Source organism: Gossypium hirsutum, chromosome A10 (assembly GCF_007990345.1).
Source record: "Gossypium hirsutum isolate 1008001.06 chromosome A10, Gossypium_hirsutum_v2.1, whole genome shotgun sequence".
Classification (NCBI taxonomy): domain Eukaryota; kingdom Viridiplantae; phylum Streptophyta; class Magnoliopsida; order Malvales; family Malvaceae; genus Gossypium; species Gossypium hirsutum.
Genome location: NC_053433.1, coordinates 10,705,358 through 10,777,446, shown reverse-complemented (window position 1 = coordinate 10,777,446; position 72,089 = coordinate 10,705,358). Strand labels below are relative to the sequence as shown.

Below are 72,089 nucleotides of genomic sequence, written 5' to 3'. Positions count from 1 at the left end.
AGAGTGGTTTCTCTAATAACTCGCCTGCTTGGCTTATGGAATTTGTCAATACTATGCCATTGCCGAAGTAGCCTTTTGGTAGAGGTGGATTGAACTTAGGCCTGCCATCAACGGCAAAGAGAAGCTTGGTTTGTTGGTCAGGCAGCATGTTAAGTGCCTTGGTGCGAGCCCTCCACACGAATGCCGAAAGAGCTTCGAAAGTCGTGCATTTTTCAAGATCCCCATTTCCCATAGCGTCTTTCTTTAGTTTCTCGAGCTTCTCAGGCTCGAAACAGAAAGATCTATAAAGCATTTCATCTTTGTAAAGCTCATTAGTGTTGGACTTGTCCTCTATTTCAGCAAATTCCTGATGCAGGTGCTCTATCTTAGGTTGGCTTCTAGCTTTCAGAATGGCTCTGTCGGAGAATGGAGGGATACTTAGCGGCAAACCTCGTGCGGTTTCACCCCATGAATTGACAAACTCCATAGCACCAATGCCATCAAACATGCAATGGTTCATGCACAGTCCAAGCACAAATCCCCCGCATTGGAACTTGGTCACCTGAATTAAAATTGCACATGAGTATTGGAAATAATTCAATGTTGAGTACAAAGTACAATAGACTAGACTTTGTAATTAATCTACATACCTGAGCCACTAGAAGTGGCATCTCTAGTATACTTTTTGCACCAGGAATGTCATAAACCAACTTCCCAAGACTCTCAGGATCAGGCTTTGTTATGTCACCAATCTCCTCCATCTTACAGTTAGCTTCGGCTTCAACAAAGACAGCCCCTTCGCCGGTGCAGTCAACAATCAGTTTCCCTTCCGAGCTGATTGTTAGCCGCCCAGCAAGGGGATAGTAATGGGAAAGAACCTTCCTTAAAGCATCCTTGATCACTTGAGCAGCATTTCCATTCCCTTTCTCGTCTGACTTAAAGCAATATATGGTGCGAACAATCACTGCAATGTTTTGGTCAAGGTTGGAGAGAAAGTAAAGACCCTTTTCCGTGTCTTCAGCGGGACAAACCAGGGTCGGCTCTCCTTGCTTCACACTAAGCAGGGACACTTTGCCATTGGACTTCTCCATTATAGCACAACCTTCAATAGTTTCTGCACCCTAAATCATAAATAAGAAATATGATCAGACGATACATCTATTAACCTGAGAAACGAAACTAAGCATATCTAATGGATATGAATGCAGAAACGTAGTATTCTGAGGAAACAAACCATGTGAAAAAGCTGGAGGAGAGTAATGAGATATTAAGTTTGCAGAGTAAACTGAAGAAAATTGTCAGGTCTCGTAGCTGGAACTTGCAGTAACCAAAAACTAGAAAAATATTGGAACGAGGATTGTAGTAGCTCGATGTCAGTCACAACTTTGTAATGGTATGAATGAATTTGTTAGATATATATATAAGGGAAATTTTAAGACCCGGAGTCACAATTTTAATTTTACTTGTTAAAGGAAATGAAAATGACATGAAAATGCATGTGGCTGCGGTTCATTGGAGTTGGCACAGCTGAAAATAAATGAAAATGATATGAAAAGGGATTGGAGTTGGCACAGGCTGGAAATGGTGAGGAAAACTAGTAAGATATGTGTATAAAGGTACGTTTCTTGCACTGAAGATATTGGTTTTGGTCCATATGGGTTGGCGGTAGGCCACTGGTTAAGGGACCTAACACACCAGACGGAGGAGTCTGTCTACTACGACTGGACTTTGGTTGGTGGGGTTGGCATCCCAATTTTTATTCACTCTTCATCTCATGTACCTCTTGTTCTTTTGCATCCCTTTTTTTTTTTTAAATATTAATATTATCTTTTTATTTTTAAAATATAAAATATACAAAAATCGTTTATCAAAATATTTTTTAAAAAGAAACAATCTCACCATTAATGATGAGATCTTTAGAATATTATTTGGGTGATCTCACTTGGTGGCAAGCTCGTCCTTAATCTTATAAAAAAAACCTTTGTAAATACGCAGTCCCTTCGACCTTTTTAATTAATTTTTTTATTTAAATTTAACTTATAAAATTTTTTTTATGAGTTTTTGTGATGGGTAGAAATTTTTGAAGTATTTTTTTGTTTGGTTAATAAACCTTTTAATGAATTAGTATTATTTTCGGATTATGTCAAGACTTGTCTTTTATCTTCGATAAAAGTCTTTCAAGCCTTGAAAGGTTTATGATGAGGAGCATACCAAGGCATTGGGTCTATCTACCATGGGAATGCAAATAACTCACAGTAAGGATTTGAACTTTTGCCTCATATATAGCATTAAGGAGTCTTAATGCCTCAAGATACTTCGTCTTTGTGAACCTTTCAATAATTATTGGAGGTGAGAGACAAAACCTTGGTATGATCCAGAAACAATATTGACCCATTGAGAGGTCCATTAGTTACAGACTAATGATACTTCAAAGATTTTTTCTACAAGAGTTTGACCAACTCTCAACAAGTTTAAATTAAAAGGATTGTCACTTCGAGAGTTTGTAAAAAAATACATTTAAACTTGTTTAAACCTATCTCTAATTTTTCAACTTGTTGAAACTCAAATATTAATTTGATAATTAACATATTTTACTTTAAGAAAAAATTGTTTTTGAAGCATAAGAAAAATAGGAGAGTTTAGATAAAATATGAGGCATGAAAATTTGACTCGAGTCAAACTTAAGGTCTATTTTTTATATAAATTTTTTATATAAAATATGAGGCATGAAAATTTGACTCGAGTCAAACTAAATCACTAATGCAATAACAATTAAATCGACGACCAAAACTTAAAAAAATTTACTCAACTAAATAATTCAACCCAAAATATAAAATTTTAATATTTATATTTAATACAATAAAATACTTATTGTATTTATGGTAGGATTTTTAATATAAATACTTTTTAATGTGTTGGAAATTTTTTATCTTAGTCTTTTTTTAGTGAATTTAGTGTAGTATATATATATTTATAAAATTTTAATTTTAAATAAAAATTCATCTAAAAAAATTAAATATGGACAAGTCAGGCCAAGCTCGAATTTATTTTTCTTAAATCGAGTAAAATTTAAGAAAAAAAACTTATTTTTTAAACTAAACCCGAACTTGTCAGCTTCTAGAGAGGGGAAAATTTTTGAGATAGGTGAGATCAGTTGAACAAATTGTTTATTCATACTGAGTTATTTTCCTTAAACAAATAATTTAAGTAAAACTGGCCACGTAGACCATCATATTGAATTAAGTTACTTTAATGTATTTATAATATATTTAAAAATTTTAATGATAATTCAAACTACTCTCATACTAAAATTTTTGTTATAATAATATATTTCTTTTTCATGGTAATATTTTTTATGAATAAATTATATTAATTTTATTTAAAATTATATTTCAATCATTAAATTTTCAAAAATAACGTAATAGTCATTAAATTGTTATAATTTTTATATTTACGGAAGAGAGAGGAGAACAATGAAGATATGGGATTCTTTTTCTTTCATTAACTTTGGGTTCCATTGTTGCAAGAAGGTAGAAACAAAAATATCAGTTAATTTTATAATTATTTTTTAAAATTTTTTACATATATATTTTGAAGTTTATTTTTTTATAATTTATATACTAATTCTTTTTATTTTTTATGATCTTTTAAATGTTTTTATATTTTTATTTAATTTTAATAATTTATATATTTAATTTTTTTTAAGTTTTAAGAATTTTTTATAAATTTTAGTTATAAGAAAAATTTTCAAAAGTAACAAAATAACTATTAATCCTTTAAATTAATAGGCCATGTCATCTCTTGATAGAAGTTTTCGGACAGGTGACCAAAGTGTAACAATCTAAATTTTATATAACTAAAACGTAATTTTAAATAAAATTTAGGAACATATAATAAGAGGACAAATATAAAAATATGATCACTTATAAGTACTAAATTGTAATTGCTTACTCTATCATAATTCTAAATGGTAATTATATTTTACTAGTTATAAGTTACACCAAATCTATATTTATGTTATAGGTATTATTTACTAAATTATTTTTAAAAAAAATAATATTTTATTTAAATTCAAGTAATTCTTTCATCATTTTAGATTTAAATTATTTTTATGTTCGGGTTAAATGATTTTAAGTTGTTGCCTTTTTTATGATAAAATTAAATGAAATCATATTTGAAATGATCATATCATATTCTTTTATTCGAATCAAAGTTAATATATTAAATTAACACTTTAAAAAGATAAAATTAGTAGTAATAAAATCTTTGGCCTTAGTGTGAATATTGTTATGGCGGCTTACGTTCTTAAAATAAACTAGAGATTTTTGAAAACCACATATTTAGAACACATATATGTGTTTAAAAACAACATCTAATAAATAATAAAACGTTAAAACTGTAAGCTTTGGTTGAGTAGTAAATTTAATATTTTACTGACCTAATTTGTGCGGATTCAAATCCCTTATAAGCATATTTGTTTTGGTTTTTGTTAAAATGAAAAGACTAAAATATCATCGAATAATATGATTTCTTTTATAATTACGAGAGAATATTTGTTTAATTTCCTAACTGAGTTGGTATCTAGAGTTTTATTAATAATTTAAATAGGTAAGTAATAATATATTTAATCATCTAAAATCTTGGGCCTTAAAAATTTTCTAAAATAGAACCCCATGTGGTGGCCTAATGGTCAAGAGTTTTCACCGCCCTAGATGTAACCTAGGTTCTAGTCGCCTTGGTTGCTCGGACTATACCCTGTTATTGTAATTCAAAAAAAAAAGTCTTAAAATATACATTATCTTCAAGGATTAGTTGTAGTCTAACTACTTCCAAGGAGTGATGGCTATAATATTTTTCTAGTAGGGTATTGTTTGATAGCATTAATTAAGAATCGGAACTGGTGAACTAAGCAAATAAGTATTGTTTTTAGACACCAAGTTGGTTGAGATGTTGCCATCCATCCTCCACCAACATACCTAAACTAAACATTGAATTCGAAATTTTATTACCGAGTTGAACCAATAGAGATGTTACTTAGTCTTTGATCATAAACATGTTTCTACATATAGACAACAATCATGTTAACCTAATGCAGTTGAGGTATATAAAATCATCTGTCATAAACACTACCAATCAAAAGAATCTTTCCAATACCAACATCAACTTCCAAAACAACTCTTTCTATTACGATTTGGATAGCATGAATTTTGAATTAAATAATATCAAAATTTGGATGCTACAACACACATGTAGTGTAGATTGTAGAAGCATAACAAGTTAGAGCATGAGTTGCAGATTGCAGTTAGGCTGCTGCTGCTGTAGGATTAGATCAAGTCCCAAACTCCAATTAAAGAAGCCTAAGATGTGTAGTATCATTCAACTGTTTTATCTGCCACCCAGTTTTCCAAGAATGCTGCAGAACAGTCACGGAAGAGTCTTCTATGCAGATCTTATGTGACATTATGGAGCTGCACCCAAGGAGGGCCGTGATGAGGCATTTAATCGGCAGGGAATGTGTAAAAATGCCAACACAAGAGGCTGAGGAGGTGTTGGTGCAGGGAAGAGAGGAAGTCCTGACAGTTAAGTTAGGAAGGCCAGGCTGATTATTGGCTACCCGAGGAGACATTTCATCGTCAGCATCATGTTCGATCATATCCGACACAGTTTTTAGCCTGCTCTTACCAGATTTCTTCTTTGGTTGTCCATGAACTGAGTTGTTTTGAGCACGGGTGCTGTGGTTTGTAGATCGTCGACTCTCATTTTGGTGTAAGAAGAATTCAGTTCTGAACTTTTCAGGAAGACCAAGGACTTTCCCATTCAAGAACTGAATCATTCGAAATTCCAGTTGTCTGAGAGATTCTCCAGCAGGTGCAGAAAAATCATGTTGGTATCTTTCCCTTAGACTCAAAACTTCAGGTGTATATATTTCTGATCTGATGCACCCTTCCCAGTGCCCCATATTCAGATCCATAAGTGCATCAGAGGATTGTATCTTTGCTTCTGCAACATTCATCTCCTGCATGATTTTAAAAGATGTATAAAAGTAGTTAAGTTTATCAAAATGGGAATGCATGAATCTCACCTTATATAATCATAAATCATGCATGAGGAACCTGTGTATTCGCAGTCATTAATCTTTATTAACTTTGCACACATCAGAGAACCAATCCCTTCCTAGCACATGACCTCACTCTGTTGTTTGATCACTACTTCAAACAGGCATCATATATACTATATCGACCCCGATTAAGAAGTTGTATATCAGTAGATAGATTTGATTCTCTTCTTTCTCAGTTTGCTCAGGGAATATTCTTATATCGAAGAAAATAACAATTAAATCCTGAAAATTTCCTTCTAATTAAACGATTCTATAACCCTCACTTACTTGAATTTAAAAAAGAGGCATTTACCTGACAAACATAAAGAGCCATCGATCTAGCCCGATCCAAGGGAGAGCAATAGATGGCATCAAACCTGATCCCTTGAGAATGTAGGAACACAGCCAATGCCCTGGCTTGGCGTTTCCCATTAGAGGTCATAGCGGCAGCGTCATATCTTCCACCCACAATATCAGGCCTCAAATCCAGCTCACTCTCTCCATGGTTGATCAAATAAACCTCGATCAGCATGCGATCGTCATCCGAAGGAAAATTGCGGGAGAAAACCGGAGGAGGTGGACCAAACGCATTGAAAGGGTCCCACCCTTTGGGTGAGGGACCCATCCGAGGAGTACCAAATGAAGAAAGCTGGGGAGAAAGGGGGGATGTGGATGCATGGCGAGGTGACATTTCGGGTTCTTGTTCGACCACTTCCTTGAGCAAGCCATTGTTTTGGGGTACCCTTATCTTGGATCTTGCTTCATTGTTGTCTTGTTCTTCCTCCTCGGCTTCGTCTTCTTCTTGTCCGGCTACATGTTGGGATTCGGTGGAGCCCATTTTCGAGTAGGTTGTTGTAATGATCTGAAACAGGAAGAGAAGATGAAATGGAGGGGGTCGTGGATTTGAAACAAATACATGGAGCAGGAGTTATTGTTGGATGGGTCGGGTGACTGTTTTTTAATTTGATTTTTACTTTTTCTTTTTTTTTAAAGTGATTATTACAATTAATATTTTCTTTTTTTATAAAGTGAAAGTAATATTTTTACAACCGTGATCAAACTGGTTAAGTCATCAATTTATTAGTCTAGTTGATTCATTCGGTTTAATTAAATAAATTGTTAAAAAATTATAATACAAAAAACTTAGTTCAATCGATTTATACTAATTTTCAAATCAATTGGTTTAATGCCTTTCCCCAAACTAGTACCCTAGATTTTTGGTTCAATTGGTCGATCTAATCTAATTCAAACAACTCGAATAGTGAAAAAAACTATCCATATACCAAGATTTGAAGTGAACTAAATTAAAAAAAAAAAAGTAGGAAAACATATTAATTTTGGAATTATTTATCATTTCAGTTTTCATTTGAAATTTTTTACTAAAAATGTCATCTATTCCTCCCCTTATTTTAGACATGTATATATCATTAAGAGAATTTGGAGACGGTTTAGTTTTAGAGGAGGAAAAAGGTTATTATATAAATAATTACTTAAAATAATATTAGTTTATAATTAATTTAATAAAAATAATCATAATTAGTAAAAATTCACGATTGACCATAATAAAATAAATAATAGGTATTATTTTATTTTAATAAAACATATATTATAGTTTATTTATGGAGTGTGACTTGTGAGGATATATACTATATAACAATAACTAAAACACTTTAAATTAATTAAATTGATTAACAACAATTTATTTATATTAATATAAATATAAAAAATTTCAAGAAAATAATCAATTAACGAATCAACTTCAATATTGATCCTAAAAAATATAAATAAAAATAATTTTTGTCGTTTAAGTCTCTGCTTGATTAGCATTAATATTATTGTCAGTGTAGAAGGACGTGAGTTCGAATGTATTAAAGTATATCATCTTCCTATTTAAGGGTTGGAGATGAGCCATAAGTAATTTTAAACATTCTATCAAAAAAATTAGATATGATGAGATTAATGTTCATTTCGAATTTGATATTCTCATTTCTGATCCCAAATTTTCTTTCCGTATTGGGCCTCAGAAACCAAGGTTTTCATCGCTCTTGGAAACAAATCATTAACTGATGCTCCCTTCAAGTTCCTAGATTTGGTTTAACCGGCCTTGAGGTTTGAAAGTTGTGCAATCATGCAATGGATTACTATTATGCAGTAGTTTTCTATCTTTTTATAAAGTACAATTGTGACTACAACCAAACAATTTGTTATGATTCCTGTACCTGGTAATCAGGATATTGCGTTTGATCCCAAGTCACTTAACTATAAAGTTGCATGTCTCGACATTTGGGATGAACCAGACTCAAGCTATAGGACCAAACAGATCGAAATAGACTCGTATCAGACTCCTAATTGGAGATTCTCCGGTAAGTCTTTCATTGCCCAAATCCATACGGAATTTGATGGTGGGGTGTTCTGCAATGGCGCCATTCACTGGCTTAATGTATGGGGCAATACTTCTCCGTATTTCAACGTCGATGATGGAGATTGGCCGATGCCCGATGAATGGGGAGGTCATCTTGGAAGGTACTGTCGATACTTTGGGGAATATATCGACCTCCAACAACTGGATTTTTTGTTTATGAGGTTGAGAGTCATACATGTTATTGCATATTCCTGAGAAGGCTTCAAGAAAATTTGTGATTTCGATGCGGATGAAAAGGGCAGTATAAATTCGACATTACTCACCTATTCTTGGCCTGCTCACTTCATTCAAACTCTTTCTCCTCTCTGAACTTAATCTGAAGATTATTTATAACATCCTATACTGGTTTTTCTTGTATTGTACTATTTTGCTCTGAAGCTTGAATTTCCGGAAGATTTTTTTTTTTAAATATGGGATTTTGTAAGTTTATTAATTCAGTGATGTTAATAAATTTATTTTTTAAAGTAAATTCATTAATTTATTTCATGAATGAAACTATACAATTGAAGAAAAAATAATAATAAATAGTCGTAGATGGTGAAAAGATAAATTCCATCAACACAATAAAGGCTTTAGCATTAGCATCAATAGAACATCATGACATGTTGACAATTGGCTTTATCACAACCAAGCACAACATATCTATAGTGATTGCAAGCACTTAATACGATAAGAAAATCAACTCTGAATAGTCCAAACGGTGAGCAAAAATCGATAAAAGAATTGAGCATTTACCAAACTAGAAAGGACGACAACAAAATCATCTCTAAAATCACTTGTAAAAGTAAGGTTATATGCATAAGCATGACTAAAAAACGTGCTATAAGAGCAAACAATAACGTTTAAAATTGAAAACTTATTAAATAATAAAAAAAACATATAAAACATATTAAGAAATTGACGAAGAGCCACCCACTTTTCAAGAAAAATTATTGGTGACTGGTGAAGTTTTAGTGAATGACGGGCGCCATCATCTGCCTATCACAACTCATCTACTTATCTCAACTTGTGAAGACAACAGAGATACCTACAAAATAGATCTGCAAATTGAAACGTGAGAGAACATGTAAAATGAATGAAAAGAGAAAAGAAAGAAAAATAGGAGAAAAAGATAGTTAATAACCAGCCCGGAGATTAGCATCATTGTTGGCCAAAACAAAACATCCAATAAACTTAAAGTTGAAAATTAAGTATTTGCTACCTTTTATATATATAAAATTTATGTAATAAGGATGTTTTCAATTTTCACTTAAATATTAAATTTTTATGATTTTTTTGGTTATGTAAATTATAATTTTAGTTGTCCACATTTAATTTAAGAATAGATATGAATATCTTTTTAAATTTTAGTTGCTCAACCCATCTATCTTTTTTTTTTTTTCATTTCCCGGTTTTTGTCATTTTAATTATCGGCGATCAATATTAGGGTGATAGGAGGTAAGCCTTTTTTTCCTTTTTGTCCTCTCTATTACAAAGCTTGTTATAGTTCATTTTCATCTACCCTTTTACTGCAAATTTAGGGAGACAAGATGTTTGGGAGTATGATTAGGTACTTTTCAATGAAACCCAAGCCGAAAATGAAGCCAATCGAATTGAAAACGCCGCCAGAGCCAACGCAGACCATAACCAGAGTCATCTTTGACATTCTCAAGGAGCATGGGTCCCTCACTGTCGTTGATACTTGGGAACTAGTAGATTATAATGTGTATTCATTGTGTATCTATACTTGCTGTTTCCAAGTCTAATTAAGCCAAGCCCAAGAGTGAAGTAAGGGCAGTGCAGTTTTATTGTTGCATAATTTCGGGGTCCTGAATCCCATGCATTATTGTCTTCTTCATGCTTTGCTTGCCTGTGCTCGACATAATGGAGTAGAAATGTGTTTATGAGTTCAGGAGGTTGAATTGAGAGGACTTAAAGCAAGAGGGCACATGAAGATCGTGCTGAGGTGGATGAGAGAGAGGAAAGATTAAGCTAATATGCAACCATGTGGGGCCTAACAAACAATTTCTGTATACAACTATGTTCACTAAACCAAGCATCAACCACGCGAGCTGTCAATAACTCCTCAGCTTCTACAACTAGTTTTCCTGTCTGCAATGCCACCGGCTTCAAGACGTGTATTGTTTATTGCAGCACTGTAATACAATTGTTCTGTCGTCATGTTGTAGAAACTTTACTCTCTTTTTCCCATATATTTTCGATTTTATTATCATTTCCACCATTCAAACGGCTCTATAAATCAGTTTGAATTCTCATAGATTGTGTGTCCTTGGATCTCTCTCATTTAAATGCCCATGACAGGTTTAAACTTGGAATATGACATCAAACAAGGACTTCAGCAATGCAAGTCTTTTGACACTCTACACCAGTAAATAATTCACAGGTGTACCATGGATTTGCCTGACCTTTAAATTCTGAGAAAATGGAAGAATTAGAACATGCAATTGAAATCTCCAATTACAGTACCCTCTAGTTCCGTGAAATGGAAGAAACCCAGTGCATCATGGATTTACATAACAGGAAATGGTGTGATGCTAGTTAACATATTATTCTTCCCATGTCTCCTAAAGCCAGTCAGGTTAATTCACAAAGATGAGATATTAAAGGCTACACACAAAAGTTACTCAGTTTCTTTGGTTATGATGGCTAAACAGAGTTGGGAGTAGAGTACAGGCCCAAATGTCAATAGCGTCGACCACCAGCTGTGGACAAAAGGACCCGCCCTCCTTTCTTTCCTTTCTTTCCTGTCTCATTCATCTTAGGCGTCTGCAAATTTTCAGCAGCCTTTGCTCTAGATATCACATTGGCAAATGATGGTGTGGCTGAACTTCTAGAGCCTGAAAAAACACAAATGCGAGCAGGTTAGTCCAGGGAGGGCTTAGGTATTTAAGAAACCGATTACTAAAACAAACACGTCATATGCACAACTGGAGAAACAGGACACTTTGATCATATCCTTGTCTAGAATATCAAGCAGCACAAATGATATTAAATATCAGCATCAGAGAATTACCAGCTGCACCAGTGGAATCGGTTGCCCCCTCATTGTTATGCATACCATTTCCTTCCTCAATTTTCAAAGAAGGAGAATCATGTGCAGCAGCAAAACCAAGCCTCGTGACATTTGAAAACAGTTTCCTCTCCCCAGTAACTGGGGGACTTGATGATATGACAGTAGAACTTCCAAGGGCTGACAAAGGAGACCAAAATCATTATATACAGTAATGATATATTCATGCGTTGAAAAGTTTTAAGTAGCAAAGAATGAACTTGGCTACAACAACCTTTACATAGCAAATTTAGATCCCACCAATCAGAAAACCATTGCAACATGGTACAAGTTCCTCATAATGTTATTGAGTCCAGATGGACCAAACATGACCAAAGATCCCACAATAAGATGCAACGGATGCTAATAGGACCAACTGCAACATATTGTACTTAAATAAACACAGTATTACCTTCGAAGTCATCCATAGAGAATGTGGGGGAATCATTGTAAGAGCAGTGCCCGAAATTAGATATCATAGGTGTAAACTGTACTGCAGCAGCAACTTCAGCCTTGATTTTCTCCTTTTGCTCCTATAAATAAGAAAAAAAAATCTGAATCTAAAAGCATGTACAATTTCAAGTTACACCTTCTAAAAAATTATTAATTATTAATACAATTAAAAGAAAAACTTTGAACTACAATTTGCGACAAATATAGTTATAGCCCTTTGACAATTAAGAAGCTCCCTTTTGACTCCAAACTTAAACAACTTTGAACACCGTAATGAAGTGAATTAATGTTGCAGATTTAAACTCAGTCACATAATACAAGACTTTGATTCCAGCCAATAAAATTAAACCTTGCACGTTGCAAATGTATTAAATGAAGCATATATAAAATGGTACCTTTCTAGCCAGCTGCTTCCTCTGTTTTTCACGCTTCTTGATCTCATCCATAAATGGATGCAGAGCATCAGGAGGAAGAACACCACTCAAATCAATTTCACAAAGCTGAAATAGAAGGCTACTTTTAAAAATGATAAACAAAGCAAGATCTGGAAGCGATAACCTATCATGCTGATATAAAATCCTACCTGAAAAGTTGTTGTTAAGGAAAAATGACTTAAGTAACGATAACGCCTCCGAACTGCCTCAGATTGAGTGATAGTTTCCAACTCTAAAATCCTACCACTTACTCTGAAAATTCAGAAGTTCTAGTTAAAAAGACAAAACTGAAACACACTGGCAATCAAAAAGAAAATGTCATAATGCACTTCTTTTTAACCATTTGGAAAGAAATATATACATGAGTGACAAAGGAAATTCCAACAGCTATACAACCTTAATTAGCATGCAACACACAAGAAAAAATGACACCAAGGTTTAGTATTTTTTTCAAATGCTCTTCTTTTTCTTTCAATTTTCCCAGTCAAAGATTCCTACTATTTAAATTTCATTATCCAATGTCTTAATACACATGGTGGTTGATAAATCAAGGTTTCCTCAAACCTGTGCGGAAGTGAACCATAGCTTCCGTAATGGTGTAGGAGACACTTCACATTTAAAGGATGGAGAATGATGTGCTGCCCGTCCACTGCCTGAAAGAAACTACAAAGCGTAAATATTTAACACATAAGACCAGTGGCGAATCTAGAGAGGGGCTAACAGGTAAGGTTCATTGGCCACCGACTAAATTCTTATTAATTTCTTTCTATCCCTTATATCTTCTTATTTTATTACCAAAAGGCAGGGTAAAATTATGTCTAGCACCCTCAATTTTTATTTTGAATTCCCTTCAATAGAATTTATAATTTATTTTATTAGCTTAATTTTCTTTAGTGCCTTTTAAATCAATCAAATTGATACATTTACATATTATGTTGATATTTTTTGTTATATTTTCAATAGGGAAAAACATATGAAAAAAAATTAAATAAGAACAATATCTAAAACAAATTTTACTTTTTACTTTTTTAATGTATAAAGCATTATATTTTTCTTTTATAATATGAAATTGTTCTATGTGTATTTTAATTACTTCCAAATATTACAGTTTTTTCTTCCTTTTTTTTTGAAAGAAATATTACAGATTTTTAACATTTAAACTTTAATTTGTATTAAAAAATTACACATGCAACATAAATTGTGGTATTTTAAAAAATGTACCAATGTTTCTAACTTAGCCCCTGCTGACAAGTTATACCATCATTCATGATAACCAATATCAGCAAACACAAAGGCAACAAGTACTGAGAATTTTTACCTATAAACTGATTCACGATTAAAAAAGCTCTTTCCTTTCCCAAAATATATGAAATTGCAATAAGAATGGAGAAATATAGAAATCAAACTACCATCTTAAATTATAGTCACCTGATAGAAACTGTAAGAGTCATTGTCCTTTGCATCTTTAGAGCCATTGTCCTTTGCATCTTTAGAGCCACCTAAGCACTCTTGCAAATTCTTGCTTTCTTCACATGATGAATATAAAAAAGTGCCTTCAGCATCTAGAGATTCAACTACAACAGCACTTTGATCCAAACCATTCCCTCCATTTGAAATGTCTGCTCTTAAGCTATGGAGACGCTTATTGTGCTCATCAGCCCCAGAAGGTAGTTGCCTCCCTCCAAAACTATATGTATCACCATTACCTTTGAAAGCACTTGAAGTCTGTCTATCAGACTCCACCTTAGAAACAGTGTTTATACAAGCTTTATAGCTATCAGTAGCTCGGTGCTCATTCCAATACTTCTTCCTCTGTTCTAATTGTTCCATTGCAGCACAAACATATGGAAGCTTTTCTAAATCATCAACAAGCCCTGAATCTGCCCTAGCCAACCAGCCATCTAAATCTGACATGGCTTGTCTGACAGACAGATCAACATCTGAAGTAAATGTGAACTTTGAAAAGGGGTCATATATGTCCTCACCAGACTGCATGGAGCTCATCTCTATTTTATTTTTCCGAGATGGAACAAATGAATCTTTTTGTCGCGTTAGAAGCATAAACTCTATAGTATCACCTAGACAATGTTGTCTAACATCCTCAATATAGATGGTGTACAGATCCTTCTGGGATACCATTACAAAACATAAGGGGCATCTTTTGAAGCACTCACGTTTCTGATCCTCCTCACCCATTAACAAGTATTGCAGAATACACGGGAAGCAAAAAATATGACCACATGAGGTTATTTGCGGGCATTGAGGATGTTCCAAACAAATTGGACACTGCACTGGAAATGGGGTAGAATACCTCACACAAATAATATCCTCCCATAATAACATCTTATCCGGATCCATCGATTCAGGCATGTAATTTCCAGTATCCAACACAACAAACTTGAAATTTGCCTGAAGGAACAAATCTTTGTTATAAGGCTTTATCTTCCGCTGCCTTCTTGGAGGATGTCCCCGTGGCTGTGGACGAGAGCGAGCAATAGGGTCATAATGAAAATTCAGCAAGTGGTTACCATTCATCATCTGAGTTCTTCTCCCTGCTGAATGTATAGCACTTCCATGAGCCACCGTACCTTGATGATTTCGAGTAGAAACCACATCTTCGGATATTTTCCTTCTAGAATGGAATTTTTTCCCCCTGTTTCCGTGTAGTGAAGTTGTCTTAACATTTGGCGCGTCAACTTCACTCAACTGATCCTAACAGATAAGAAGGATAATTTGAACTTATTAGCAATGAATGGATAAACTTTTACTCCTTAAACATCATGAATCTTCCATTCCAATGTTTGAGTTCCCTAATAGTTGACAAGGACGCATAACAGTTGTAAAGTTTTACCATTTAACCCTACCTTTTCGTTAAAATAACAGAATTCAGGAGGGGTAAACAAAATGGGATCCACGAGCAATAGTATGAAACTTACCTGTTTGGAGGATCCACCTGAACCGTGTGCATCGGAAGCCAAGGGGCCTGCCATAAAAAAATGTAATTTTTAGGTTTTAATAAAAAGGGAAAAGAAACTTTTATTACGACTTAGGACAGCACTAAAATGACAGAAAACAAGAAATCCAGATTAGGATTCGAGGAAGAAGTCAAAGAAACCAAGAAGGGATAAATATGGAAGGGGGAATACCTGGAGGAGAAGCGGAGAGAGGGAGAGGATCAGAGACGTGGAGAGATCCAAAGGAGATGGGAGGAGAGGATTGGAGGTTGCCATGATTGGGATTAGGGTTTAGAGAGAGAGATTGGGAAGACGACGCTGTGGAACCTTGAACTTGTGAGGGCAAGATGTACATGAAAATCTTCAAAGCTGGGTTTGGGGATTGGGGAATGGGGAGTGTGGTGTTCGGTGATTGCGTTTGCGTTTTCAGCCTACGGGGCTTATTATTGAGGAAAGGTAGGGAGAGAATCTACCGCATACTGACCGAATTTAGATTTATAGACTCTGCAATTACTCTAACACCCTTGTTATCTTTGTTTATTCCTCCAAACCCCCGGGGGATGTGTGTAGTTACAAAGACGGAATGGATTTTAAGCCCCTTATTCACATCTTCACCCCGACTAGTCCAAACACAACCTGAGTGGCGATTTCCTCTATTGGGGACTGCATATTCTTTGGCTTTGGGATAGAAGTTTGTGGAATTTGATATGGAAAGCCAAATTACCTCAAAAATTAAACTTTTTCTCTCGTAGTATGGGTTACAAGCCCTCCCTACTAAATAATTTATGGTCCGCCGGGGTATGGATATATTGGATCTCTGCCCCCTTTGCTCTAATAACCAAGAGAGTATTCAACATTTACTTCGGAACTACCAATCTTCTAAACAATTGTGCGATTCTATCTATAATTACTTCAAACACATGCCTTTGCATTAGGAAAATTGGTACGACCAGCATGAGGTGAATATCTCATCTAAAGCTTGGGTCAAAAGTCCCTACGGATCCCTTGGCCTACCTTATTTACTTTGAAATCTGGTTGTATCAGAATATATTGATTTTTGGTCACAATAAGATAATAGGGAGTTTCGTACAAAGAGTCTTTTTGAGTGTTAGTAAATTTGTGACTTTTTTTCCCTTCTTTTAAAGGAAAAGCTTCCCTAATTTTATCTGTCTCTTAAAAACCTCTTCAGTGTGGATGATTTAAACTAACATAATGTTATGCGCCTTGGCGTAGAATCTAGTCACAGGTCTAGACGAGAAAAAATTCTTGCTTCGACCTATGGTTACTCAAAAATACAGATTCATCCTTGACTGAAACCCCCTCTCAAAATAGCATTTCTTTTGATAGAATAATTGCTTACCTCTTTATTTCATATTGGCAGCCTTTTATAGACTGTTAATAACAAATGAAAGAGTCTTAATTGACATAAAATAGAATTCCTAACTTAGAGTTTATGAAGGAAACAAGAACCTAATATAGTAAAACTAAAACTCTTAGTAAAACCTGATATATTAAATAAATAAATAAAACTAAAAACTCCTATTGCAATTAAAGTGTCCATATCATTACTCCCTTTCTCGGAATTGAGCTTGTCCTCAAGCTCAAATTCAAAATAAACTTCAGAACTTATCCAAAATCATCTATCTCATCATCATCTTGCTTGCCTTCAACATCTGGTACTTCTATCCAAAATAACCTTTTACATTTGTGTCCCATGGAATAAGACTCGTCACAATTATAACACAGCCCTTTAGCCCTTCTTTCTGTCATTTCTATCCGTGTCAATCTCTTAATAAAGGGTGCAGAAGAACCTATTTTGCCGTTGTTCCCTGTTGGTTCTATTGTTTGTCCCCCTCCCTTTGCAATGTTCTGAGTTGTTGGAATGATTGAATTGCTGTCAGTGTTTTGGGAAGTTGACCAGTTTAGATTGGTTTGAGATAACATCTTGGAAGAGACTTTTTGTTTACGTTCCAAAGCTCGAGCCATATTCATTGCAACTCCAAGGTTTCTCGGTTGTTGCATCTCAATACCAATTCTAAGTTCCTCTACCAATCCAGCAGTAAAAAGGTTTACTTGTTGTCGAGGTTTAAGATCAGTAGTCCTAGCAAGTAGTGATTGAAATTGGCGTTGATATTCTTCTACCGTCCCAGTTTGTCTCAAGTTTGCAAGTTCCCCCAAGGGGTTATTACTCATAGGTGGCCCAAACCTGATATGACAGCACTCTCTGAAGCGTTCCCAATCCAGATTTGCCTCATCTTCTTTGATTTGATCAAACCATAATTGTGCCTCTCCTAAAAGATGGAATGAAGCTAGGCTAACTTTGTCTTCTTCGTTAGTCCGTTGATTGCCAAAAAAAATTTTGCATCTTTTTAACCATCCTAAAGGATCTCCAACCCCATCATAAGTGGGAAATTCCATCTTAGAGTACCGTGGCACCATGACCCCACCATGTTGTGAATCTGAATTCCTCCATTGCTGCCTTGTTCTTCATTATTTTTTTCTGAATCCCCTTTCGTTGTCTTTTGGACCGAAAGAGATAACATCGCCACCTGCTCCTCTAATGCTTGTTGCCTTGTAGCCATTTGTTCCATGAATGCCTCCAACCTGGCTGTCAAAGTTTTTTCGTCACCCATGAAGCTGGCTCTGATACCAAGTTGTTATGCGCCTTGGCGTAGGATCTAGTCACAGGTCTAGACGAGAAAGAATTCTTGCTTCGACCTATGGTTACTCAAAAAGGCAGATTCGTCCTTGACTGAACCCCCTCTCAAAATAACGTTTCTTTTGATAGAATAATTGTTTACCTCTTTATTTCATATTGGCAGCCTTTTATAGACTATTAATAACAAATGAAAGAGTCCTAATTGACATAAAATAGAATTCCTAACTTAGAGTTTATGAAGGAAACAAAAACCTAATATAGTAAAACTAAAACTCTTAGTAAAACCTGATATAATAAATAAATAAATAAAACTAAAAACTCCTATTGCAATTAAAGTATCCATATCACATAACTTGTTCAACTTTGAGAAATCTTGGTAAAACGGGTGCAGGTGCACTTATTTGAAACCATAATGGTAATTAGGTTGTTGGGGCTTTCCTTCACATCCCTAGAACAACTAGTGTAGAAGCGTAACTATGGGCTCTTAGAGATGGTCTTACCTTAGCTTCATAGTTAAATATTTTGAACTTTGAGATTGGAGTTAGTTCTACTACTAGGATCATTTTATGAAAAATATTTCTAATTATAATTTTTTTTATCTCCCTTGATTGATGAGTGGAGAATACTCTTCCATCCTATAAGTTCTAGTTCCTTGAAGCATGTCTTTCATAAAAGGAACAAATGTGAGCATACATTACCACAATTGCGGAATAATTTTCAACCTTCTTCTCCCTCGAATGTTGTCTATTTTAATGACTTGTTTTGTATTTTCTCTAAAACACCTGGTTGTTTAAATCTTTTACTTTTAGATGATGCCCAAAGGGAAGTTATGTATCGAACTTTAAGTTAGTAGATTCATAAAAGCTTGCTCCTTTTTTGACAAAAAAGAAATTCTTCCAACCAACAATGTCATGTTAATTAAAGTTCTTAAAAATGTCATGCGCAATTTTTTTATATATAAGCTTGTCATACACAAGTAAGAAATCTTTTCAAAATATATTTATATAATTTTTTTATGATTCCTCGATTACTGAGCACAAGCTTAATGTTAGTAGTTTGTTCTTTTCATACCAATTTTTTCAAAATATGCTTTAGAAAAAATATGGTGAAAAAAATGAGCAATTGTTTCCAATTGCTTCTAAATGCAAAAGAACTGGATTGAAGAATTCTTCATTGTCTAAAATTGAAACAAATGAAAACCTTGAGAACTTCACTCCTTTAGGAGAATTGGATACTCAAATGAAATCTCACATAAAGATGTATATGTGTTGAAAAAATTGATTTAGAAAATGTGTTTGTTTACACAGTAAAAAATTAATTCTTTTTTCTAAAATTGAGCCTTTGTGTTATTTATAACAATAAATTTTACCAAATTATTATATATGTTTTCAGCTTAGTGGTTTTGGTCGTCTCTTGAATTTCAATCGATACGATATTATTCGCTATTCTCAAACCCTTAGTTTGCCTAAAGTGGGCTCTAATTCACAAACCTATCACACGATGAAAACCTTTTAATCTTCCAATGGAGAAAATTAATTCTCTTTATGGGTAAGAAATCTAACTCGAGTTATCACGAAAATGGAATTTATTTGAGAGCTACAAATCTCACTATTTTTTGATAGAGTAACTACACTCAATATGATATATTTTGACTTAGCCCATAGCCCCTATTTATATGACAAATTCACAAGAGTTCTACTTGAACAAGAGGAGAAACATCAAAAATATTTAAATAGAAAACACATACAATGCCATTGGGACTACATGGTAGGCAATGGCACACCCCTTCTAAGAACCTTGGGTGCTGCCACCTATCCCATTTTAAATGGGTTTATTGGGTTCATTCATATATTGGATACAATTATATATATTATATAATCTTTAAATCAACTCATATAATTTATTCAATCTAATAATCAATTTTTTATTCTCAAAATGTTATCAATTCACTCAATTAAATTATGTTTTCAATCCAATTCTAATTTCGTTGAAGTCATATGACCTTACCAAACTAGAATCTATGCATAAATAAAATTTAATTGTCTCGTTTCATAAAGCTACAATGTCTAAATTTAATTTTTGCTTTGAACTTCAATTATTTAACTATAATAAATTCAATAATAATTCAAAGAAATTAAATTAATCACTAAGTCATCACTTGTTCCTTGTGAGAAAATCATTCATTATAAATAGATGCAATTTATTTATCTATTTTTCATTTTCATTCATTTAAAGCATCAATTCTAATGCAATTTATATAAGGTTGTGTTGAGCTAGCAAAGAGACTAATAAGGCATATATAATTATGGTTCAAATAATTTGTAATTAAGTTATGACTCTCTGTTTGCTAATTACAACATTCTTTAGTCATGGAGACAATCCACAAAGTATCATAATTGAACTCTCTCTTATTATATAACTAAAAGAAAGCAACTTATAATTTTGATTGTCCAATAACCTTGCCATTAGTGTGTTACCTGTTGAAAATTCCAATTTAGAAAACGATTTTCAGTCACAGCGAAAGTTTAAAATTTTTAAAATCGAGTCGTTTTATGATATTTATAATAATAATTTTTTTCTCGAAAAGTACTTGTACTTTCAATCAAACGACCTTCTTTACTATCATTGTACATTGAATTGCATCGAGTGTGGGCTCAAGCAATACGAACCAAACACAAAACAAGATACGATTTAATTACTTTCAGTAGGAAAGTAATTGTCTCAAATAGAATCTGGTAGAAATTGTAATTCGCAAAAAATAGAATTTATTCGTAGAAAATAAATTCTCACTACTTTCTGGCAGAGTAACAATATATGAAATTTGTTTGTAAATAACTCTATTAATGTCATCTATTTATAGGGAGAAATAAGAGAATCCTAGCTCAATAAGTGTTGCATTGATAATATTTATTTAATAGAAAATATTCCATTAGTTTAACTAGGGGAGTAATGGGTGGCACACCCTTGTCAATATTACTAAGGTTGTCACCCCTCTCTTATGATAAGAGGATTTAGGTCTTTCTTGTATTGGGTCAAATTATATGTGCTTCCTAAACTTTTAATCAAACACTTTATAATTTAATCCAACCTAATATTTGTTTTCTATTTCCCAAAATAAATTTTATTTTTTTAAATTAGCTAAATTAATTTCCCAATTAAATAATTTTCTCAACACAATTCTAATTCCATTAAAGTCATAACAATTTTACTATAGAAGAATCTATGAGAAAATATATTTAATTTATATATTCAATGGATTCACGATGACTAATTAATTTAATTCGATTCCAAACTTCAATTATTTAATTATAATTAATTAATTAATAATTAGAAAACTTTAAATTAATTCTCAAGTCATTTTTATACGTAGTGAGAAAACACAATCATTTGTGATTGCAACCCATTTCTCTAACTTCATCATTTTCATTTATTTATGTTCATTTAGTTCTATACTCAATTCATTTATGGTTTTAACGAGCTAACAGAGAGACCAATGAGACAAATATAATTAGTGCTCAAATAATTTATAATTAAGTTTTAACATTTCGCCTAGTAATTATAAACTTTTTTAGTCACAAACCCATTTTACTATAGTATCGTGACTGAGCTCTCCCTAATTACATACCATTATGAAAGCTACTAATCAGTACTTATCTAGTGACCTTCTAATAAATGCGTTAACCTCATAAGACATTCTTAATCTCTTTGGAATAAATTTGTTCTCCCAATATGATTCTATTCTATCTCATGGTAATCATTATTTCTTAATGAAAAGGCAATAACTATCCAATAGTAATCAAACCATTTATCACAAAAATAAATTACCCGTAGCCACATTTTCTTTTCATCTATCATGTAATGCCGATGAGAAGATATCATTTGCCCTTTAGTCGGGCTATAAATTTTATTATTTTGAATCATTCTACAAACTACAAAAGACGTATACCCAACTCACCAGCTTTTGGTTATTTATCTATTTGAACTCAAGCTTTTACTTATATCAAAGGCTACAAGTCATACATATATAACCCATCATCCACTCAGGATTTAGGTATGCCACACAATGAACATCACAAGTGAATAAATCGATAAACGAATTTAGGATTTATTCTACTTGGGTATTGTATAATGTATTGTCAGTCCAGTTAGTACATCTAAGTCTTTATCTTCTAGAAATCATTTACTTTGATGCTCAAGAAAAAAACGTCTCCCCAATTAGACTTTACAGATGACATATTAGTCTTTCAATTGGCTTGCTTATTTCTGATTGGACTAAGGACGTGTTTTGATTATGTACTAATATAATATGTTTTTCTATATTATGATCTTATCACATAATATCGCTTAGTATTAGTTAAACGTTAGATAATTGGTGAGCCAATATTTTCTTCCATTTTGCTTTGCATGCAAATTGTTGAGGACATTATATAAAGAATATTAATGTAAATAATAGATTATTTTATTAACCAATTTGTTCGAAAAATACAAGTATACAAACGAATATACTACACCTAGGGCACTAAATCCAACAGTCTTCCACTTGGCTTTCTGAAGCAGATGAATCATATTTCGCATTCTCATACACTCTACATATTTCTTAAAACTCCTAGCTATCGGAGTCTTAATAAATAGGTCTGCTAAATTTTCCTCTAATGCGACTTTGATTGTATTCACTATTTCGTCTATTATTGTTGCCCTTATGATGTGATACTTTCTATCAATGTGTTTTGTCCTTTTGTGGTTTTTGGTTTCCTTGGTGTTAGCTATTGCTGCATTGTTATCATAATACCAAGTGATAGCTTTTCCTATACCAAAAAGGACTTCATGATCTGTAAGGAACTTTTAAAGCTATATTACTTCTTTTGTTGCCTCAGAAGTAGTTACATATTCGACTTTCATGATGGAGTTAGCAATACAAATTTGTTTGACACGTCTGCATACTATGGACCCATTGTTTAAGGCAAAGACACAACCCAATGTTAATTTCCTTGAATCTTGACACATTTAGAAGTTAGAATCGGTATTGTAACACCCCCTAACCTTAAACTGTCGCCGGAACAAGGTTACAAAACATTACCAAATATATCAGACAATTTACGAATAATTCATAAATAAATTAACATACATAGTATAATTTAATCATTAAATCCCTGTAATGGACCCTCAAGGCCCAAAACACGTATTAGAAGTGGAACAAGACTTGTTCGAGCACTCCAAAAATTTTTCCTAAATTTTTTTTTGTGTGAACTCAATATAACCCCTTTATAAACATCTAACCTTCCCTGCAATTTCAAACCACAACCAATCTAAAACCAATGGCACAACCAAAACAATTTATACTTAAGTACACCTAAATCATAACCAATTCATTAACACAATAATTTAATAATTAAACATTCATAAAATAATTCAAAGTTTACTAATAACTTCATTCATTTTCCATTCAAACTTAATACCAAATTTTATAGTATACTCTTTACGATTTCACTTAGACTAAGTTCAAAACATTACAAGCTATCCATACTTTATAACCAAAATCATATGACCCATGTATATAACCTAGGTACATGTCACATTTACCAAAAAAGAAAAGTACATCACCAAAGTTGTGCTGAAGTCGGGATTGATTTAGATGCTGAACTGGGACCTTTGACTTCTATTGACCTGCGCACAGGAACAATCGTACGCTGAGTATGTCTATACTCAGTGGTATTACCATTGTTGACACCATTTTTTTGATGGAAAACGGGGTCGACTTGGATTTTGAAAACGAAAACGAAGATGGAAGTCGCCACCAATCCTTTTTTGATGAGGTGTGATCGGGTCACCTCGAAAATGGTTGTTTTTAATAAATAACTTAATTTTATAAAAAAACAACGGTTTTGATCTACGAAATTTAGAAAAATGAGTTCGGGAGTCAATTACGTACGAGGAAGGATTAGCACCCCCGTAACGCCCAAAAATTGGTACCTAGTAGATTAATTAATGTCTTGATGTCGAGAATTGAAAACTTAAAAAAAAAATATATACGATCCCTTGTATCAAACATTAAAAATTTGGGAAAAGAAGCATATTTTATGTTGATCGAGAAAGAGAATCGTATCCAGTAAGTTAGGACACAATATCTCAAATTCCCAATATACAAAAGAAATGCTTGTTTTAAAAGTGTTTTTAGCTACCTCGGATTTGAAAGTGAGGCCACAACCAGTAAGTTAGGATGCGATTCTTTTTAAATTCCGAGATCATTTAAAACTTGAGTTTGAAAGATTCGTGTATTTAGATTTGTTGCGAAAATCGAAACCCAGTAAGTTAGGGTACAACATTCCCAAATCTAAACACGAGATTTTGCCTATTTAAAAATGTAATTTATGCGTTGAAATAAATTAATCTAACATGAAATAATAAAACACGATGTTAATACCCGTAACAAGACGATATTGAATACAATAGTGCAAAATAATACGAACAATTGCAACGAAAATAAGATAAATACAAAGTATGAATTAATAACATGCGAGATAGCAATGTATACAAGCAAATAAAATTAAAGCATTCATTCAAATCAATAACGAAAATGAAATAAATAACTAAATGAATTCGAATATAAGAAAGTAAAAAGATATATGTGTGTGTGCATAAAATTATGAAAATGTAAAAAACCTATGTACGTAAAGATATATATAAATGTGTATGTGCATATTTATGTGTACGTGCAAAGTTATGAAATATATAAAATATAAAGGTAGGTATTCGTATATATATTTTATAGAAAATAAAAGCGTACATATATATTATGTGCATGTATGTATTATAAAGTATATAAAGGTATATATATACAAGGGTATATAAATAAGTAAGATATAAAGTATATAAGTATGTATTTTAAAAATATATACAGACATGCGGCTGCATACATAAAATAATAAAAGATAAATACATATACATCCATAAAAATAGAATATGTGTATTCGTGTATTAAGGTATAAAGTATAAAAAAGTATATATATAAGTAGCTATACACATGTAGGTAAACTTGAAAAGTTATATGTGTGTACGTGTTATAAAAATATGTATGTATATATATGTAATTATAAAATGTATGAAAATGTAAGGATATGTGTATAAGTATACATATATATATAACATAATCCACAAAACAGTATAAATGGATGAATGACAAGGCAAATAAGAAAAATAAAAGCAATAATAATACTAATGATAATAAAACTAATTAATTTTAAGATAAAAACAATTAATACTAAAGAAACGGGACTAAATTAAAAACAGAGCAAAACCCCTGGGAGGTAAGTTTAAAAAAGGATCAGATTAGAGGGAAGCCCAGAATCGGAAGGACTGAAAGGGCAAATAGACCCTCAGTCCAAAACACGCGGATCATTGGGGCCCGACGGGTCAACACGCGGGTCATGCTCAATACGGCGCCGTTTTGGAGCCACTGATCAGACTCCAAACGGCGTCGTTTCACACATCACATAAGGGTCAAAAGAACCCTAATCTGGCAGCCACCCATTTACTCTTAACAAAAAAGAAAAAAAAGAAACAATAATAGAACAGAGAGCCCGAATGCTCTCCTTTTTGCTCCTCTCTCGGTCTTTAGGCTTAGACCTCCGTCTCCGCCTCCATGGCCAGTGGCCGGAGTCGCGCGAGAACGGTCTCTCTCTTTGCGGCGTCCTCGAAGGCTAAGCCTTCTCAACCGCGATATCAAAAGGAAAAGGGATGAACCGCCTCTTTCGGCCCAACTCCGACGACGGCAAGGGTGGGGTTCCGACACTAGCCCATCAAAGCAGTAAGGTATTTCCTTTCCCTTTCAGTTCCTTTTACTTTGTTGAACAATTGCAGAGAAAAAAAGCAATAAATAAAGATTAAAGTGAATAAGAAACAAGAATAGAGAAGAAAAAAAAACGGGAGTCAACCTTTTTGATCTGTTTTTCTTTTTTGAATTTGAAATGCAGTGTCCCCCCCTTGTACAGAGGTATTGTTTGGCTTTTTATAGCCAATTTACATTGTATTTGATTGTATTTTGATGTCTTCCACTAACTGTTGCGTGCTCCTACTTTCTTTCCTGCCATTTTCGCAGGTGTTGATGGCGCTAGTAGCGGTGGGTGGCGATGGGACAAAGCGATGGCAGAGGGATGGGCACGGCGCTAGGCTTGGCTAGGGTTTCCGCCCTAGTCTGACTGGGTTTGGGGCCGGTTGGGCTTATTGGGCCGTTTGGGCTCTGCCAATTGGGCCCGGGCAATAATTGGGCTGTACAACCATAATTCAAATTATATAACATTAATAAATTATAACATAAACTTGTAATATAGAAAATCATAAGAACAAATTTTACAATCAATTTAATATTTTATTTAATAGTCTATCAAAAGTTATCATATATCAACAATTTGTATTTTTGATCAATTCATGAACATTAAGTTCATGCTTTCAAATCTCATATCTCATTTTCACTTCACATATCAATTCATAATTTCACTATCTCATTTCTTCCATCAACTCATTCAAATCAAGATTTATTTATTTTTTTATTTCATTAAAATACCCCTATTAACAACACTCGAACTTTGACAGATACACGGATTTCAACCAAACACACCAGAATAAATAATCCTCCCAAACACACTAGAATAAAATAATCCTCCCAAACACACCAGAAAGACATTAAATGCCTTTTCAGATAATCCGAAGAAATAAAGTAACATTAATATCTCCTCGGTCAAGCCGAAAAGTCCCCTGAACTCTTCTAAATCCTATGGCATGATATCCGACTCAGCCCAACTAGTCAATAGGGTATTCAAATCATTTCTCAATTCAATCTCATTTCAATTCAAAACACACCTTTCAATTTAATCACAATTCAAGTTAATACAATTTCCACTTTCTAATCAATAAACAATTTAAATACTCAAACATATTCATACTTTATCTCAATTTCATTCATGTCAATAGTAATACTTACCTTATAATTTACTAACCATACATAAGAATTTAAATATAACATTAACTAAATAGTAGTTTGAATTATAGTAATACAAACCCGAAATTCGCGATTACTCCTCGATGATATTCTCTTTTCCTTTCTGTGCCGATGCCTCGGGTTCTTTATTAGCTACGAAAAATTAAGATAATTTTTCACTATTAATATAACACCAATTTATATTAAATAATTGAATTTCTATTCAATTTCTATCTTAATTTCAATTTGATCCTAACTAAACTCATTTACTTTTTCTAACTCAATTCACACTTCATTTCTATTAAATCTCTTGCCATATTCAACTTGACTATCCAATGTTCATATTAAAACCCTAAATTAAAATTTATTTCAATTTACTCCCTCTAACACAAAACTTATAGCTTCTTTTACAATTTAATCCCTTTATCAATTCTAACTAGAAATTATATCAATTAAACCCCTAATTCATCATTTTGTTCAACATGAATTATGTTAAAAAACCTAAGAACTTCCAAAACTTCAACTTAATTTCAACAAAACTTTGTTCTAAAACTTCTAAAACATCAAAATTAAATAAAAAGGACTTAATTGACTTACCAAATTAAACTCCAAGCTTTAAAACCTTAGTTTCTCCTTTTTCTTTTCTTTCTTTCTTTTTCCCACTTTGTTTCGAATTAGCTTCTGTTTCATTCTTCTTTCCTTCCTTATTTCATTTATGTTCTATTTATTTATTAGTTTAATAATAATTATATAATATTATAGTAAATATCTATTTAATAAACAATATATGTATTACAAATATACATTATCATCACCCTACACTTGTCTTGACTTAATTTAATTTATTTATTTTATATAATTTAATATTTTAATATAATAAAAATCTATTTACTTAAGTAAAAAATAATTAAATAAATTTATTAGTAATGTATAAATATATGCATTACACTTATATAATTTAATCACCATACATTTGTCTTTATTTTAATTTATTTCATAATATAATATCAATTTAATATTATTATTAATATTACTATTAATAAATATCTAATACAAAACCATAATAATAAATAATGATAATAATAATCTAATATATTACTTATGCATAAAAATCAAAGATTTTTATGCATTTGCCGCCTCATTCTTTGTTAATGGCTTAATTATCATTTTAGTCCTTTTTATTTTTTTAATCTATAATTAAACTTTTACCATTTTTTCACTTTAGTTCTTTTTGCTAATTACTCTTAATTAAGCTAAATCCGCTTAATAAAAATCTAATTAGACACACCATTAGACTCATAAATATTTCTAATAATTATTTATGAACTCGATTTACTAAGACGGAAGCCTGATAATGCACTTTTTCGATACCCGTGAATTTTGGGTCATTACAGGTATAGTTGATAAGAGTAAGATCTCCTCTGTATACATAAGCATATAGTCTTTCGTTATCCATAAATACTTGAGTATATACTTAATTACTTACAAGTATATTGGACTATGATTTGTTTGATATTGACGCACCAACCGTACTGCGAAACAAATGTCTGGACATGTACATAACATAGAATACATGAGATTTCCTACTATCGAGGCATAAGAAACATTTCTCATGTATTCTCTTTTCTTTCGCTATCTTAGGACAATCCTCTAAAGAAAGATAAAAGCCCGATATAGAAGATTGAGTTCCTTTATCTGAGTCAGTCATTACATAACATCCCAATATCTTATCTATGTATAAAGCTTGTGATAATGTTATCACTTTGTTCTTTCAATCCCTTAGAATTTGAATACCTAAAACAAAGTTAACTCCTCTCAAGTCCTTCATTCTAAATTATTGAGTTAACCATAGTTTAATCGATGGCAATATCCCTAAGTCAGTTCCAATGAGTAAAATGTCATTAACATATAGAACAAGAAATATCATCTTTCTATCCTCAATATGTTTATAAACATAAGGTTCATTTACATTTTACTCAAATCCAAAAGTTTTAATCGCATATCAAATTTTTAATTCTGTAAGTCGGATGCTTGCTTAAGTCGATATATGGATCTAATTAGTTTGCAAACTTTTTACTCATCTCTTTTAGCTATATATTTGGTGGGTTACATCATATAGATACATTCTTCAAGATATTCATTCAAGAATGTTGTCTTGATATTTATTTGTTAGATCTTGTAAGTGAAAGCCACCATAATAATAATATGCAGATTGACTTAAGCATGGCAACCGGAGATAAGGTTTCTTTATAAACGATATCTTATTTCTAAGTATACCTTTTTGCTACAAGTCTGGCCTTATAAGTTTCCATTTTTCCATTAACATTTCTTTTCTTCTTGTGGATCTACTTACACCCTATGAGTTTTATCCCTTTCGGTAAGTTTACAAGTTCTCACACTGAATTGGATTTCATAGAATCAATCTTAGCTTTCATAGATATTTCCTAGAGCTTAGGATAAACACTTTGCACTGCTTCGTCAAATATAAGTAGGTCATCATCATCTTGTTAGGGAGACTTAGTGTTTAAGGCACTTCTGCCAGACTAGAAGAACTCAAGCCTAATAGAGACTCTTCCACTACGACGAAGCTCCCTATGTTGTTGATTGTTTGCACGTTTACTATTAGAAGTTGGTTCTAGAATTGTTACTGTAAGGCTTTGTGTATTTTCGAAAGTTCATTAAGTACTTCTTTACTTTGAGGTTTAAAATCATTCATGTAACTCTCTTTAAGGAAGTTGGCATGATTCGATACTATAATTGTTTACTCTTTCAAGATATAAAACAAACCACCCTTTATTCCTTTAGGATACCCGACAAACATGCATAATTCTATCTGTGAATCCAATTTTCTAACATCTTTTTTCCAATACGTGGGCTGGGCATCCCAAAATCCTAAAATATTTTAGGTTTAACTTCCTATCATGCCATAATTCATATGGAATTTTAGGTACGACCTTAATTAACATATCATTTAGAATACAGCAAGTCATTTCTAAAGCATGTTCCCAAAAGAAAATTAGAAACTGTGAATAACTTAACATCTATTACACCATGTCTAACAAAGTTCGATTCCCTCTCTTTGCCACGTCATTTTTTTGTCGAGTGTCAAATGTAGTTAGTTGGGATAATATCGTAATTTTTATGAGATAACTTAAGAACTTATTCGATAAATATTTCCCACCTCGATTAGACCGGAGTGTCTTTATGGGTAAACCTAGTTGTTTCTCCACTTCCACACAAAATTATTTGAATTTACCAAAGGTTTCACTTTTGTGGTGCATTAGGTATAGATACTCCTATTTGGAATAATTATTTATAAAGGCTACATAATAACCATAACCACCTCAAGCACTAATGTTCATGGTGTAGCATACATCGGTGTATACAAATTTTTAAAGGTTTAACGACCTTCGTTCTTTTTGCATTAAAAGATTGCTTAGTCATCTTACCTTCCAAGCAATATTCACATTGTGAAAGGTTAACTTCCTTAAGCAAACTTAAGATGTCATATTTCACAAGTCTAATGATTCTTTCTTGGTTAATATGATCAAGTCTTAAATGCTAAATGTATGTCTTATTAGAGTGAGAAGTTTTATGTCTTTTATTTGTTAATTGTAACAACCCAATTCTTGTGGTGTAAAAAAAGTTGACTTTGGACTAAAAATTTTGAGTTGAAATGTCTTGGAAGTTGAAATGATGAAGTTATAAATTGAACATCAGAATAGGAAATGGAATTATCTAGTAACTAAATTAATTAAATTAGTATAATTAGTACAACGACTAAATTGCAAGGTACATTAAAAGAAGAAATTTGATTAGGATCTTAGATCAAGCCCTTGTTGAACTATTAAACATTTTTTTTCTAAGCAATTACTACATGATCAAAATTTGTTAGTGGCATATGTTGGTCAATGGCGTTAATCTCCACTAGTTTTAATATGAAGAAATTATAATAATTGTTTAAAAATTTATCAAATTAAAAATTAAGAGAAATTAATTATAATATGTACATGGCTTAGTGGAGAGAGGGAGAGAATAAAACAAAAATCAAGACATCAAATTGGCTTATTCTCACTGTCCAAGTGTAGAAAGGAAAGGGCAAAGCTTTGGGTTTTTTCCTTTGTTGTGCCTCGCATAAAGGACTTGGTAACAGTTTTTCTTTAATTTTTGGATGGGAATTAGATAAGGAACGATAGATAATGAATAGACAAGTGATAAATTTGTGAATTAATGAGTTTTTGTTTAGTTTTTCATTGTTGGAAAAACATGGAAATTTTGGTGATAGTAGCTTAAAGCCATGCATGAGTGATGCTAGGTAGTTTAAGGAAAGAATATGTATAGAATATAATAAGAAATGTAGAATTAAGCTTGAATTAGTCTTAATGAGTTGATTTAGTTATGTTTTATTAATGACCTATTTTGTAAAAGGTGAATTTTTTATGGCTTGTTAATAAATAATAAAATTAGAAAGTTTTTGTATTATGTTTATTAAGTCGGATAAAGATTTAATTGAATAGATTGTGCAATATGAATGTTTTGAATATTAAAGTAGTAAAGAACTAATTGACTTAAATGCATTCATGTTTGATTTCATTGAATTGTGTGATTAATGACGTTTCTGTAATATCGAATGTAGCCAAAGACGACACTAGAATGTCAAAGGCGAAAGGAAAGGAAAGGAAAGGAAAAGACAAACATCATTTAGCTTTTGTAGTTTGTGCTTTTATAATTCAATTTCAATTTACTTTTGTAGACTAATTACTCGTTATAATTAGTGTGACTATGTATTAAGGTAATGGTATTTTCCCCTTAAAAACTTACTAATGGATTCTATTGGTGATATTTGAATTATGTGGTAAATGTTTGAAATTGTTTTGGATGTGAATATGAAGATTTAGACATTGACATTACAATAATATATGTTACAATAGTGATTATAATGCTAATGCCCCATTAAATGATGTTAGACATAGTCTGGGTATAGTTGGCCATAGGGTCACCAATATAGTGATTTACTAGCTACCGTTCCGGGGCAATCTGGGATAACTGAATAAATAGTGCAGAAAAATATTGAAAACTATCATTGTCGAGTAACCAGTGATGGTAGAATAAACGAATACTAAAAATAATTGTTGCAGAACAACTGGGATGACAAAATAAAATAATTGTAGTTTCTATAGAGTGTAGACTTACACGATATGTAAAATAAGTAATCTTTATGCTAACATGTGTAACATGTGAAATTGTGCTAATGAGAAGCATGCATATATAACAAGATGTAACATTTATGGCAAGATATATGTAGTTCTATTACCCGTTTGTGTAGATGTTCATAAAAATTACTTTGTTGTAAATGAATTTTAAAATGTAGGAACTTATAAATATTACGTGTAAAGTTTGTGAAGGTTGCAAACATTCTATGTTTGCAGGACATGGATGCCATCCATTCATTCAAGTCTATATGTTCCAGATCCCAATGCTGTCATGACTCGGTAAGGTTCCTTCCAAGTAACTAACAATTTTCCTATCTGACTGGCTGGTTGGCTAGATTTTACATTTCGCATCACTACTGGTTAGCTAGCTTTTGCATTTCACATGACTAGGTCCTCCATTTGGTGGTATCTACTATAGACCCTCAAATTATATTACTATGCCACTTGCTGAGCTTGGATGACCAATTAGATTGATGTTTGATCTTTCACTTCATCCAATAAATCTAGGTTCTCCTGAAGCTTGACTTCATTGGCCTACTCAGTATAGTGAACCACTCAGTGTGTGTTAAAGATAATCTCGACTGGTATCACAACCTTGATGCCAAACATAAGGTTGAAAGGGATTTTTCTTATCCCTGAATGTGATGTACTCTGCAGAGATTAAAAAAATATCAAGAAATTCATCTAACCATTTGCTTTTTGCATCTTTTACCTTTTTTTAGGCCTTATATGATCTTCTTATTAGTAGCTTTCGCTTGCCTATTTGTTTAGGGAGTTTTGATCGAGTTGTGCACTAGAGCTATATGAAGGTTATCACAAAATTCTTTAAACTTTCTTTGGAATTGCATCCCATTATCAACAATGATGAGGTGTGGGATTCCATATTTGCATATGATGGTTTTCTAGATAAATTTCTCCACTTGCTTTTCTATGATGGTGGCTAATGCTTTCAGTTCCATATAATTTGTTAAATATTTTATGGCAACCACAATATACTTTTTTTGTGTTATGGCCTGCGAAAATGACCTAACACTATCAAAGCTTCACGTTACAAAAGGCCATGAACTCGAAATGATATGTAGGGGTTCAGTGGGTGCACGGGGATAAGTAAGAATTTCTGGAAAAAGGTTGTTGTGTCTTTTTGCATGGTAGGCCAATAATACCTCTGCCGTAATTTTTTTTTAGGTCAGGGCTTTTGCCTCCAAATGGTGGCCATAAATAGCCTCATGAACCTCTCGCATCACGTACTTAGCTTCGAATAGATCTAGGCATCTTAAGAGTGGCTGCAAAAAACTTTCTTGTATAGATCTCATTAATAAATGTGTATCAAGAAGCCAGACGTGAAATGTGATTAAGTTATTTAGGGTTGGAGGGTGTTGTTTCACCAGATAAGAATTTTATCAATGACGTCATCCATGTACTTCTAAAGTTTATGTTTAAGAATTTTCTCACTGACTCATAATTGAGGGCCTCATTGTGCTCTAGTAAGATCTTACCCTTTTCTCGAATTCTTACTGTTGATGCAACTTTAGACAAAGGGTTAACTTTTGTATACACGAATCAAAGAACCTTGTCAACTTGGACTTCTAGAAAGTTCTGCAATAGTTTCATTACTATGGGGTAGTATTTAGTTAAAATAAGGTCTTTAACATCATACTCTCATTGGATCTGTTTTGCCATCAACTAGGAAGCAGTGTGAATATGAAGCTTTCGAGCCCCAATTTCTGTGCAAGTCACGTTTACCACACCAATTGTTGGCACAATGTATAATAAATGAGGAAGACAATGAGGAATAAGAAGGAGATCAATGTGGCATTATGGAGGTCAATTCATCTAAATGGTTGAGATCCAGAACTAGGACGAGAGGATAGGCTAATTAAGAGGGTAATCTGCTCAAAGTAACTTTAGAGTGTTGGGAATCGATTCTTTATTCATCGTTGATCAATATATTTATAGGAGAGATCCCCTTGTCCATTAGTATGACGTGGAAGATTGCAATGAAGAAGATTATCCTTATCTAATGCATAAAAGACATACACCATGGGGCCAATTTCATTATTCATTCAATCAGTACAATGTTGTTATGCCCAGTTGGGCCCTTCATAACCTTAAAGGAGTGTTTACACCTGAAGAGTGTTCATATTTAAAAAATAGGTTGCTAAATCCTTCGAGGAAGGGACAAATGGCCTCATCTAAAGATACTAAAGGTAATGGTTAAACAACATATAATTTCAAATAGAGACAACAGGAAAGTCAATAATACTTCTGATGCTAACACGTGTCCAAATGGCGAAAATGTATAACGAAGCACATATAAAAAATAAATTTATTTTTAATTACAAGAAAATGAAATTACTATTCTAATAATTATAATTAAATTATTTTGTGAATATTTAATACATTGGAAAAAAATTAAATGAGTTTAATTTGTGTATAATAACTGATGGTTAGAGCAAAAGGATAAAACGTTCACTATAGGGCCAAAAAGTCCCCGTATCCAATAATCAAGCTCAAGCAGACTAGACTACTAGGCTAAAAGCCAAGCCGAAACATCAACTAGGAAATGAATACTTTTAATTAATAAATAAACATATTTATAATCACAACTTTTTGCACATTTCTAACGTGCACTGTTAAATTTCATTAAATATCAAACCATCTATTTCATTTAAACAAAAAAAAAGAGAAAAGAAAATAAAGATTGGGGTGTCTAAAAATAGAATACATCTAACTTCTCTTAATTAGATGAGGCCGTGGATTGGGTATCAATTTAGAGAATGGTATGAAATTGATTAGATTAAGAGTTAATATAAATCAATTAAATAGATTAAATTAACAGTTGAATTAATATTTTATTTTTAATCAAATTATGATGGGTTTGATTATCGATTTAATTTTAAAAACATATTATTAATGATGAATAAAATAATATTTTTATATTATTAAGTTAAAAAAAGTTAACTTCAAAAATTAATTTTAAAATAGATTGTTCAATTTTTTTATCTAACTGTTTATATATATATTTATAAATTAGAAAAAAAAGTCTAATTAAAAAAAATTATAATAACCATTTCCGTAAGCTATTGCCAACTTTTTATATTCTATAAAGAAAGAGACTTTTTACAGGTACTTGGAAAATGAAATATCCAATCCAAGCCCCGTAAGTGGCAACATTGTAGCATCCAAATATATATATATATATAATTATTAAAAATAGAAATTCTATGGTATGCGAAAATTATAAATTCAGAGTATACATGTTTATTTAAAAATATCATACAATAAAAAATAAAATGTATGGTTTAAAACAAATTAATTATAATAACACATATTGAAATATGTATAATATTAAAATAAAAAATTAGATCAAATTATAAGTAAAATAATATTTAAACACATAAATTCATCAAATAAACAATACTAAATACACTCTGATTATTTATTACGGTTTTGTTATCAATTGTGAGTTAATGTCAAGTTGAGTTGTGACACCATCTCAATTAACAACATTTTTAATATATACAAATTGGTAGAGATAGTAAATTGTGCATATTAAAAAAATGTATAAAAAATATTAAAATAAAACTTTGGTTGAGTGATAAATTTAAGTTTTTATTCATCCAATTAATGTGGGTTCAAATACTAGTATATGTATATTTTTCTTGATTTTTGTTAAAATAGAAAGACAAGAACATCTTGAATAATATGACTTATTTTAATTATGAAATAATATTTTTGTAATTTTCTAACTGACCTGGTACTCAATTAACTCAAATAGGGTTTGACTTTGGAGATAACATTGTTGAGAGGACAATCTTAAACTCTGAATATGAGTTATAAAATATACATGAAAATTACCAGAATTGTTTGCTAGTCCAAACTATCCATGTAGTAAGTACACACGTTTATAATTTGATACATGTATTTTAACTATGTTTCGCTTAATATTTGAATTAAATTGTAACTGCTAAGCATTAAAGAACTTAATTGATACAATAATCATTAAAGGACTTAATTGATACAATAATGATATTTTGAGAATTTAATTAAAATATTTATAAAATATAGAGACCAATTAAAAATTGGACTCTAGTTTGAGGACATGTAGTAAATTAACCCTAAAATAAAAAGGAATATGTAGAGGGAAAAGTGAAGTGCAGCGAGCGACCGAGGCCACAAGACAAGTATAGTGTGCAGGAGAGGAGAGAAGAGGAGAGGAGAGCGACAGGAGTAGGAAGCGGCTAGAGCCAGAGAAGCCAAGAGCCGAGCCCCCCCGCGCGCGAATGAACGATTCAATGCTCTCATCACATAACGGTTCCGAGAAACCGCACCCGTCTGATTGCCCCAATTCCTAACTCCTTCTCTCCTCCTTGTTTGTTTGTATGTATTACTTGCACTATTTCTCTATTTTCCTCTCTGTCTCTCTATTGGATAATTCCTAAGCCTTTTTCTCTCTTGCCGATTCTTTTTTTACCAGGCGCCGCCTTTTTCTGCCCATTCCCTAACTTGTTTTTCTTCTTCTTTTGCCTCAGTGCCGGCTTCCTTTTTCCTACTCCTTTTTTTGTTACCCCAGATGAATTTTTTGGGTTTTGTTATTTTTAGGGTTTCCTTGTTTTTTATTTGAGAATAGTAAGTTACGTTTATCCAATTTGTCTCCTTTTGATTACTGCCTGCTATTTTAATTAGTGAATTTGTTTTATGAATTTTTTTTAATTTTTTGTCTGTTTGTTTGTATGTATTGAATTTGAGTTGTGTATTTTATTTTTTAATTGTGGATAGAGTTTCTATAACTTGTATTATTTGCTATGTGCTGCTTACTGAATGCTGAGTTAAATCGATTACAATAACTGATATACTATGTTTGACTGAATAATTGGTGTGTAAATGGGATATTTTTAACTGGGTTAGTTTTGTTGCTGTACTTGCTTCCGTTGGCGTCATCTTATGTTTCTTTCCCGAGTGCACTATTCCCTCATATGATGTTGTGCAAGAAACCAAATTAGAAGTTTGGAAAAATTTGTTATTGTTACTGTTTATTTTGGGTTTGGTTTGGGTTTTGTGGTTTTTGTTACAATATCACTTCAATTTATAATTTTCTCACATGCTTAGTTCTGTTTCCTGGTTTATTTTGAACTTTGTATATGAATTTAGAAGCGCTGGATGTGTTGTGTTGTGCTTCGAATTATTAGACAATTTTCTGAATTATTCTGGTTCAAAGGTGAACTAATTATGTGTTGCTATCATTTTGATGATTCAAGGGCTTTCCTTGGTGGCTTTCAATTCAGTGATTGTTTTCTTTCTTTTCATGCAGGAAGATGTTCGGTGTGTATGATCAAGAGCGTAACTCCTTGTACATTGCTAAAATATTTTTCTTTCCATTCTTTTGACATTTGGTGCTAATGGCTGCTGATCAACAGAGAAAGCGGCTGAATGGAGCCAGCATTGCTGGCTGCAATTTTAAAGACCAATACAGAACAAAAAGGAAAAAACTTGACTCACTGCAAAATGATTTAAACACAAAATCTTGTATTTCGCTTGAATGGGATGGGAACCAAAAAAAAGTTGTTGCTAAAAGGGATCAAATTGGCTTAAGTTGGAGGCACTTGAGGCCATTTACAGATTCCACAATACATTACCACAGAGTTTTGGCGGATGTTTTGACTCTTCCTCATGAAATTTTTGACTTAGAGAACCTGACAGAGGTGCTTTCTTATGAGGTAATATCCTTATTATTCTTTATCACAGTTGTTTCCAGTATCCTCTGTATTCTGAGCTCATAATTTATGGAATTTACATGAAATTGTTACAGGTTTGGCAGACTCTTCTGTCTGAAAACGAGAGAAATCATCTGATGCAGTTTCTTCCTACAGGAACTGACAAAGAGCATGTTCTGCAAGCATTGCTTGCTGGGGATAACTTTCACTTTGGAAATCCTTTTCTTAAATGGCAAGTATATATGTGTATTGCTTTTGACACTTTTTCCTACCGTGGAGAATGAATCCTTTCTACTTGTAGTTTCTATTGGCCATGCATTACATACATCACAAATACAATTCTGCATAAATGCTTGCATGTGTTTTGCATTTTTTCTACTTGTATACGGAGAAGTTTCAGCTCTTGGGGTAATGTGTTATTTTTCTTGTTCTATTTTCAGGAGATATGGTATTTGAGGGTTCTAATGTAGGGTTTGATTCTGGTAGATTTGACTGGAATTTGTGTTTGCAGGGGTTCATTACTTTGCTTGGGTTATCTTCACCCTGATGCTGTTATTCAGGAGGAACAACATTTAAAGGACGAGAAGAAAGCGTATTACTCCGAGTTACAGGACTACCACAATGAGTATGTAACATATAGCTAAATTTACCTATGAATAGAAGCTATTCTTGTTCCAGGTTTATTTGATGCTGATTATGTGATTGCAACATTGTTTTGCTTCTTGTGGCAGTATTATAGATTATTTGCAGAAATTGAAGGTTAAATGGGAAAGCTGCAAAGACCCAGAACAAGAAATTGTGCATAAGTTTTGGAGGTTAGAATTTGCTACATATTTCAATGTATAAGTGATAGGCTTTAGCAGAGAAAGATTCTTCTGTGTGACACATTGTCAAGGATGTTACTTCGGGAACTTGTTATTTGGTGTCATTGTTATAACAGTGCCATAGGTTGTTCAATTTGGACATTTCCTCTTCTAATTGGTTGTTCAAAACAATAAAAATGAAGGATTAATTTTCTTTATTCACTTTTTATTGAAAATTTAATTCCCTTTTTTGTGTTTAGACCAAATCTCATTTTTGGGTTGCAATTTCTTTGGTAGGTCAAGAAGGGCTAGTGAGAAAGGGATTTTCTCACATTCGAATGAATCTAAGCTTGTCAATCTTGAGCAGGATGCTACAGGTACTTCTGAATCTTGTTCATGGGCTGTGGATGAGAGAGCATGCAGTAGTGATAACCAAAATTCTTCTGTTGTGAAGGGAGGAGAACTACAGAGAAGGTAATGTCCTTCCCTGGTAAACCACCTTTCTGCATGTATTGTCATTTTACACATCTTGTTGAAGTTCACAAGGGTGAGAGTTTGAAAATTGCTTTCTTAAAGTATGCTTTGCCTGAGTTTAGTACTTTGCCTTTTGTAGTTCCTTCATAGGTTCTCTGTTACCGACAAAAGGGATTCATTTATTTAGAAAATATATGAAATATCGTAGCTCTCATATTCTTCGTAGTGGGTTTTACAAATGTAAATGGTGTGATTCTATAGAGCAGATCAGCAAAGTTCACCTTGGATCTTTTTTCTCCATCCCCATCTTTGGTGGAATATCCTTGAATTCTGAGCCTAAGAAATTATATCTTGTTTTTCTTTGTTGGCTTGCTAATAGTTTTTCCTCATTACTATTGCTTTTATCTATAAATTGTGTGCCTAACAAAGAAAAAAAATACCTTGCTGTCTAAGAAGTTTGAAGTATAAACTTCTGTGTGGGTATTTTTAAACACCATGCTGGTTAGGTTTTGAGGGAAATTATGTTGCTGATATCCTTGTTGAAATTTCTTTGATTGTAGTGCTATTTTCAGCTCCTAGGATCACTTTTTGCTTCATTTGTTTCTTTATTTGTGGTTTAGGTGGTTCTCAATCTTGTCATTTTTCCTGAAATAGAAATTTTGTGAACTGTAACTATGTTTGAGAAACTTTCTGCTGTGCTTAGGTCTCCTGGTGGAAATTTGTTATGGTGGCTGCACGAATTTCATTTAGTTTTACTCAGTTTATTTTAACTCCATGGTGCATGAATTTTATTATTTGTGATGTATATCAGAATGTGCAAGAAAGGTTTCATCAAGGACAAAGGTAGAGGTCTCTTGACTGCTCCGGATCATACACAGACCGTGGAAGCAAAACCCAGAAAGGGTGACAAGATACGCAAGTGCAATATCCAGCAGAGTGATGGTGCCAAATACATGTCATATGTTAAGGTTAGCGACTACTTCAGTTAGGATAAATTGTAAGATATTGATGGGGTGCTTTTATCTTGATATGTTATCTCCTTGGATGAGATTTTATCCTTTCTGGTATTGGATTAGTCATTTTTTGGACTCTTGATTAGAAAACACAAGCATATAACTTGTGAAGCTTCTTTTATGGGTTTTCATGAGCTGAACCATTGGCCAGATACCTAGCTGATTGTTTATACTAATATGGTTGTGGGATTACTGCTCTAGTATGTTGTCACTTTGGATCCTTTACGTTAAATTAACTCTCAGATCTTGGATTATACCATGGGGCTAGAACAGTTACTGAAATGTACTAGTGATGGCTTGCATATTTGTCTTGCCCTTACTATATTCTTTAAACAAGCATTTCTTCAGAATTTATTACTACCCAGCCTTCTCTCTCACACTCTCAAGTTTTTTCTATGGTAATTACCAACTAACTGCCTTTGATATTTTCAGATTAGCAAGAAGCAACATGAACTGATTAAGAATATGAGGCAGTCTGGTAGAAGCATTCAGTCTCGGTCTCTCAACCGTGTCTTAGGTGACATTGATAGCTTGCATGTGCTACCATATGATACATTTGTGGAAGAAGAAATGAGGAATTTGCATGAACATTGGTGAGTTTGAAGCAAACAATCCTTTCTTGAACTCTAATAGTCTTCATCATACCTTTTCTCAAACTAGTTGTTTAAATAGGTTGAGATTGGTGAAGGAAGATCTCCCGGAAGCATATGCAAGCCGGAGAGAAATACAATTACAGAAACGGGAAATAGCCAAGTTGCTGGAGCAGGATATAGAAGAAAAACTAAATCGAGCATTTGAGGTTTTATTCTCTGTCCTTTGCTCCCTTTTCCCCGTGTATGCATTTGAACAACTGTTGTTTGTTTGATATTCACTAAATTCATTGGATCTGTGTTTCTATTGTTATGTGGTGTTGAATATCTTCTATGTTGCTACTATGATCTTGATTTTTTTGTTGGTGTGTCAGGATGAAGTGGAGGAAGATACTGAAAAGTTCCATGATCAGGAAGATAATGTTGGTATAAAATTGGATGTTCAAGATGTAGAGAAAGAGATCCCTGAGAAGTTGCTTGAGGGTCAGAAGGATGCTGAAGCAGCAGACAGGGAATCCAGCATGGAAGAGGAGTCTGTTCTGGCCTTACCGCAGAATCAGTCCCCACAGCAGGTTTCTTCTATTGATAGTGGCCATATGCGCAATTGTGAGGAGATTGAGTCTGAAAACAAAGAGAATCTCTTGAAATCAGATGTTGCTTTTTCAGATCTATCTGAGCGCTCAAAGAATTTGAAAACTGCTGATGCAACTGTTAATCAGGAAGTTCATGTCTCTTCTACAGAGAATGTCTGGTCTGCATATAGCATGCCACAATCTTACCATGATTCATCTGAGGGCCATGACTACACATCTTGTAGTGGATTGCCACTTGCTCATCAAGCCAATGCAGACCGGCAGAACCATATGATTGATCTGGAATCAGGCTTGCATGAAGAAAGTACAGGGAAGGTTTTGTTACATGGCCATTCTGAAGATGGTTCCTTTTCTTACACAAATCAAGACCAAAGTGAGCTGCTTCCATCTTTCTTCAAGGATCAGGTAGTTTTGCCCTATCATAGTGAGCAGAAACAGGATGGGCTAGATTTCCAGGCCCCGAAGAATGTGTTGATGGAAGATGGTGATTTTAATGGGCAATTTCAAGGGCAGTTGCGACCATCGCTACCTCTAGAAGAGGGCCAAAAGAGGCAGGATGAGGTTTTTGTGCAACAAAACATGTCCGGAAACATTTACTCTGATGGATCTCGGGGTAGATACTTGCCCCCAAGGCAAGAACATTTGCCTTCTGGGAATATGCAGGATTGGGGTATGAATCCTGCCCACATGTCAGCGCCCTTTCAACATCAGTTGATTGGTGGACAATTGTTGAATCAGAGCTGGTTTACTGGAGAGCATCAAGCTGAAGCTGGTGGAGGATGGGCTGGTTCAGATGGATTTAGTGGACCTAGTGAGAGTCTTGCGATTTCTAGGGAAAGCAATACGGATCAGAGTCTATTTAGTGTCGTATCTCAATGTAACCAACTTGGTTCAAGAAACCCTTATCGATCAATGGGCTCTACCGAGCATTTAATTCAACAGAGGAGCAATGGAATAAATGAAAATAGTATGGAGCAAGCAGGTGGCTATCCACTGGATTATTTAGGGGTTCCTGATGCCAGTATGATGGTGATGGGTGATGAAATGGGAAGGATGAGCATGGCACATCAGAATGCTGTTGCTGCTTTGCATGATGATCAATTGGCAATGGGGAAACCGTATTTGAGGTCATGGAACCAACAAAGATAGTGGGTGAGCTGATGCGATATCATCTTGCTGAATTGCAAACTTCATGTGATGCTTCCTTCTTAAATTATATTTATTTGGGAAGTAGAAGAGAGTTGTAGGTTACTATTTGCTATTACAACTCTGCATATTTGCAGGAGCGGAGTATACAATACAAGGACTCTGAGATGATTAAGATAGGGTTTTGTTTTCCTTTTGTACATACCTATGAGATCCTAGTACTATATATATATACTGCTACTTCATTAAACAATGATAAATTTTGATTTAGATGGGAAGTAACTATTAATTTGCTATTCTATTTATAGTTTGTTAGCTCCACTTCATTGCTTGGCTATTAATTACTTGATAATATTTTTCTCTTTTCTTTGGAGCAGAAAGCTTGGAGTTATTGCGAGCCAGTCCCCGACTAGATTTAAAATCTTACAAATTCTTTTTTTCTATTATGCATTTTGATAACTTTATTTTTATGTTTTTTTGAAATTTTAAAAAATAATAACAATTAAAATCAACTTGTGAAAGCTTAACATCAAAGCTGAACATTGTGGCCGTACTTAGAAGTAGCACTGCTTCCCTTAAGGAACAAATGACTTACTTTGCAAAAATCGTGGAATCACTCAAATGAGTGAGTAAATCGCTTTCATAATGGCTCAAATTGAACGTCTAAGTGGGAACAACTAAACTCCTACTAGCAAAACTCAATATCAAGTTCATCAAGGAAGTGGTGAAATTTTCTACAAATACTATTGAAGGACTTCAAAATGTTTCAACATCACTCAAGGAGCTTATCAAGGATCAAGTTGAAAGCATTGTTCTGCCTTCGTATACTTACGTAAAGCCATGCACTAAAGGATTGAACGTTTGATGATGCTTGAAAATTATTAACCTCCAAAGCTTCACCAATTCGATGGAAATGGAAATCCATGTTAACATGTGCATTTTATGGAAACTTGTAATAGTGTCGGTACTAATGGAAATCTCATGGTGAAGCAGTTATATGATTATAAAAAAAAATTATTTTCTATTAGTTTACTGATCTTGAATTTGGGATGATTAATAGCTAGGAACAACTTAAGAAATTTTCAACTGATTCTATAGTACTTGTTGCATTATTAATAGGGTTGAGCTCATAAGCTCAGGACAATGGAGGGAACTGATTCTATAGTACTTGTTGCATTATTAGTAGGATTGAGCTCATAAGCTCACGACAATGGAAGGATGAGTCAGTAGTCAATCACATTCATTGATGAAGGAATCTAAGTTGGAATTGCAAAGAAAAAAATTAGTCCTTTGCTATTGACATATGCAGGGCTTGCGTTATGTTCTCCAAGGCATTAAGCTAAAGCCCTTTAAAGAATTAGCTAGTTAAAATCATAACATAGAATTAAGTATAGAAACTAATGTGAATCAACAGCCTCCATAGCAAGAAATTCACAAAGGGGGCAAAATTTTAACTGATAATGATATTGATTAGCTTATGATTGTAAATGTGAAACTTATTTCTAGTCACATTGAAAGATAGGCAAGGAAAGAAGTATCATTTCCTTGATATTGACGTTCCAAGTATGCTTGAAGAGCTTTTTAAAGTAAAATTGATTCGATTGTAAAATATAAAATGACCTAAAGAAGTTGATTAAGTAAATGCTCTTGACTATTGCAGATATAATCTCTTAATTAGTCATTCTTTCAAGAAGTGATTCGTTTTGAAAGACGAGAATATATAACTCTAGAAAGAAGGGGAAATCAAGTTTGAAGAAAAAAAAATAAAATTATTAAACTTTACATCAATCACTACAATTTCTCAATCTAATATGTTGGATAGAACCATAAAATTTAGCTCATTTTATCTTATCATCTTGGCTTTAAGCATAATTACAATGGAGGATCTCCATCGAATGTGGGTAATTGCCTTTTTCAAGATTATCAAAATAAAGATAGTTGGACTCTATTCAAACTTCAAAAAGATTAACGTAAAGCAACACTCTTATGCACAAGCTTAAATTGTCACATTTCTTCCAAACATAAGCTTAAAATGTTTTTTTTAACCGAAAAATGTTATGCTCCTTAGCACTGTAGATCTCAAAAAAATGGAATTACGTCATGACTTGATCTTTCAGAAAATAGGACCATATAGACAATGTGGTTTCAATCAAAAGTTTAGTCTGAATAAAAAAATAGTTTCTTGACGACATCATATGATGTAAAAATATAACGTCGGTAATGATAATATATCGTAAAGAAAAAGAGAAATAAAAATAAAGAACACACAAATTTTTACGTGGAAACCCTTTCAGGAAAAAAAACCACGGGAGATGAGAAGAAAATTCACTATGTCAAATTCGAATGATTACAAGAGGAGTTTCGACTAAATCTATTTATAGGTTAAAAAACCTAATTCTAATCAAAGTCAAATATATTATGCTAATAAATGCTAAATATTATACTCATAAATACTATTTCTGCTAGAAAGAAGACATGTTTCGTTTAACTTGACTTGCAAGCAATCTCTTAGAATTTGGGTCACACAACTCTGACAATATCCACATTGACATGAATTCTCTACTAACAAGTTTTTCACGTCTTCCATAAAACCCCTTAAGGGTTTAACTTCAACAATGAACACCAAGTCTAAGCAATGCTCAAACTTGGTTATAGGAAGTGACTTAGTCATTACATCTGCAGGATTTTCATGAGTACTAATTTTGCTCACAATAATATCATGAACAAAATGATACGAAACATTAATGTGTTTTGTTCTCTCATGAAACATTCGATCTTTTGTAAGGAAGATGACACTCTAACTGTCACAAAATACTGTACTGATTTGAAGGTCTTCATTAAGTTCACTAAAGAGTCCCTTCAACCAAATAGCTTCTTTACAAGCCTCAGTAATCGCAATGTACTCAGATTCAGTGGTAGAAAAAACGACTGTAGTTTGCAAAGTGGCTTTCCAACTGATTGCACAACCTCCGATTGTAAAGACATAACCTATGAGAGATCTTCTTTTATCAAGGTCTTCAGCAAAATCAACATCAACATACCCAATGACTCCATCTCTAGTTCTTCCAAACTGTAAGAAAACATCAGTAGTACCTCGTAAGTATCTTAAAATCCACTGAACTGCCTTTCAATGTTCTTTACCGGGATTCGTCATGTATCTGCTAATTGCACTCTCTGCATATGATAAATCTAGACGTAAACAAACCATAACATATATGAGAGATCCCACTGCACTAGAGTATGGAACATGTGACATGTACTCAATCTAATCATCTGATTGTGGAGACAAAGACGATGAAAGTCTGAAATGGGCTGCTAAAGGAGTACTAACAGGCTTAGCACTCTGCATATTGAATCTGCAAAGAACTTTTTCAATGTACCCTTTCTGACTTAGGTACAATTTACTTGCTTTTCTTCTCTGAGAATCTTCATACCAAGAATCTTTTTTGCTGGTCCCAAATCTTTCATCTCAAATTCTTCACTTAGTTGAGCTTTGACTTTTCTTATCTCTCCTTTATCTTTTGCTGCTATTAACATGTCAGTAACATAAAGGACTAGATACACAAAAGAACCATCACTATTTTTTTTAAAAAATAAACATAACTGTCAAAACTATTTCTTTCGAAATCATGAGAAATCATAAAGAAATCAAACCTCTTGTACCACTGTCTTGGTGGCTGTTTCAAACCGTAAAGGGACTTTTTCAGCAAGCAAGCATAATCCTCTTTTTCTGAGACTGTAAAACCCTCTGGTTGTTGCATGTAAATATCCTCCTTAAGTTTTCCATGAAAAAAAATGCAATTTTTACATCTAACTACTCAAGCTCCAAATCATGCATAGCCACAATATCAAGCAAAGCTCGAATCAAACTATACTTCACAACTGGGGAGAACACATCTGTGAAGTCTGCCCTTGGAATTTGACTATAACCTTTTACAACAAGCCTTGTTTTATATCTGGGTTCTTCAACTCCTAAAGTCCCTTTTTTTTTCTTTTTAAATGCCCATTTACAACGAATAACATTTTTACCTTTAGGAATTTTCACAAGATCCCACGTTCTGTTTTTGTAGAGTGATTCCATCTCCTCTTGCATAGCAAACATCCAATTTTTTGAGTCTTCACAGCTAACCGCCTCAGAATAATTATATGGCTCTTAGTTTGCATCTATATCTTCAGCCACATTTAAAGCATAAGCAACTAGATCAGCCTCGGCATACTTCTTTGGAGGTTTAATTTCTCTTATACTTCTTTTTTGGTGATAGAGTATTGTGGTAAAGAAGCAACTCTATTCTGAATTTTTGTACTGGCTTGAGGAGTCGGCTCTATTATAGATTCTGGATTAATCTGATGCTCCACCTACTTTTGATTTTCTTTATTGGAAGAGTCTTTAAGAGATAAGTTAGGTAGCATAGCAATTTCATCAAAAACAACATCTTTGCTAGTCACAACTTTTCTATTTTTAGGACACCATAACTTATACCCTTTTTACACCAGATTTATAACCAAGAAAAACACATTTAATAGATCTCGATTCCAATTTTCCATTATCAACATGAGCATACACATGAAACTCAAAGATCTTTAAATCAGAATAATCAGTAGGATTACCAGACCACACCTCTTGTGGAGTCTTTTTCTTAATGGCAATAAATGAAGATCGGTTGATCAAAAAACATGCAGTAGAGGCTACTTCGACCCAAAATGAATTTGGTAAGTTGGCATTTGACAACATACATTGAACATTCTCCATGATCATTTTGTTCATTCGTTCTGCAATGTCATTTTCCTGTGGAGTATGACAAACTGTCAAGTGTCTCACGATCTTTTCTGACTTGCACAGTTTATTAAACTCATAAGAATAGAACTCTAAGCCATTGTTTGTGCAGAGGTGTTTTATTTATTTTCCCGTATTTTTTTCAATTATAGTTTTCCAAGACTTAATTGCGAAAAAAACATCGCTTTTCTGCTTCAGGAAGAACGTCCAAACTTTTCTGGAAAAATCATCAATAAAAGTTGGCATATAATTAGCTCCACCTCTCGAAGGAAATTTGGATGTCCCCCACAGATCAGAATGAATATAATCTAATGTTCTCTCCGTGTTATGGATTCCTCTAGTGAATCGAACTCTCTTTTGCTTCCAAAAAACGCAGTGCTCACAGAACTTTAATTTGCAAATTTCTTGCCCATCAAGAAGTCCTCTTTTGCTCAATTCTGCTATGCCATTCTCATTCATATGCCTTCGGTGCATATACCAAAGTTTAGTAATAACATCATCTGACAAGGAAGAGGAAGTGTCAATTGCATCACTAGTAACATAGAACACTACAAAACATATAACTTGGCAGTCTTTCTCTGCCCTTTTATCACAACAGGGAGCCTTTGGAAATCTTCAAAACCTCACTTTTAGCTGTGTATCTGTACCCTTTTGAATTAAGAGTACTCAACGAAATTAAATTTCTCTTCAATTCTGGAACATGTCGCACGCCACTAAGTGTTCTGATAACTCCATCAAACATCTTAAATTTAATCGTTCCAATACTTGCAATTTTACACGAAGTATTGTTTCCCATCAAAACAACACCTTCAGACACTGTTTCGTAAGTTGTGAACCAATCCCGATTGGGACTCATGTGGAAGGTGCAGCCCGAGTCAAGGATCTACTCCTCGCTCACTTTGGAATTGTTGACAGAAGTGACTAGAAGTTCACCATCGCTGTAGTCTTCTTTTCCCTTTTAACTCGCAGCCTCCCTTTTGATCTTGTCTTGTAGCTTATAACACTGAGATTTAATGTGCCCTTTCTTCTTACAAAAGTTACAAGTTTTACCTCAGTTTGAAGACTTCGATCTACCCTTAGATTTATCGCGAGGATTCCGTTCCTGTGTCCTTCCACGATCATCATCAGCATTTCGTTCTTGTCTCCCACAAGCAATGAGACTCTTTCCCTTAGAGTCGGGTTTAACCACAAGATGCTTCATTTTATCATATGAGGTCAAAGAATCATAAACCTCATCAATTGTGAGAGACTCGCAGCTATATAAAATCGTGTCTTTAAAGGTTGAATAAGACGGGGGCAACGAACAAAGTAGAACCAATCCCAGATCTTCCTTATCATACTAAACCTCCATGACCTCCAAGTTTGAGAGAATTTCTTTAAACACTGTTAAGTGTTCGTGCACAGATGAACTTTCCTCTAAACGATGAGCATAAAGACACTGCTTCATATGCAACTTGCTGGTTAGAGTTTTTGACATACATATTTGTTCCAGCCTCTTCCATAATGCAATGACGGTCTTTTCTTTCATCACATCCTGTAAAATTTTGTTAGACAAATGCAGATGTAATTGTGTTAACACCTTTCGATCCTTACATTTTTTCTCTTCATCTGTTAATTTCGAAGGCATCTTATCTATCCTTAGCAAGTCATCCTCCAGATCCATCTGCACAAGAACCGCTTGCATCTTAATTTGCCACAACGCAAATCTGGTGTTGTAATCTAACATCAAAATTTCATACTTTAAAGATACCATTATCATGATCGAGATGAACAACCCGGAAGCTCTGGTACCAATTTGTAAAAATAGAATGCGGATAATGACAATATATCACAAAAAAAGAGAAATAAAAATAAATAACACAGATTTTTACATGGAAACCCTTTCGGGAAAAAAAAACTACGGGCAGAGGAGAAGAAAATTCACTATGTCAAATTCGAATGATTACAAGAGGAGTTTCGATTACATCTATTTATAGGTTAAAAAACCTAATTCTAATCAAAGTCAAATATATTATGCTAATAAATGTTAAATATATTATAATCATAAATACTAAATCTTCTAGAAAAAAGATATATTTCGTTTAACTTGACTTGCAAACAATCTCTTAGAATTTGGGTCACACAACTCTAACATATGAAACTTACATATCTTGTCTAGAAAATTCAAAAACAAATAAATTTTTAGTATCAGAAACAAATATAATTTCAAAACCTAACCACTTTTTAAACTAAAAAAAATTGTGTACGCGACTAAGTTTTGAGAGGATGCTTTTATAAGGAGAATTTTGGACCAATTAAAATTAATCATGTGTGATTATTTTTTATCTTTAATTAAATTAAATTAAATTAATAGGAGATAAACAAATAATTTCAATCCTTTTAGAATTATTTTATAAAGATGAAAACAAATAATTTATAATTGGTGTTTCTTTCAAAATGAAGAATGTTAAAATGCATTAAAAATAAGTTTTGTAACAAGATTGACAATGAATTCGTCTCCAATTATTTGCTATTATGTATTGAAAAAGAATTACTGAAACATTTTATATAGATTCATTTATAGATGGCTTTGTGATATGAAAAATTGATGTGCTCTATTTTAATACATTGAATATGGGGTAAACTATTTAATTGGTCACCCAATTGTTCGGGTGCATTCATTTTTATCGCTCAAATTAAAAAACTTGTAATTTGGTCATTGTTGTTACAATAATTTATCATTTTGGTCACCTAATCATTCAATCCCTAACAACTGCTGACTATGCATGCGATGTCATTATTTTTGACTTTTTTGGCCTGTTAATGTCCATCATTTTCTTTCACAACCCATTTTTTTAATTGAAAAATAATTTATCAAAGCATCTACAAATGAAAATCCTCAATTCTCCTTTCTATCTAAAACCATTTCTTTGTTATTAACACTCCTAACTATAAAATGCTTTGTCTCCTCTATATTAATAAGAAAACAAAGCAATACAACAATGAACAATAAAAAGTAAAAAAAGTAAAAAATGATTAAATGAACTGCATAATCAACCCTTGTTAGGGATTTAACGATTGGGTGACCAGAACAATAAATTATTGTAATGACAGTGACCAAGTTACAAGTTCATTTATTTGGATGACTAAAATGAAAGCATCAAAAAAATTGGGTGACCAGCTAGGTAGTTTACCCATTGAATATTTATGTATTTAGAAATTATTTTAACAATGATTTTTATTGGATTTTACTACCATTCATATTTGCCCAAAGTTTTATCTTGGTTTCGTCCTTTGACCCCAACATTAGTAGTCTTTAGCTTTCAAACGCCTTATCAGAATTATCATTATGTTTGTATGCTTTGCATGATTCTTCCATCTTGTCTTCAATTAATATTGAAGAAAAATATGTCTTGAGTTTCAAGAAAACTAGCCTTTCAAACATGTGTGGCTCATCTTCCTTAAAAAATTTTAGCTTGGAGTTTAACCTATCTTTGAAACCTTTTCGATTGGAGGTTAACACTTGCATACATTGTAATAGCCCGTTTTTAGTCAAATCGGAACAGTGGTTTCAGGACCACAAATCCTAGGTTGAAATTATTATTTTATTATTATTTTAATGATTATAGCATGATACTTTGATTGTGTGATAATTTTGTTAAGAAATTTTATCGTTTAAGTGTTTAATTTGATAAAAATTACTAAATCGCATAAAGTGTAAAGTGATATTTTATAAGCTAAAAGGATTTAGCTATGAAATTAAATGTTTGAAGGGCTTATTTTGTAATTAGACCACTAATAACATGAATGGACCATTATGGACATAAATTAGATGATTTATAATGTTTTTATTAAAGGTTAAAAAGGTAAATTAGTGAAATAATAAGTAAATTAATAAAATAACAAAAGGTATCATCTTGTCTTCTTCATTTTCAATCGAATGTAGCAAGAAGGAAACCATGAAAATAGCTTCAAAGTTCAGCTAGCTATCATTCATGCATGTAAGTTCAATTTTGTCCCGTTTTTAATGATTTCTATGTTTTTGAGATCGTTGCAGCTTAATCTAGCTAGCCCAGGGACTATTTTGCAAAATTGTTAAAGGTGTAGGGTTTTTCCATTGATGAATCTATGTGTGTTTTAATGTTTGATGATAGAAAATGCATGCTTGTTGTTATATAAGCAACATTTGTTAAGTTATTTTTAGTAAAATGTCCAAATAGGGACTAAATTGTAAAATGTATAAATTTTGTGGTTAAATTATGAAATAAATGAAAAATATGAACTGCTAGGGACCTAATTGAAATTTGGATAGCATGGGTTTTGGTTGAATTGCATGAATTTGTAATTTTATGAAATAAGGACTAAATTGTAAAAATGTTGAAATGTTAGGGAAAAATGTAAAAGTTCCTTAATGTATGTTTTTGGATTAAATTGAATAGAGAGATTATTAAATAAGTTAAGTTTTATTATATGTAGATCAAAAAAGGCAAAATATAAATTTAGATCGGGGAAAAAATAAGGTTTCGGATTAATCGACTTAATTCGCCATTTTTACATTTGAGGTAAGTTCGTATGTGTTAAACATTATTATACTTGTGGTTTAATGCTTTGGTATTACATAAATTATGAATACGACACTGCAAACATGTTTAATAATGACTCGACGAGTGAGAAAGTCCTGGTTGAACCTTAAGAATAGATTAGGATACGAATGACATGTCATTAGGGGTTATGTGATTTGGGTGCTGGTTCGTAAGACCTACCGGTGACTGAGTTATCTGACATGTGTTAGGAATACTCGTCAGCTTGTGTGAGCAACACCGTGTAGCTTCGTCATGACTGTCAGCTTGTGTGAGCAGGCTCATTAATAGCTCTAGGGTGAGCATTATATGTGATACGAGATTGAGATAGCTTTGGCTATGTTTGTGGCACTTAGGGTGAGAGATTCCCGAGCATTCGATAGTATTCCTAATGGTTCAACAGGTATGTCAAAGATATGGATAAGTATGAGTTTGATACGGGATGGTATAGGTCTGTACATGAACTGAGCAATACATTGAAATAAGGAAAAATTATAAAAGTTACATCTAACCTTGTGAATGCAAATGTGGTAGGTTGGTGATTCATTATAAGCTATGTTATGTTATGTTTTTATTTGCTTAATTTGAGCATATATGATGAGTTGATTTAAATGCTATACGAACTTACTAAGCTTTATAGCTTACTTTGTTTATTTTCCATGTTTTATAGTGAAATCAAAGCTAGCTTGGATTCAGGATTGTCGAAGACTTCATCACACTATCCAACTATCACCTTGGTATTTTTGAACTTAAATATATTGAGTATATGACATGTTTAGGAACTTTGGTCATTTTGGTTATGGATTGATAATGAATTTAGCCATTTGAATTGGCTTGTAAATGTCTAAAGTTTAGTTTTGTATATGGCCATGGGAGTTGGCTTATTTTGGCATATTTGATCATGTATATAAATGTGTATATGGTTTGTATGATGTATTAGATGAGGGATATGTGATGCTTGTTGATATTAAGTATTATGGATAGGAAATGATTGAGTTATGAATATTGTTATGCTAGTGAATCTAGGCAAATAATGCATATTTGAGATTGGTTATTTTTGATGTTTTGTGAAAGTGAGCTTTGGTATGAAATTGGATGGCATTTTGTAATATTGTATGCCTTGTAATTGTTGGTATTGCAAATGGTATGGTTTATGCTTGGTTGAGATTAGATGAATGCCTATATATGTTATGTTTTGGTGCCAAATGGGTTAGTTTAGGCGTGTGCAAGTTTTGGTGACAAATTGACTTGGTAAATAGCCTATTTTTGTCCACACGGGTAGAGACACGAGCGTGTGTCTCAGCCATGTGTGACACACAGTTAGGTTACATAACCGTGTGTCCCTTGGTGTTGTAATAGAAATCAAGTCAGTATGCCCCACACGGCCCAGCACACAGGTGTGTGACTTGGCCGTGCGGCATAAGTCAGTATTCCCTACGGTTTTGGCACGGCCTAGCACATAGCTTGGCATACGGGCTTGTGTGGCCAATTTTAGGATACACAGGCTAGTCACACGGACGTGTGACCCAAGTCAGAGAGTTACATAGGGTCGGACACGGGTTGGAACATGGCCATATGGTCCCATTTTGAATGTCCACACAGTCGGGCCACACGGGCGTGTGTCCCCTGTATTTTTGAAAAATTTTCTAAGTGTTCCAGAAGTTTCCTAAGTTATTGGTTTAGTCTCAAACCACCCTGAATGCTTGTTTTAAGCCTCGTTGGCTTATAAGAGGGACAATATGTATGTTGTTGAATGATGATTATTTGGAACTTGAAAATGTATGTGTAATTGTATGATATGTTTGGTAATGCTCCGTAACCCTATTCTGGCGTTGAATACAGGTGAGGGGTGTTACATCCATTCTTTGTAAATATTTTTCCTCTTTTCTTCAATGGCCCAATAGCTTTTGAAGGTATGGCCTAACCATCCATAATCATAATAAAAATCTAGTAATATGGGCAGAGGGTGTAACATCCCAGACCTGACCTAGACGTTATGGCCAAATCAGACGATGTCACATGGTAGTACTTTTTAATAAATATGTCATTGCTAAATCCCCTTTTTTGTTATCTTATGTTAATTTCAAATCATGTCGTTCGTTTCCAAAAACATTAATCATTTTCAATTCGATATTCAATTTCCAAAACATTTTCCATTACGAAAGCTTTTAAACAGTTTGTGTATTTGTGGTATTTTTGATAAAATATCATTTTCATTTGAAAACCTGAGGTTTACCTAACACTAGCAGACATGAATCATAAACAGTGTAAAAGGAGTCGTGTGGCCACCTTGAGTCCTTCGCTGCACCGACCCGCCTATATTTGGGGATTACCGGTACAGATTAAACAGAAGGGGTGAGTTTACATAAACTCAGTGTGTAATCCCCATACAAATGAACAGACAATAACCAGATAATCACAGTCTGGGCTTAAGCCCTTTTCGGTATCAGTAGTAGTAACAGATATGCAGTCATAGAAATCCTACCCGTCCAGCTTCTACACACCATCTCCGTCCAACCCTACACTCAATGTGGGGATATAATCGACCCACCCATCCCTACACTCTAAGTAGCATTGAATGCGGCACTAGACAGTAGTTTGTAGCTGCCAGTAAATTAGGTTCGAAGCCTTTCAGTACACTTCCTCTGAACAATATCAACCCTCAACCCAATCGATGCAATGCAATATATAAATATGACATGCTATAACATAATATCATGAATGTAATCAGGGCATACAGTATCAAATCAGTGGGACATCATCATACTTTTTCCATATCAGTCATACAATCCTTTCAGTTAGTTAAGTGTCTAGGTAATGCTTACCGACCTTACAGTAGGTTCACAGTCGACTTGGGCAACTTGTGCAACCTTACAAAACATTTCAGCAAAATGGGCTCACATGCCTATGTGGCTTGCCCGTGTGGGCCCATACCCCTGTGTGGTCCACACAGGCCAAATTGGCTTTGGCCGTGTGGATCACGGCCTGGCCCAGTATCCCACATGCTTATATGGTTTACCAGTGTGGGCCCACACGCTCGTATAGCCCACAAGACCCAAATCAGTCGAGCCATGTGTTGACACGGCCTACCTAGCCATCACACGGCTGTGTTTGGTGTACACGGTCTAGCCTCGTCAATCACACACCCATGTTATGGCACACGGCCTACCACACGGCCATGTGGCATCGACAAAATGGTTTTTGGCTTTCGCTGAAACCTCGTTTTTCAAGTTTCCCAGTACACACCTAGTATCGAATTGATGCAAGAGGACTCCCTTAAAGACCAACACCCTAAAAAATTATAGCAACTTCTAAAATCAGTCAGAAATCTCGATTAAACTGAAATCTCGAAAACGAAAATAGTCCAAATAGGGTGTTTATCACTTACCCTAAACACCCCAATCGATTCCCACAAAAGTTCCACCAAAGAGGAGCTTCGAACTTCGCGAATCGTTGCAGCCAAAATCTAGAATTAAACTAATGAAAAGCACTGACACAATAATGGTCTAAAAAGAAAATCCCCCCGTAAAATGAGTAAAACCTTACCTACACTACCAAAGCACACGCAGTTGGAACACCAGAAAACTGGAGTTGAACACCACCAGAAAGACGAAGAAAGAAAGAAAAGGAAGAGACGAGAAAAAAAAAGAGAAAGAAGATGTCAGGGAGGTTGGGAATTTTCGGCAGAGAGAGAAAAAGAATGAGCAAAAGAAAAATCAAGGGATATTTCCATAATCCCTTAATTCTCTCCACTACCCACACAATGATAACTTCCACAGAATTTTGGTTTAATAGAAACTCTCACCGCCACACTGGGCAAAAACAAACTCCCTTGCAGGGATTCGAACTCAGGGCCTCCAGCTCACTAACTTTCCTCCTATCCACCAGACCAGTAGGCCCATTTTGATATGAGATTACAAGTATTTAAATAAAAGCCTATTGAACAAAGTTAAGGCTTTACTCAGAAAAATCCAAAATTTTACCAAAGGCAAGGCTTAAACTTGGAATCTCTCACACACACTCAGAACACTTAACCACTGAAGTAGATACACAGTTGTGTCACAAACACACAGAAATAAATATACAAACTTTGAGGCGTTACAGAGGGTTAAGTCTCATCATTATCTCATTCTAGTTGAAACTATTATCATTGTTCTTGAAATCAACCATCGTTATATTGAAAAGCATCTCATCTATCTTTAATAGGTTTTCTCTTGTTCTTTGTTGAATGGGCACCCAAAACTTGAATGTTTAAAATCTACATCTTTAATACTACCTTCAATGAGCCACTCTTTTAAAACCAGGTGGCAGTCCATAACAAAGTATGGGACGATACCTAGGGCCTTCATATGATCTTTTTTCACTTTTGAACACTAATAGAGATATGTTCCTTTCTAACTTGTACACCTCGAATGGTCCTTCAATCGACTCTTATCTCAGTTACAAAGCCAAAGAGTCTGGTAGGAGCCCCGACCCTAATAAAATGGAAATTTTTTTCTTTTAGGCCTCTCTATAATTTATAAAATTTTAAATTGGTAATGATAAAATTGCACTTTGGCCTCCCAAAATGATAAAAATTTGATTTAATCCTTTAAAAATTATAAAGATATAGGATTTTAAAATGGTGAAATTTTGTTTTTACTGCCATAAAAATATACAATTTAATTTTACCCCCTGAATTTTTTTCTAGCTTCGACCTTGTAACACCCCTCACTTGGCTCGGTTGCTGGACTTGAGTTACGAGATCTACTTCTGTTACTAGAGCATTTCATATTCAAATCTCAACAGTAAATCATTCAATCCCTAATTCTTAAAGTAAATGCATGCACAACACATTATACCAACAAGATTGAAACTCAATCAAGCTTACGAAAGCTCTAAAGTTGACTCGTGCAAATTTTTCAAAATATGAGTATAGGCATCGATATCCAAGTTAATACCGATAGCATCTTTAGCTTCGATATTTCAAAAATCAAGTTAAATTATATGAGTATCGATACTAAATTTGGTACGCTACCGTTTTGCCATTCTGCCACTTTCAAAATTTTGAACACAAGCCAATTCGTATTGATACCTTTATAAAATATCGATCTTTGGGGTTAAATATCAATACTTTATATTGTTATCGATGCCAAATTGGTATTCTGTCATTTTAAACTAATATTCATTTGGTAAAGCACCAATATTTCTATCTATAGTATCAATACTTTCTGCTAGTAGGTCAAAAATCTCATGTTTTGGTACTCTTCCATGCCCAAATCAACATCAAACATAAATAGTGCCATAACCATACTACAACTTGCATAAAACCTATTCTAAAGCATGAAATGTAACACCTCTAACCCGTATCCGTCGCCGAACTAGGGTTAAGAAGTATTACCGGACTTATCGGAACATTTTATAATCAATTCCTAATCATCATCCACACATCATAGCTTCATAGTCACACATCATCACTAAGTCCCTTTTTTAGATCAACAGAACCTTAAACATGCTTTAGGAAGGGGTCGGGACTAAACCAAGCACATACAAAAATTTTCTAGAACTTAAACAAATTTTTCTAAGCAACAAAGGTCACACGCCCGTGTGAACAGGCCGTGTGACTTACACGGTTACCAGACACGCCGTGTTATAGGCCATGTAAAAATAGGGTATACATACTGACTTGTACCACATGGCCAATGACACGCCCGTGTGTCAAATTCGTGCCTAAAACTGACTTGGGTCACACGACCGACCACACGCCAGTGTGTCTAGCCCATATACCCTTCGAAATGGCCATACACAGTCATATGCCAAGGCTTTGTGCCTCACACAGCCACCAGACACGTCGGTGTGTCTAGGCCATGCTCGAGACTGACTTTTAATTGTAGGACTACCCTAGGGGACACACGACCATGTAACATGACCGTGTGTTGCACACGGCTGAGACACACGCCCTTGTCTCTACTCGTGTGGACAAAAATAGGCCATTTCCAAAGCCAATTTACCACCCTATTCACAAGTATTCAAGTCAACCAATATAGCACTATTTTCACACACTTATAGACAACCAAACATATCAATTCATACACAAATTATACCATTTCAACATGTCAAAATCATGAAGCATGAATAATTCTCAAATGCATTTTATTAACATAGTATTACCTATTTCATGTCATATAACTTATCATATTCAAGCCAACATAAAAGACATTATAAACATCATATAATTAACTTACCAAGCACATAACTTAAGCCAACTTATAAGGCTAAAAACATAACAACATTTCCAACAAAAAATAAGCCAAATCTCATGGCTTTAATCTTAACGCAAAACATATCATTTACTCACAAGCCTATACATGCCATACATTAATATTTACAATTTCAAAAGTACCAAAATGTCGTTCGATAGTGTGACGATGATCCTTAACAATCCCCTAGGTTGCGGTAGCTTCGATAATCTATGAAATAATTGAAAAACACACAAAGTAAGCTTTCCAAAGCTTAGTAAGCCATATACAAATAAACATATCACATAAACAATTATAGACCAATTTATTTATATGAATCATGGTAAAATACAATTACAAGATCATATTTCTCATATAGCTTATTTGTTCATAATCACTTGCTTATAAACACATTACATTTTCATATAATTCACATATCAATTTGATCATATTCATTTTTACCTTTCATTGCCAAATTTCATATGCCTTACATGCGTACCTGAATCGAATACACATTCACTTAATCACTTATTTCTCAATAATGCCCATTGAACTGTTCGGAAACAATAAGGATACTCGGATAGCTCGAAAAGCTTGTATAATGCAATTGTCCCAGACGTGGTCTTACATGTAATCAAATATCGATACCACTGTCCGAGATAGGGTTGTACACGAAATCATATATGATGCGAGTGCCCCAAACATGGTCCTACACGTAAACCACAAGTCGATGCCAACGTCTTGGACATGGTCTTACACGATATCACACCTCGGAATCCTATGTCATGACATATGTATCTTATACTATTCCTATGGTTCGTACGGGGCTTTCGGATGTCGTAACTTTGTCGATACTTTCTCGGATTCAATTATTCATCTCTCATAGCAATTCAATACATTTCCACAATAATCAAACATATATTATTCAATTGAAATACATTTATTTGCATATGAACTTACCTTGGAAATGAGAACGACTAAACAAGTCGGTTATTCTACAACCTTCGACTTTCCCCGATCTAATTCTGATTTCTTTCGTTTTTAATCTATATAAATTTAAATTTCACTAATTTAATCACACATTTATTCATTTCAATCCACAAACACATAATTAAGGCATTTTACACTTTAGCTCCTAAAATTTCACATTTTAACATTTTAGTTCTTATTTTATAAAATCACAAAATACACATAATTTCATATTTCTCATGCTTAGCCGAATTTTCATATAGTCTCTAGAAACTCATAATTTTCATTTATTTCATATTTTAACCCTTTAATTTCTCATTTTCACAAATTAGCCCATAATAATCAAATTCATTAAAAATCCCAATACAAAACATATTAACCCAACACCAAACTTTCATATTTCATCAATTAACATCACAAAGCTCACAAATTCAACTATAAAATCTTTCAAAATCATAATCAATTTCATGAATTAGGTCATGGGCTTGATAGAAAACAAAGTAACAATCACAAAAAAGTAAAAAATTATCAAAAACAGATCAAAAACCATACCTTAATCACAAATTTTCTTAACCGAACCCTAGGAACTCTTTTTTTTCTTTTTTTTTTCAATTTTCGGCAACAAACATGAACATAACCATGTTTTTATGTTTTATTTTATTTAATATCATATTAACACATAATTTAATATTTTAACCTTTTTAATTTTATTTAAAATCCACTAACCTTAGGCTTTTGTTTCCATCCATAATTTCAATGGTATTATAACAACATAAGGACCTCACATTACAAAATCCATAGCAATATAGCACTTTAACAAATAGCGAGTCACTTTTGCATTATACGTGATTAAATCATTTTAGCAAATTGAGCACACAAACGATAAAATTTTCACACGAAACTTTCACACATATCATTTAACATACTTTAAACACATAAAATAATATTAAAATAATTTTTTCGACCTTGGATTTGTGGTCTCGAAATCACTGTTCCGACTAGGGTCTAAACCGAACTGTTACAACTCTCCCCTCTTAGGGATTTTCGTCCCCGAAAATTTTACCAGCGAATAGGTTTGGATATTGTTCTCTCATAGCATTCTCGGGCTCTCACATAGCTTCTTCAATCCCATGTTAATGCCATAAGACTTTCACTAAAGAATTTTTTCTCAATTCTGTAACCTCGCGAGCTAATATTCTGATCGGTTTTTCTTTGTATGTTATATCAGACTGAATCTCGATCTTAGACGGGGAAATCACATACGAGGGATCGGATCAATATGGTCGAAGAATTGATACGTGAAACATGTTATGAATCTTTTCTAACTCAAGCGGCAACAACAGTCTATAAGCAACCGGCCCAATTCGCTCGATAATTTCATACGACCCGATGAACCTTGGACTCAATTTGCCTTTTCTGCCGAGTCGAAGTATTTTATTCCACGATTAGACTTTCAAAAACACTTTGTCTCCAATATGAAACTAAATATATTTCCATTTCAAATTTGCATAAGATTTCTGACGATTTGACGCTGCTTTCAGACTTTCACGAATCATTTTCGCTTTTATTATGTCTCTTTAATCAAATCGACCCCGTGTATCTTATTCTCACTGAGCTCAGTCTAATACAAAGATGTTCGACATTTGCGACCGTATAATGCTTCAAAAGGTGCCATTTTAATACTCGATTGAAAAACTATTATTATACGCAAATTCAATCAATGGCAGGTATCGTTCCCACGTACCTTCAAACTCAAGAATACAACATCTCAACATATCTTCAAGTATCTGAATAATTCGCTTGGATTGACCATCCGTCTGTGGATGAAAAGCAGTACTAAAGTGTAATTTCGTACCTAATGCATTTTGCAATTTCTTCCAGAAACGCGATGTAAATCTAAGATCTCTATCTGAAACAATAGAAATAGGCACTTCGTGCAATCTCACAATCTGAGAAATATACAACTCAGTAAGTTTATCAAGCAAATAATCTGTACGTACCGGAATGAAAAGAGCCGATTTAGTCAGTCTGTCAACAACCACCCAAATTGCATCTTTCTTACTAGTAGACAAGGGCAAGCTGGATACAAAATCTATAGTGATTCTGTCCCATTTCCACTCGGGAATCATAACCGGCAGAAGTAACCCAGACGATACTTGAGGCTTAGCTTTAACTTGCTGATAGATTAAACATTTCAAAACAAATTCAGAAATATCACGTTTCATACCATGCCACCAGTAGAGTTGTTTCAAATCATTATACATTTTCGTACTTCCCAGATGGACAGATAAAAGACTATTGTGAGCTTCGTTGAAAATTATTTAAATCAATTCTAAATTTTTTGGAACACAAATTTGATCTCAGAATCTCAAATAATCATTATCATCAACTCTAAATTTGAATCAGAATTCAATTCACACTGAGCTCGTTTTACTATAATCTCATTATCAACCTTCTAAGATTCGCAAATCTGCTGCATAAATAACGATCTCACTTTCAATTCGACTAATACCGAACCATCATTAGATAGAACTAATTGAGTATTCATCGCACGTAGTGCAAATGATCGCGTGGTTTCGTGATAGGTTTTAAATATTTATAATTAATTGTTCTTGAAACTAACTATTAGTGTGATGTAGGCAAGTGTACCTATCGAACAGTAGTATAGTTTTAGGAATACCGAATTGTCGAACCCAAAGGAACTAAAAGTACTAGTAATGACTGTCTTTTTATTATCTAGCTAAGAATAAAGGGGTTTTGTTTTCACTAACTAATTAACTAATCTAAGAATTTACAGAGAATGGAATTGGGGGATTACTTTTGGAAAATGATTGAATTAAGACAATACCTAAGAAAAATCCACCTAGACTGTACTTGTTATTCTGGCTCCGAATCGGACGATTTATTCATTTAACTTGTTCCGTAGATATCCCTAAGTTATGTTATTATCCCTATTCAAGATTAATAACATCTAATCCCTAGATTGAATAATTGAGACTTTTCTCTAATCAACACCCTAGGGTTGCATTAACTCGATTTATGGATCCCCTTTTTAGGTTTCACCCTAATCCGGCAAAATCTTGTCACCCTATGTCTAGGCACGCAAACAACTCCGCTTAATTATGAAAAATGTACTCTTAAACAGGGTCTATTCCTCCTTTGAATAAGAGCTTATCTTGAATCATATCCTGGGATATCAAAAAAAGAATTAAGAATACATAATTAATAACAAGTGAAATATTTATCATACAATTCAGAAAATAATAACAAGATTCGTCTTAGGTTTCGTCCTCTTTAGGTATTTAGGGGATTTAGTTCATAACTAAAAAGGAAAACATCTTAGAAGAATAACGAATACAAAACGTAAAGAAAACCCAAAACTCCTGAAGAGAAATTGAGGGGAGATCTTTAGTCTTGATAGTGACTCTGGCTTCTAAGATGGATCAATCGGCTTCCTCGAGTAATTCCTTCCTTCCTCTCTGTGTGTCCCCTTTAGTTTCCTCCTCTAGGGTGTATTTATAGGCTTTAGAATGCCTAGAAACCCTCAAAATTGGGCTTTTCTGAATTAGACTCAACTTGGGCTGGGCAGGGACACGCCCGTGTGAGTTGTGCTTCGAATCTATCAAATTGACAAGGCCATATGGTCTGCCCGTGTAAGGAGGTCCAGGCCGTGTTGAATTCGTACTTTGGCCCATTTTTCTCTGTTTTTGGCTCGTTTCTCATTCCTTTCGCTCTCCTAAGTATAAAACATGAAATTAAAGCATTAGGAGCATCGAATTCACCAATTCTAATGGGAAATCATCCATAAAATACGTTAAGCATGGGGTAAAAATATGTATAAATTACGGTTTATCAAATACCCCCACACTTAAGCTTGTCCTCAAGCAAAATTCTCAACTCATAATCAAAATAAATTCTTCTCAATTTATAATTTCTATTGATAATATCTCAAAAATAATCCATAGGTAATCATATATTGAGAATTCAACTAAAAGAACATAAAAGTTTCAAACATTCCGAGTTGAGTATTTAATCATGCAAACATAGGTGTCTCCCCTCATCTAAGTAATTACCTTTGATTCAGAATATCACTGAGTTTCATATCCTCACTAAAGATTCACTCAAATCACTCTAGGTGTTTAAGGACAATAATTGAAGCACTCAATAGTCAATAATGAAAAATTATTACCATAGGCTTGCATGAAAATCAAATATCTACCACTAGAAATTGAGATGATACATCAATCAAAAGGTCTTTATAGGGTTGTAATGAGGCTTGGTTAGGGGGTGTGGTCACAAGGTGAAAGAAAAGGTTAGAATCGAGATTGACTTGAAAAATTTGCCTAACTAGAAAAATGGCTAGTCATCAATTGCGTACAACAGAGCTTTTCTCAGAATATGGAATTTTAACTTCTTTAGCTCAGAAGATTACTACTATTAAGATGTATACACATTTTTTTTAAGAATAGGTTAAATACAAAGTAGAATAAAACTTAGCTAAGCAACTATTTCAATTCCAATCTCGACAAAAAATTGGGGATCAAATTATTTTAAGGGATTTCAACAATAATGGGTTATGGGTTAATATTAAGGGTAATACAAGAAATGGCTTGTTAGCTCAACGAGGTTTACTAAGGGTTAATCGTGGAGGGAGGCTTTTCATGGCATGAGTGGGTTAATCCTAAGTGCCTTAATCATTTTGACATATCAAATCAAATGGTGTGGACTTGACAGGCATAATCAAGCAAGTTCTAGAATAACAATTTAATACTGACGCTCTCAAAGCAATAATAAAAGGGAGCATGAAAGAATTAATAGATGCTCAAAAGGCTAAAAAATCTCACAAAAATTATGGCTTTTTGATGTTTAGAACTTGTGAATTCCAACTAAAAGTAATACCTAAAATTTGGGAAAACAACCTAAGATTTTAAATTCTTAAAAATCAACTTATCATACTTGATTCTCTAATGTCTTAAAGTTTAAAAAATCAATGCATAAATGCCTATGTTTTAATTCAAGATAAATCAATCAAAATCATAAATCAATCAAAATTTATCCTAAATATGATATGAGAGCTTTTCAAGAGAACAAGCCAGTCATTCAGGGATTTTTTGATAATGAAATAAATACCCCCCACACTTATGATGTACATTGCCTTCAATGTACAAAGATAGATAGGAAAAAATAAATTTGTAATCGTAAGATAGGGGGAAAAGTGAAACTTCCTGTATGATGAATTCCTCGAACTGGAGTTTTTGAGAGTGATCGGTGCGAGAGTGGAGGAGGATACTCCGTCGGTGGTAGAGGTTCATTAGTCCGTAAGTCTTGCACCAAAAGAATATTATATCTAGTGATAGCTATGGTTGTGGTCGACCAGGACATGGCAGTCGTGGAGAACCTTCCCCGGTGGAGTTTTTAGTTCCTATGCGATGAGGAGCTTCGGAGCTCTATATAACTGTGATAAAATAAGGAACTTTTTTTAGGGGATATTAGGAAGGATAATTACTCATAAAGAAATAATCGAAATTGATGATTAAAAAAAATAAAATTCTAAAGTCTAATAAAAAATAAAAAGTAGTTTTAATAAAAATTAAAAACATAAAATAATAAATTAGTATTTTTAAACATCTTCATCACTGGATGGTTCGCGAGGTGGGACTGGCGATGAGATGCGGAGGTGCTGACAAATCTGCTGGAGAGTAGCGTCAATGTTGTCAAATTTTTGAAAACACTGCTGCTCAAATCGAGTGAGGTGCTCAGAGATGTCAGCATATGAAGCTGCCGCATGAACTGGACGAGAAGGTGGTGGTGGCTGAGACGGTGGGTCCTCGTGTTGTGGAGGGACATCATCAGGATTGTCCTCGTAGGCCTCTTCCTCGGTAGATTGGGCGAGACGATATTGAGGAGGGTAGGTTCCTCGGCGCTTTTTGATCATCCTCATACTAAGCATGCTCGAGATGCCTTGTGGAGACATCTAGCCAATGAGGGTTAAGGATGATTCTTGGGTTGTGGTGCTGAGGAGCGCAAAGTGTCGAGCCAACCGAGTAACATAGGGGCCAATGGAGAGGACACCCTTCCTATGCCGCTCCGTCTGGTGCTGAATCGCGATGGCGATGAAATAGGCGTGGTCGATGATGTTCCCGTGCAACATACACCGTAAAAAGTGGCGTCGTGAGTGTTGACGACGCCAGTGCTTTCTCGCCGTCCTGTAATCGTGTGAGCCAAAATGGCGTGTAGGTACCTCAGAGATGGAGGGAGAGCCGATGCCTTGGAGTGGTTAAGATTGTAGGTGGCCCCACCTGGTACTAGTGCATCCCAGCATCGTGAAGGAGAACGATAGATGTGGCGGTTGAGAGCATGTAAGTCATTCTCCTCCTTGACTTCCTCCGTATATAAGCCCAGCACCGTACCTAATTCTGGGACGCTGAGCTGGCAGACTGATCCATCTAGGCAAAATTAGACAGTGCCGGGATCATCATAGATCGTCATCACGGTCTGAAGATAAAATGTGGAGCATAATTCTATCGTAAGCTCGAGATACATCAGCTCGACGATCCCAAAAAAAGCTCCCAAGGGTCAGTGGTTAGGAAGGCCCGAATCGCTTCAGCCAACTGAACTTGTTCTACCGCAGCCCAGTCGATGCAGCGGCCCGCAATTAAAGGTCAGGCCCAGAGTATTTGGAATAGTTCTTCTTGGGGCCTGATGGGGAACCTCAAGAAAGGATGACGAACTTTCGCGCTAGGACCCGAGGAAAATGACGCTCCCTTCCTTTTCTTTGAAGCAAGGATAACGGTCTTTTTACCATGTGAAGATGACATGGTACCTTCAAATAGAATCATCAAATCGTCTTGATGAGTGGTCAAAGTAAAACAAAGACAAATTTTAAATAAAAATCATAATTTCAGCCACAACTACTGAAACTAACTAAAACAATAAGTTCAATGACATACTTTTGTGGCACTAGCATGGTGATATGAGTAAAAATGGCTAGGAATTTAATGGAAATATAAAAAGGATAACTTTAGCACATGGCATGAGTTGTAATGGTAAATAACAAGAAGCAATTGAAAACTGTGAATATTGATTTAGAATAAGAATAAGGCATGAGAGTTTCATAAAAATATGTCATGTGGAATAAATGATAACTAATCTAAAAGAAATGAAACTTGAATGATAGTATAGTGTGAGATACATGAAGATTATAGCATTAAAAATAAGTGGAGTTAAAGGGGAAATAATGAACAAACGCTAAAAAATAGAGAAGTAAGCGTCAGGGATAGAGTTGAAAGCGGCGCACGGGCATGGTGGGAAGACGTGTGGACTTGCAGCGGCTAGGGTTAGGGTTTTTGGGTGAAGAAGACAATGAATAGTGCAGCCTATTTGTAGATTTTTGGGCACACAACCAGGTAACACGCCCGTGTTCCCCAATTTCAGCCCGTGTGATTTGCGAATTTTGAGTTTGGGCATGTCTGACATTTACTACACGCCCGTGTTCCTTGGGCATGTTGGCGCACACGGTCGTGTCACACGGCCGTGTCTGGTGTTGTTTGCTTCTCCCATGTCTGTGTAGGTAGACCCATGCTTGTGTCAATCTAACAGGTTCGACCATGGGTGCTAGATACGAGCGTGTTGCACGCCCGTGTTGTTTTAACAAGTTCACCCACGGTTCTTCCACACGGGCGTGTCACACGCCCGTGTTGTTTTGGCAGGTTCGATCACGGCCATGTCGCACGACCGTGGCGTTTTATCATAGCTTGTGTTTGGGAAAATTGTTGCCCTATTTTCACAAGGCCCTAAGTACGCCTGTGCTCTTGGCCGTGTCTCTGTGGAAAACCTGTATTCAAGAGATCCGTTAGTAAGTTAAGTGTTGATGACTAGATTTTAAAGAAGTTAATACAGTTAGTGCTCGGGTTGCCTCCCTAGAAGCGCTTATTTATAGTCTAAGTTCGACTTACCTCTCCGTTCAATGATCATGGTGGTTTAAGGAGTTTATACTCCTTATTCCTGCTATCAAGCTCATCAAAATAAGGTTTTAAATGGGTGTTGTTTACCTTAAAAGTGCTGAACTTGGGATGATTCACCTTGACTGTACCGAATGGGAAAATGCTGAGTATTGTAAGAGGGATTTCTTCATTCGGTGTGGTAGTGACAATGTGGGGATCTGCGGCATCTAATAAGACTCTATCTCCAACCTTAAGTTGATTTGGAAAGGTATTGAGCTCGTCCTGGCATAGTTTTAGTTTATCGTGTGTTCTCGGTTTATGCGCCCGCCATTCATCTAGCTCTTCGATTTGTAACCATCGATCTTCATGAAAAGGTCCTTTACTATTGCTTGAGAATGACTCATGTGCTTCCTTCAGATTCATTTCCTGCAAAGTAGGTTGTACCATATTGTCAGTTTTAGTAGAATGGGTGAAATGATCACCTTCAATTTCCGATGTGTTGCCAGAATTGCGAGCTTGAAGAGTGATTGTTTCATCTCCCACACAGAGTGTGAGTTCACCTGTGCCAACATTAATAATTATTTTAGCAGTTGCTAAAAAGGGCCTTCTTAAGATTAAAGGAGTGTTGCTATCCTCCTCTATGTCTAGAACAACGAAGTCAACAGGAAATATAAGTTTATCTATTTTAACTAGCACATCTTCAATAATACCCCTAAGAAATCTTCTAGTTTTATCTGTTAATTGAATGCTCATCCTAGTTTGTTTAGGTTTCCCAAGACCTAATTGCTTAAACATTTTGTAAGGCATGATATTGATAGGAGCACCTCAATTAGCTAATGCATTATTAACATCCAAACTACCAATTAAGCAAGGAATCATAAAACTCCCTGGATTTTTTAGTTTGTTGGGTAGTTTATTCTAGAGAATAGCTGAGCAAACTGTGTTTAGCTTTACATGCGATGCCTCGTCCAACTTCCGCTTATTTGCTAAAAGCTCCTTTAAAAATTTTATTGCGTTTGGCATCTGCGATAGGGCTTCAATAAACGGTAAGTTAATATGTAATTTTTTAAGAGTTTAAGGAGTTTACCAAATTGTTCATCTGAGTGGTCTTTCCTTGTCGCGTTGGGGTATGGCACATGAGGTTTATATTCGACATTCACTAATTTGTTTTTATTATGACCTACCTCACCTTGACCTTTGTTTACCTCAGTTTCTTGCCTCGGTTTTGGCTCAGGCTCAATGACTCCTATGTCATCTTGAATATTAATTGTGTTGAGCTGTTCCCTTGGGTTGGGTTCAATATTACTTGGCAAGCTACCTTGTGGTCATTCGGAGATTAGTTTAGAAAGCTGGCCTATCTGAGTTTCGAGCCTTTGGATTGACGCTTATTGATTTTTAAGTGCTGTCTCAGTGTTCTGGAAATGGGTTTCTGACACCGAGATAAACTTTGTGAGCATCTCTTCAAGGTTCAGCTTCTTTTCCTGTTGATTGGGTGGTTGTTGAAAACCCGGGGGATGTTGTGGTCTTTGATGTCCTTGACCGCCCCACGAGAAATTGGGATGGTTCCTCCAACCTACATTATAAGTGTTACTATACAGATTATTTTGGGATCTAGAGTTATTGTTACCCATATATTGGACTTGTTCATCCTCGATGCTAGGGTTGAAGGGTTTATACTCTGTGCATGCTCCTCTCCCATTCGTCTTGTACCTCATTACTGGATGTACCTGTGTAGAACCAAGTAAACCATCAATCTTTTTATTTAGAAGTTTTACCTAGGTTGACAGTATAGTAACTGAATCGACGTTATAAACGCCTACTGTTTTAGTTGGTTTTATCCTCATGACTTGCCACTGATAGTTATTCAGTGACATCTCCTCTATAAATTCATAAGCATCGTTAGGTGTTTTATTATTGGTGGTTCCCCCAGCAGCTGCGTCAACCATTTACCGAGTTGAAGGATTCAGGCCATTCTAGAACGTTTGAACCTGTAGCCAAAGCAGTAACCCATGGTAAGGGTACTTTCTTAGTAAGTCCTTGTATCTTTCCCATGCATCGTAAAGAGTTTCTAAGTATATCTGCACAAACGAAGAGATATCATTACATAATTTGGCCGTTTTAGCGGGCGGGAAATATTTTAATAGAAAATTTTCGGTCATTTGTTCCCATGTAGTGATTGACCCTAATGGTAACAAGTTCAACCACTATTTAGCTTTGTTCCTCAGCAAAATGGGAAACAACCGAAGATGTATGGCATCATCAGAAACGCCATTGATTTTAAATGTATCGCATATTTCCAAAAAGTTTGCTAAGTGAGTGTTGGGATCTTCATCCTGCAAACCATCAAACTGAACAAACTGTTGTATCATTTGAATTGTGTTAGGTTTTAGTTCAAAAGTATTTGCAGCTACAACAGGTCTAACTATGCTTGATTCAGTTCCTGTTAAAGAAGGTTTAGCATAATCATACATTGTGTGTGGAGCAGGATTTCGATTAACCGCAATTACAGGAGGTAGCTGATTGTCTTGGTTTTCAGCCATATCTTCAGTTGGGGGTTGAGTATCTTCCTGTTGCTCGTTCTCTGTGTATCTTAAGCTTCACCTTATTTCTCTTTGGTTTCTGCAAACTGTGCGATCGATTTTTTCTTCAAAAAGTAGTGGTCCTGACGGGTTTCTTCTAGTCATAAACTATAAAAACCTGCCAAGAGAAAGAAAAAGTAAATTAATAAATAATAATAATAAAAAATAAAACAAAATTAAATTTCAAGAAAAATAAATGGCTAAAGTAATAAAAATTGAGCGTTCCTAATATCTTAGTTCCTTGGCAACGGCGCCAAAAACTTGATCGCGTGATTTCGTGATAAGTTTTAAATATTTATAATTAATCGTTCTTGAAACTAACTATTAGCACGATGTATGTAAGTGTACCTATCGAACAGTAGTATAGTTTTAGCAAGACCGAATTGTCGAACCAAAGGAACTAAAAGTACTAGTAATGACTGTCTTTTTATTATCTAGCCTAAGAATAAAAGAGTTTTGTTTTCACTAACTAATTAACTAATCTAAGAATTCACAAAGAATGGAATTGGCAGATTACTTTTGGAAAACGATTGAATTAAGACAATACCTGAGGAAAAATCCACCTAGACTGTACCCGTTATTCTGGCTCCGAATCGGACGATTTATTCATTTAACTTGTTCCGTAGAGATCCCTAAGTTATGTTATTATCCCTATTCAAGACTAATAACGTCTAATCCCTAGATTGAATAATTGAGACTTTTCTCTAATCAACACCCTAGGGTTGCATTAACTTGATCTATGGATCCCCTTATTAGGTTTCACCCTAATGCGGCAAAATCTTGTCACCCTATGTGTAGGCACGCAAACAACTCCGCTTAATTATGACAAATATACTCTTAGATAGGTCTATTTCTCATCTGATAAGAGCTTATCTTGAATCAGTATCCTGAGATATCAAAACAAGAATTAAGAACACATAATTAAGAACAAGTTAAATATTTATCATATAATTCAGAAAATAATAACAAGATTTGTCATAGGTTTCATCCCCCTTAGGTATTTAGGGGATTTAGTTCATAACTAAAAAGGAAAACATCTCAGAAGAATAACGAATACAAAACATAAAGAAAACCCAAAACTTCTGAAGAGAAATTGAGGGGAGATCTTCAGTCTTGATAGTGACTCTGGCTTCTAAGATGGATCAATCGGCTTCCTTCGAGTAATTCCTTCCTTCCTCTCTGTGTGTCCCTTTTAGTTTCCTCCTCTAGGGTGTATTTATAGGCTTTAGAATGCCTAGAAACCCTCAAAATTGGCATTTTCCAAATTGGACTCAACTTGGGCTCTGCAGGGACACGTCCGTGTGAGTCGTGCTTCGAATCTACCAAATTGACACGGCCGTGTGATCTGCCCGTGTGAGGAGGTCTAGGCCGTGTTGAATTCGTACTTTGGCCCATTTTTCTCTGTTTTTGGCCCGTTTCTTGTTCCTTTCACTCTCCTATGCTCTCTTAAGTATAAAACATGAAATTAAAGTATTAGGAGCATCGAATTCACTAATTCTAATGGGAAATCATCCATAAAATACGTTAAACATGGGGTAAAAATATGTATAAATTATGGTTTATTAGCAAACAGTGATTTTCGACTTAAAGCATCAGCAACAATATTTGCTTTTCCCGGATGGTAATCAATAACTAGCTTGTAGTCTTTTAACAATTCTAGCCATCTTCTCTGTTGCAGATTCAAATCTTTCTAAGTCATTAGATATTTCAGGCTTTTATGATCTGAAAACATGTGACATTTCTCACCAAACAGATAGTGACACCAAATCTTCAAAGCGAACACAATCGCAGCTAATTCCATGTCATGTGTTGAATAATTCTTTTCATGCGGCTTTAATTGTCTCGAGGCATAGGCTATAACTTTGCCTTCCTGTATCAAAACACAACCCAGGCTGTTCAATGAAGCATCACTATAAATCACAAATTCTTTACTCGATTCTGGCTGTACTAACACTGAAGCTTCAGTTAATAGGGCTTTTAACAGATCAAAGCTTTTCTGGCACTTATCTGACCGTTCGAACTTAACATCTTTCTGAAGTAATCTCTTCAACGGAGTCGCAATCATCGAAAAGCCTTTCACAAATTATCGGTAATAACCAGCAAGTCCCAGAAAACTGCGGACTACAGACACATTTCTCAGAGGCTTCCAATCTAAGATAGCTGAAATTTTGCTCGAATCGACTCGTACACCAGATGCTGACACAATATGCCCCAGAAAACTGACTTCTCACAACCAGAATTCACAGTTTCTAAACTTTTCAAATAACTTTTTATCACGTAGAGTTTGTAACACTATTCTCAGGTGTTCAACATGCTCGGATTCATCACGAGAATATATCAAAATATCATTAATGAACACAACAACAAATTGATCTAAATATGGTCTGAAAATTTTATTCATTAAATCCATAAAGACTGTAGGAGCATTCGTTAGCCCGAAAGGCATAACTAAAAATTCATAATGCCCGTACCTCATTCGA

At 34.1% G+C, this 72,089-nt stretch overlaps 4 protein-coding genes across 7 annotated transcripts in view; 1 reads left to right on the top strand and 3 right to left on the bottom strand.

Annotated features, from left to right (window-relative positions):
* The window catches only part of LOC107897316 (omega-hydroxypalmitate O-feruloyl transferase), a 2,182-nt gene extending 629 nt beyond the window's left edge, over positions 1-1,553 (bottom strand). The window contains exons 1-3 of the mRNA XM_016822742.2: positions 1,214-1,553; positions 630-1,100; positions 1-541 (exon numbers count right to left, since the gene is read on the bottom strand). The exon at positions 1-541 is cut by the window's left edge and continues 629 nt beyond it. Coding sequence (XP_016678231.2) covers positions 1-541; positions 630-1,100; positions 1,214-1,216 — 1,015 coding nt within the window. The 5' untranslated portion in view covers positions 1,217-1,553. The remainder of the gene's footprint in view (positions 542-629; positions 1,101-1,213) is intronic.
* A 3,541-nt stretch (positions 1,554-5,094) lies between these two features.
* Positions 5,095-7,011, bottom strand: LOC107897317 (uncharacterized). The gene is made up of 2 exons (XM_016822744.2): positions 6,390-7,011; positions 5,095-5,995 (listed from the first exon to the last, which is right to left on the bottom strand). Exons 1-2 carry the CDS (start codon positions 6,912-6,914, stop codon positions 5,327-5,329), a joined length of 1,194 nt encoding a protein of 397 aa, XP_016678233.2. The 5' UTR covers positions 6,915-7,011; the 3' UTR covers positions 5,095-5,326.
* Positions 7,012-10,921: 3,910 nt separating this feature from the next.
* LOC107897319 (RING finger protein 10) lies at positions 10,922-16,189 on the bottom strand. 2 transcript variants are annotated; one of them, XM_016822746.2, is made up of 9 exons: positions 15,581-16,189; positions 15,371-15,417; positions 13,863-15,146; positions 12,999-13,087; positions 12,584-12,686; positions 12,396-12,500; positions 11,960-12,080; positions 11,512-11,688; positions 10,922-11,335 (listed from the first exon to the last, which is right to left on the bottom strand). In XM_016822746.2, exons 1-9 carry the CDS (start codon positions 15,741-15,743, stop codon positions 11,181-11,183), a joined length of 2,244 nt encoding a protein of 747 aa, XP_016678235.1. In that variant the 5' UTR covers positions 15,744-16,189; the 3' UTR covers positions 10,922-11,180. The 2 variants fall into 2 exon arrangements, with proteins under 2 accessions (XP_016678235.1, XP_016678236.1); XM_016822747.2 differs by having other exon boundaries at positions 13,863-15,140; positions 15,581-16,010.
* A 20,204-nt stretch (positions 16,190-36,393) lies between these two features.
* Positions 36,394-42,837, top strand: LOC107897320 (uncharacterized). 3 transcript variants are annotated; one of them, XM_041078693.1, is made up of 11 exons: positions 36,394-36,614; positions 37,546-37,556; positions 37,652-37,951; positions 38,044-38,180; positions 38,460-38,573; positions 38,680-38,763; positions 39,049-39,225; positions 40,037-40,193; positions 40,671-40,831; positions 40,911-41,037; positions 41,203-42,837. In XM_041078693.1, exons 4-11 carry the CDS (start codon positions 38,086-38,088, stop codon positions 42,568-42,570), a joined length of 2,283 nt encoding a protein of 760 aa, XP_040934627.1. In that variant the 5' UTR covers positions 36,394-36,614; positions 37,546-37,556; positions 37,652-37,951; positions 38,044-38,085; the 3' UTR covers positions 42,571-42,837. The 3 variants fall into 3 exon arrangements, with proteins under 3 accessions (XP_040934627.1, XP_016678239.2, XP_016678237.2); XM_016822750.2 differs by adding an exon at positions 36,767-36,863 and having other exon boundaries at positions 37,546-37,951; XM_016822748.2 differs by having other exon boundaries at positions 37,546-37,951.
* The last annotated feature ends 29,252 nt before the right edge of the window (positions 42,838-72,089 follow it).

Excerpts from the sequence above, each read along its gene's own strand:
- LOC107897317 (XM_016822744.2), bottom strand. The coding sequence starts at position 6,914 with ATGGGCTCCACCGAATCCCAACATGTAGCCGGACAAGAAGAAGACGAA. Across the intron at positions 5,996-6,389 it reads TGGCTCTTTATGTTTGTCAG|GAGATGAATGTTGCAGAAGC; the intron begins GTAAATGCCTCT and ends AAAATCATGCAG.
- LOC107897319 (XM_016822746.2), bottom strand. The coding sequence starts at position 15,743 with ATGTACATCTTGCCCTCACAAGTTCAAGGTTCCACAGCGTCGTCTTCC. Across the intron at positions 12,501-12,583 it reads CCTTAACAACAACTTTTCAG|CTTTGTGAAATTGATTTGAG; the intron begins GTAGGATTTTAT and ends CTTCTATTTCAG. Across the intron at positions 11,336-11,511 it reads CGATTCCACTGGTGCAGCTG|GCTCTAGAAGTTCAGCCACA; the intron begins GTAATTCTCTGA and ends GTGTTTTTTCAG.
- LOC107897320 (XM_016822748.2), top strand. The coding sequence starts at position 37,634 with ATGGCTGCTGATCAACAGAGAAAGCGGCTGAATGGAGCCAGCATTGCT. Across the intron at positions 38,181-38,459 it reads GGAAATCCTTTTCTTAAATG|GGGTTCATTACTTTGCTTGG; the intron begins GCAAGTATATAT and ends TTGTGTTTGCAG. Across the intron at positions 39,226-40,036 it reads GGAGGAGAACTACAGAGAAG|AATGTGCAAGAAAGGTTTCA; the intron begins GTAATGTCCTTC and ends GATGTATATCAG.